At 40.6% G+C, this 72,089-nt stretch overlaps 1 protein-coding gene across 2 annotated transcripts; it reads right to left on the bottom strand.

Moving 5' to 3' along the window:
* Positions 1 to 19,558: 19,558 nt before the first annotated feature.
* On the bottom strand, positions 19,559 to 58,249 carry Rad23b (RAD23 homolog B, nucleotide excision repair protein). Of its 2 annotated transcripts, none has more exons than XM_046451807.2 (10): positions 58,112 to 58,249; positions 46,652 to 46,733; positions 44,924 to 45,003; positions 41,508 to 41,776; positions 36,690 to 36,745; positions 31,925 to 32,052; positions 26,618 to 26,753; positions 25,217 to 25,344; positions 24,209 to 24,379; positions 19,559 to 20,905 (listed from the first exon to the last, which is right to left on the bottom strand). In XM_046451807.2, exons 1-10 carry the CDS (start codon positions 58,175 to 58,177, stop codon positions 20,792 to 20,794), a joined length of 1,230 nt encoding a protein of 409 aa, XP_046307763.1. In that variant the 5' UTR covers positions 58,178 to 58,249; the 3' UTR covers positions 19,559 to 20,791. The 2 variants fall into 2 exon arrangements, with proteins under 2 accessions (XP_046307763.1, XP_046307764.1); XM_046451808.1 differs by lacking the exon at positions 58,112 to 58,249 and adding an exon at positions 57,633 to 57,695.
* Between the last annotated feature and the right edge of the window lie 13,840 nt (positions 58,250 to 72,089).

Here is a 72,089-nt window from a genome sequence, read left to right as displayed (position 1 = left end):
AGGCGCAGCAGGCTGGAGGCCAGGGAAGATGGGGAGACTCAGGAGTCTGAGTCCAAACACTGTAGCTGGATGCAGAATTCCTCCTTGCCTGCCTGGGGGAGGTCAGTGTTGGTTCCTGCCAGGCTTTCAACTGATTGGAAGAGGCCCTCCCACACTATGGAAGGTAATCTACTTACTCAAAGTGTTAATTTCATCCAAAAAAACGTCTTCACAGAAACATCCAGAATAATGCTTGACTAAAATCTGTGGGCACATGGCCGGGTAAAGTCAACACAAAATCAGCCATCATGAGGTAGGAAAAAATACATGTTAAAGGAGGTGGGGGCTAACTGAGTGAATAGAATAAAGATTTTTAGGACATACCCGGTACATCATGAGTGCTAAGTAAGGACTGGCAATTATCGTTGCTATTCAAAGATCTAATTACATAACATGAACAGAATTTTTATGACTCTACAAAGCAATTTTGAAGTCCCTTGGAGCCACAGAAACTCACTACTCTTGGCAAAGAACTTCTACTGTCAAATCTACCCAGAAAAATCAATGCCAGCCTGTGTCCCTTTCTTTGGAGGAATAGTCACTCCACCTACTTCAACCAAGGGCTCTCATGGGAGTCACCCAGGTAGGATCCCTGTGCTCCAGGCCCAAACTAAGCCAACCGGGGTTCTAACTGAAGTTTCAAACTGAAGCCACAGCAAGAGCGCCCACTCTCAGCTGGAAGATGGGACAAGATCAGTAGTCAGGGTCAGGCTTTACGGAGAAATCCAGGCAGAGCTGCTGGGACCAAGCGCAAGAGAGTGAGCTCCAGAGCTCTGAAGTCACCTGGTGGGCCTCTCTGCAGCAGGAGATGGCTTTTCCTTGTTTGACCATAGGAACCAAAAAAATTTCCCTTTTGCCCAAGTGGGTCCCTGCTGGGCTTCTGTCTCTGCAGCCAGAAAGGCAGACTCATCTGCTCTCCCTCTGCTGAATTTGGACTCTGTTTTGACTCTGCCCAAGTGGCCCATTCTGCTGGTATTTGTAGCAAGGAAAGAAACTGCCAATTTATTCACCGTGTTTGATGAAAACTGTCCTAGTTTGGCTCTGGATGGTCCCCCAAAGGCTCAGCATTGAGGACTTGGTCTCCAGTGCAGCAGTGTTCAGAGATTGCTTTGGGGAAGTGATTAGAGCAGGAGGTCTCCAACCTCATCCATGGATCAATCCACTCATGGATTCATCTCTGGATGGGAGGTGGTGGAAACTGTGGAGGGTGGGACCTATTTGAGGGGTGTGGGTCCCAGGGGTTGTGCCCTTGAGAAATGGCACCAGTCTGACCAAAGTTTCATGCAATGAATGCAGAGCCCTTGCTTAGCCCTTGCTTAGTTCTCATGAGCTACAGTAGGGAAAGCACACTTCCCCAAATAGGCGAGTTATTCTGCAGTCGCCTGTAGGAAGCACCTGAGTTTCCCTTACATGTTTATTTCCATCCGAGGTCTCAGCCACCCCACCAGTGAGGCTGACTTTCCCAGAGCCAACCCAAGGAGAGAGGTCACTTTCTTTTATTCAAGCATCACTTTCCCCGTCTCTGAAAGGAGAGGTTGACTACCTGACTTCTGAGGGTCTTACAACCCTAAGAGTTGGGTTCCAAACATGTGTGAGGCAAACGATCCACCTGCTGACCACATGCAGAGAGTGGAAGGTGGGGCAGAGGAGGAAATCTCGGGCTCTCCTGGGAAACTTGGGTGGGGATGGCATTGTGGGTAATCAGCGTCCACCCCCATCGGACTGGGGGGGAGGGGGGCATCTGTGTGGTGGACCTCCTGGGATCTACTCACCTGCAGAGGGATGAAAAAGGAAGAGAGAATGAGAAAACACGCTTGGTCCAAAGACATGATTGGGAAGGCAGTTTTGTACACATGACTCTCCTTTCCATCCCTGGTTTCAGGGATGGAAAACAATTAAAGCCACCCACACTGTGGCTTTAATTGTTTCCCCCCACCCAAAGATGTTGAGGTCCTGTCCCCCAGTATCTGTGAAAGCAATCTTATTTGGAAAGAGAGTCTTAGCAGATGATCAGGACGACTTCCCTAGGGCAAGCCTAATCAGGTGTGTTACCCTATAAAAAGGGGAGGTTTGGACCCTGAGATGCACACAGGGGGACCCGGGTGAAGATGAAGGCAGAGATCAGGGTGATACTTCTACAAGCCAAGGAACTCCATAGATCACTGGCAAACCACCAGGAAATGGGGAAGAGGTCTGGGACACTCTTGCTCACAGCCTTTAGAAAAAAAAAATCAACCCAAAGTGGGCATGGTGGTACACACCTGTGTACACCTGTAATCCCAGCTACTCGAGAGGCTGAGGCAGGAGGATGACAAGTTTGAGGTCAGCCTCAGCATTTTAATGAGTTCCTAAGCAACTTAGTAAGACCCTGTCTCAAAATGAAAAATAAAAAAGGGCTAGGGAGGTAAATGAGGCTCAGTGGTAAAATGCCCCTAGGTCCAATCCTCAGTACCAAAACAGAAGGAAAAGGAGAAAGAGGAGGAGGAGGAGGAGGAGGAGGAGAAGGAGAAGAAACCAACCCTGCCAATACCTTGACTTCAGACTTCTCACTTCCAGAACTGTGATGGTAAAATTTCTGTTGCCTTAGCCACTTACTTTGTGGCAATTCTAAGAAATACTACACCTAAACTCTAAGGAGAAGCATATTCAGTGAAAGTTCAAAACCTGTATTACAGCTCCAGATTCATGAGCGTGCCCTCCACATGGACGCCCACCTTGGCATCGGCAGTGATGTCCTGGAGAGAGACTCCTATAGGCACCGGCATCTCCAGGAGCATCAGCAGCCAGCTCAGATTTGCTGTGCCATCACCAGAAGGACACAGTACACCAGCGAGCCAAGGGGTGTTGTCCTTCCTGGTTAGTGGAGGGAGAAACGGAGGCACTTATAGCACAAGTGAACTGCACACAGACCCAGGCTCCTGCACCCACGTGGCTCTTCCCAGGCAGGCCCTGCCTCCCAGGCCCGTCTCCTCCTGCTGGCTCACGGCTGCCCCTGGATGCTCACCCTCTGCTTCTCCTGGCTCTGTCCTCACCTCTGCCCTTCTGCTAACTGTGGAGCCTCTGCCCCAACTGTCATGCTCACTTATCAGATCCAATAAGCCCTGGCCGTTTCCCCCGACCCCTGTTACACAGAAGTAACAGCCCCTACCCATCCTTCCTTGGCAGGGTTACCCAGAACCTTCTCTGGCACTGGGTTCTCCTGGTATTCAATAACTCTGGCTTTAGAGTGGCTTAGTCACAAATTTTGCCTCCCCACCTCTTCTTCTGCCTCTGGAATGCAGCAGGTGCACCCCCAGCTCAGTGCCTCTCTGCTCTCCAGGTACAGCACCCTTTCTACAGACGGTCACAGAGCTGACTCCTCCTCCAGAATCAAGTTCAAAGTTTGGTTTTCAGAGAAGAGCCCCCTTCCCTGATCATCCTAGCTCAAGAAGTCCCCTTCCCCAATTTGTGATCTTCAATGCACTGGTCATTGTCTGACTTCACCTGACTTATTTGTGGTATCATCCCATCAGTAGGGTCCAGAGCGGGGCGGGGAATAAAGCCCACCCCAGGTAATTCAACAGGAAGAATTTAAAATCGGGATTTAGTCATGGGGCATCAGAAGAGCAAACCCAGGAACAGCACCCAACTGCCACCCCATCTGGAAGCTGGGGAAACAACAGAGGAGGCCAGGAGCCACCTCTGTCACAGAGTGGAGCAAGCGGAGGGGAGGGGACGATCCGAGGGCAAGCAGGCAACGAGGGCACATGTGTTCACAGCCCACTGTCTCTCCCCTGGAACGCAGGTTCACGGAGGGCAGGGCCTGTCCTGTTTTTGTCCCAGCGCCTCCTCGTCTCTGAGCACAGGACACTCTCCATACATGAAGACTGTGGGGGATGGAAGCACACTTGAGCCTCAGTTTCGACAGTCGGCACATGCAGATAAAAATAGCCACCCTAAGTTAGACTGTGATGAGTAGATGAGAACATTTGGAAAGTACACACGCCTAAAATTATAGGCAGCGTGTGACAAGGACTCCGAAAAGGACTGTAGACTTCATGAGCTGATCTGCTTTCCCGTTGTACTTGGCCATGGGCACCAGACCCAGACGGGGAGTGATTTCCTGTGGGCTACTTGCGTCTCCTGATACAATAAAGGAGTTTCAAAAAATAGCACGGACATTTTTTTCATGTGACTTTTTTCTTACAACCTTTACAAAAATGATCTCCATGGCTTCCCTCTAAACATCTATGTGAATTCAGTAATAACAGCTATTAATTATTGAGAGCTCGTCCATGCCTGGCCCTGTTCTAAGAACTTCACCTCTATCAGTTCCTTCATCTTCACAAAGACCCTACAAAGTAGAGGTTACAGGTGAGGAAACGGAGGTACAGACAGGTGAAGTGACCTGTCAGAGGTCACACAGCTGGTAAATGGCAGAGCTGGGATTTAACCCAAGCCACTCGGCTTCAGCTTACCCTCCAGCCACCAGGCAAGACGGTGGTTTTGTGAGAAAGTGGACATGAAATGATTCGGAGGCCTCATAAGAAGCTGTGGAGCCGGGGATGGAGCTTCCCCCACATCCTGGCCAAAGGCTCGGCCTCTCCTCAGTCTCTGGTGTTCAGGGGTGCGCCACACAGCTTCCACTGGGCAGTTGCCCACGAGGCCCCAATCCAGAACAGCCCCAGGGTCGTGTATGAGGTGTGGGATGGAACAGGGATCCCTATTGGCCTCCCCTTCTCTCCAAGCCAAAGCTGCTGCGTGGTCGTGGGTGAGAGTGACCGCAGGTGGGAGGAGAAGGGGCTGCTAGCTGTCAGCTCCTGGGGAGCAGGCTCAACCTGTGGCCGTTCTGTGGGCCCTGATACTGCCCCACCCCCATCCGCCCAGCCGAGGTCCAGGGGTGCCCGATGGGTCACATATACACAAGCACACTGCTGAGCCGTCGCTGGTGGGAATTTTTCCACACACCAGCACAGAGACGCTCAGGGGCTCTATAGTGACCTAGTCAGCAGGCCACATTCTGAGGCTGCCCACACACACCTGGGGCAGCCAGCGGCACCTGAATGGTTTGTGGCCACAAGCATTTTTGGGAACAGTGAGGGGCGAGGCAGACAGGTCAAAAGTTGACAACTGGGAGTTAAACGCTCTGGAGGGCCACATGCAAAGTGGCATCTTGATTTGATTTTGAACCAGGAGAAGACATTACTAGAAATCCAAAGTCTGTGGTTTAATGGCTCGTAAGCCCTAAACCCAAAACTCATAGTGGCCAGACTTAATGCTGTCTTCTCAGTTGTGCTCAATGGACCACGGTTCTGCCAAGCACTAATGCTTGGGAAATTCGAGGAGGGGGTACAGGAACACTACAGTGAAATTTTTTCCTGAAATCTTAAGTCATCCCAAAAATATTTTATAATTTTTTTTTTAAGTTCTCAGAGATGGAATTCCAACTCCTTCACATACTAGTTCAGTCATTAAGCTGGATAGAAGACCCCGCCCAGCGGCCTCTCCAGGGCAGAGCATGTTGCTGAGCTGCTGGGAGCAGCTTGGCCCATGGTCACCTCCCTCCTGGGGTAGCCACACCTGGTGCCCAAGTGTGGGGGAGGAGCATAAAAAGGCCACTTTAGCCAGATGTGGGACTGCTGTGCCAGGTCGTGCTTGGTCCTCGTCATACTGTGGGCTGGCCAAGGTCAGGTCTATCTTACCCCCAAACTCCATTTCAGTGTTGGCTTCCAGAGTTGGGGTGAGAGTGGCCCCAGTAAGCAGGTGCTTAGCTGGGACCTGGCAGCTGCTTCCCGGACCTCTGACTTGGCAGCGGTGGATTGCATGGTGCAGCTTGGTTGGAGGGTCAGCTGCTAGTGACGTCAGGAATTTGGACCTGGGGGGCAGGGCTGGGGCTAGTGGCTGTAGAGGCAACGACTCTGGATGGTCCTTGTTGAGCAACACTTATGCTCCTACTGAAGATACTGGGCAACTGAGGGCTGGTAGTAACAGCAAGTCAGAAAGGGAACTCAAACAGCCTCTTTAGTTGCATTAAAAGAAACTGAGCATGGTGGTTCATGCCTAAATTCCAGTGACTCAGGAGGCTGAGGCAGGAGGATCACAAATTTGAGACCAGCCTCAGAAACTTAGGGAGGTCCTAAGTAATTTAGTGAGACCCTATCTTAGAATAAAAAATAAAAAGGACTGGGGACATGGCTCAATAGAAAAGTGCCTCTGGGTTCAACCCCTAAAACCAAAGAAAAAGAAAAATAAGACTTCTTCTGTGGGTGAAGGGGAGAATGAACCTAGGACAAGCCCAAGATTTAACAGAGTGGCTGAACTTCAGAGGAGGGCAAGTCTGTTAGGCTGAGGCAAAGGCCCTGTTGTGGGAGCTTGACCACTTCAGGATGGATGCCCTGGGTTATTTCAATAGCCCAGAATCTGAAGCATGGCCTAGCCCCCTCCCTCCTTTTGGAGGTGGTATACAGAGGCCCCTCCCAGAATGCATGCTCCCCAGGGCCTACCTCTATCCCCCTTCTCCCTTGGAGATTTCCTTTAAGAAATCCTTACATACTGTGAGCATAAAACAATATTCCTATTCTATTTATGAGATTTTATAGTTTCATCTTTTACATTTAGGTCTTTAGTTAATGAAAGATAACTAAGAACACACTATTTTCATGCATAGGAAGTGGTTTCCCCAACACCATTTTCTAAACGTTCTATACCTTGTCCACTGAGTTTGGTTTTCCTTTTGCAGTACTGGGGATTGAACCCAGAGGCACTCTACCTCAGGACAGACCTCCTGAATGGAGCAGTGGTAGTGGACACCTGGCAACCTGTGCCAGCCCAGCTACATCCCCAGTCCTTTTTTATTTTTTTATCTTTGAGAGAGAGTCTCACTAAGTTGCTAAGGCTGGCCTTGAACTTGAGATCTTCCTACCTCAGCCTCCCGAGTCACTGGAATTGAGGCATGCACCACCATGACTGGCTACCCACTGAGATTTGCTATCACTTCTATCCCATATCAAGCACTTGTGTATTTATGACTGTTTTAGGATGCACTATTTTGTTCCACGTGTTTGCTTTGCCCAGTGTGGCTCTTTGACTTCTTAACATGTCAATAACTGGATAGTTATCATCATGCAGATAAGGATACTCAGACTTAGAAAACTGAGTGAGAGCTCTAAGATCATGCAGCTCTAAATGGGCAAAGCAGGATTTGAACTGAGGTCCGAGTTCCTTCAAAGACCACACTGTCCTCTGTCTTTCCCGGGAAGGAAAAAGAAACAGGATGGTAATTTGATTGCAGTGGCTTCCTGCTTCAGTCTCAAAGAGGTCACTTGGTGCCTGGAACTGGACGAGGAGTCACATGGTTGGCGTTTCTCAGGAGCACCCAGCAGGGCAGAGAGAGCAGGGCTGGCTCAGGACCCAGAGAACAGCTCAGGACCCAGAGAACAGCCCTCGCTTTAATGGACTTCCTGCTTCCTGTACCGTGGCCATGCGAAGGATTGGGAAGCCTCATCATTATCTTTATATTTTGAAAATAGACCTAAACACATCTGCCCCCTGCTAAAAGCAAAATAAACCACACTGCCTACCCCTAAGCGGGGTGACAATAATTCCCAGTGAAGCAATAGGCTATAGACTTTTGCTTGTTTGGGTTTTAGTTTCTTTTTAGCCAATAAGTTGCCTTTCCCCCCTAAAATTTATGTGCAGAAGTCCATATATCAAATATTAAATTGTAGCTCGGGAGGCCGGTGGCCTAGAGCCTTCCTGTTTAATGTCTGTGCCAGGCATAAAGTAGGTGCTTAGTAAAATATTTGTAGAATCAGTGAAGCAAGCCTTTGCCCTGTCCATGCATAAGGTGGCCAACCATCAGCTCCTGCTGTAACTCAGGGCCCTGCCTAAGGTAATCTTCCGCCCCGAGGACAATGCCCAAGCCACTCCAGTGATCTGTCTTTCTCTAATTTGGTGCTTTCTTGCATCTGTCCCTTCCAAGAGCTGTTACCTCAGCCTGAAGTGCCTTTCCTCCCACTTCTCTGTGGGAGCTCTTACCAAACCCTCCCCCCAGCTCACACATCTGTTCCCCAAAGTTTCCTCATTTCTTGCCAGTTCCCCTGTGGGCCTGGACTTTGTGCTGATTCTGCACCTGGTGGAGTATTCTTGAGGACATTGTAAAGCTCCATCTGTCACAGGACTCCTCAGGGTAGGGCCTGGGTCCCTTAAGCCATGGTCTGGGCCCTAGCACTTCGTGCTCAACACTGTCCCCTGAACAACAACAAACAAATCAACAGCTTAGCTCCAACACCTGAGCAGGTACACAGCGGCAGACACGGTGGAGGTGTGTCATTGGAGGAGGTGGCTCAGGACAGACCTCCTGGATGGAGCAGTGGTCTCAGCTCACAGCGGGACATCTGTGAGACCTAACCTGGCAACCTGTGCCAGCCTGAAAGCAGGCGGCTTTATCTGCATCCAGATAAAGGGGAGGACAGGAACCTATGGGACTGGGTTTGTGCCATCACAGCTGAGAAGCAGCAGCCAATCAACAGCCGGCTCTTGGAGGGACGGCCTTCCTCCTGCCTGGGGACTCCTCTTCTCTAACACCCAAGCCTCCCACTCTGCTCTCTCTCAGACCCAGGCCCCTGAGAAGTCCCTCCACCTTCATGGCCCCTGCCAGGCTCGGGAAGAGCCCCTCACACATCCCAACTCCCGAGTTTCCTTTCAAATCCTGTAGCCAACTGTTCCACAGACAGATGCCAACAGTCCCTACTGTCCCTGAGAACTTTCCTGGGTTCCAGTCCCAGATGGTGACCAGAGGGACCAAGGTCTGGAGGCCTAGACCTGTTTTCCTGACCCCTGAAACAGACAGATGATGGTCATCTCTGTGTGTGTGTGTTCTCAGCTCACAGCGGGACATCTGTGAGACCTAACCCAGCTTTCCTGGGGTGGTGTGACTCCACCATTGCTTAAAATTGCATCGTGTGGCTTGAGATTCTGAGCTCGGTTAACCCATAAAGAAAGGGATTCCGGAAGGTGTAAAAGCAACCTGGGCCACAGAGAAAAAGGGCTCTCGGGAAACTTTCCTGGGTCACGACCCCCAGATGCCTCCGGGGCCCAGGGGTGCAGGGACCACTCACTGAAGAATCACATGAGCGAGTGAGGGCCGTCACTGCAGCTGCACTAGGTCAGCGATGGATAATGGGGAGTGGGGAGCTTCAGGTGAGGTTGCAGGCCGGACAGTGGATCCTTCAGTGACCTCAGGCGTGAGGCCCAGCCCTCTGGCTGCAGGAGCTGCCTGTGTTCAAATGGGTTTTGAAGGTGAACAGGGCGACCTTCTAACCGGACAGGCTTCTCCATCCCTGCCCCACTCCACCTGCAGTAACGTTAAACCCGAGAGAGGAACACCCATCTGACTCCAAATCCTATCCACTCTTCCTGTGTCCTCCCTGCAGGGTGGCCTTAGGAGGGTCAAGGGCCAAGACCATCCCTGAGACCTGAAGGGAATCCTGTTGTCTTCTGGACCTCTGACATGAAGGGGTGGGTGGGCAGGGAGGCCTGCAGTCAGTGTGAATCCCCATCTCCACCAGCGGGGTTCTAGTTCTGAGCACAGGGGCCCGTGGCTCAGCCTCTCTGAACCTCCGTCTCCTCATCTGCGCAGCAGTTCTTCCTGAGGATCGAGTGCACTACCTGCAGCCCTGTAGGTCGATTCCCTCTCTCCTATCCCCTGTGGAGCCTGGACAGAGAGGCCACTATGGGCTGGACTTTCTAACCCAGGCATCTTCCCTTCCTCCTGCTAGCCCGATTCTCCACGGGTGGCATCTGCTCTCCCAGTGTCCCAGAGAACCCAGCTCTTCCTCTCCTGCCTGGACCTTCTTTCTCATTTGTGCTCCTCCCCTGAAGCCACCTGGGCGCTCCCTCACCAGGAGGGGGCGCGACAGGGCACGCGGACGGCGGCTCCCCTTCGCCTTTCCAGCATGTTCTTGTCGGGTCCTGCATGTCCCTGTTACTTACTCGGGTTTTCCTTGTATTTTCCCTCTATAATGTCAGACGTGCCTCTCTCCTCCCCAACCCTGCGACCTCCCACAACGTCAATGCACAGTGCCTCGCCCTGGCCCGGTCAGCTGCAGCCACCTCTGGAGCCGGGACATAGGAACAACTGTGCACAGAAGGTGGCGGTCAGACAGGCACCTGGAGATCAGGGTGGAGCAAGGGGCGGGGCCTCTGTGGCCTCCACAGAGCCTCCAGCGCCGCAGCAAGTGGGGGGTCAGTGGAGTAGAGGAGCCTGGAGGCTGTCTAGGCAGAGTGTCCAGTCCCTGTGAGTGGGCAGAGGCGTGGACAGGCCGGGTAACAAAGCCCTGGACCAGGTAGAAGGTGTAGACGGGAGCAGGTCTGCGGGGCACCTTGAAGCCAATCCAGGGAGCTCAGAGGGGCAGAGGGGCTGCAGCTCCTGGAAGCCCATCTTCCATCCGGGTCTCCAGCGCCGTAGCCACCTTTCCAAACAGTGGCTCCTGTGTCACTCAAGTCCGGGTGGGAAACCCATGGCTCCCCACTAGGGACTTTTGGCTTAAGCACCTCTTTACCTCTCGGGAATTATTAGGAAGAGTCTTTGCTCCTGTGGATTTTACCTGTCAATATTTACATGATGGAAATGAAGAGTGTGAAATAAATAATTGTTAATCATTAATTCATTTAAAATAAACATATTACATGGTGGGATTCATTTTGGTGGTGCTGAGGATTCAGACTGGGGGCCCTGTGCGTGCTAGGCAAGAGCTTTGCCAACTGAGCTGCACCCTAAGTTACCACATGGTGGAATTTTTAAAAAAAACAACTATGAAAAATAACTATTTGTCCACAGTTTAGCAATTGTGAATTGTGCTGCTGTAAACATTGATGTGGCTGTGTCCCTGTAGTATGCTAGTTTTAAGTCCTTTGAGTATAGACCCAGGAGAGGGATAGCTGGGTCAAATGGTGGTTCCATTCCCAGTTTTCCAAGGAATCTCCATACTGCTTTCCAGTTTGGCTTCATCAGTTTGTAGTCCCACCTGCAAAGTGTGAGTGTGCCTTTTTCCCGCATCCTCGGCAACATTTATTGTTGTTTGTCTTCATAATAGCTGCCATTCTGTCAGGAGTGAGATGAAATCTTAGAGTAGTTTTGATTTGCACTTCTCTAATTGCTAGAGATGTTGAACATTTTTTCATGTATTTGTTGATTGATTGAATATCATTTTCTGAGAAGTGTCTGTTCCTTGGCCCATTTATTGATTGGGTTATTTGTTTTTTTTTTTGGTGTTTAGGTTTTTGAGTTCTTTATATACCCTAGATTAGTGCTCTATCTGATGTGTGAGGGGTAAAGATTTGCTCCCAAGATATAGGCTCTTTGTTCACCTCACAGATTGTTTCTTTGCTGAGAAGAAGCTCTTTAGTTTGAATCCAACCCACAGCAGCACAATTCACAATAGCTAAACTTATAACCAAACTGGATGCCCTTTAGTAGATGAATGAATAAAGAAAATGTGGTATATGTACATAATGGACTATTACTCAGCAATAAAAGAGAATAAAATGGCATTTGCAGGTAAATGGATGGCATTGAAGAAGATAATGCTAACGGAGGTTAGCCAATCCCCAAAAAACAAATATGGAATATTTTTTCTGATATAAGGAGGCTGATTCATAGTGGGGTTGGGAGGGGGAGCATGGGAGGAATAGACAACTCTAGATAGGGCAGTCAGGTGGGAGGGGGAAAGGTGGGAGGGGGGAAGGAGTGGGGGGCGGGGAAAGACGGTGGAATGAGATGGACATCATTACCCTAAGTACAGGTATGAAGACACGAATGGTGTGACTGTACTTTGTGTACAACCAGAGATATGAAAAATTGTGCTCTATATGTGTCATAAGAATTGTAATGCATTCTGCTGTCATAGGTAACAAATTAGAATAAAAAATAAATTTTAAAAATCTCTTTTATAAAAATTAGAAGAATGGCGTTGTATCTGATCTTGGCTGATCTCTCCGCAACCTAGTTTCACAGAGGACTGGATTCTCACAGCCACTTCACTCCACCTGTTGGATATCCCACCATAGGGACCTCTGGAAATGCCACTGTGTGGTTCACGCCACAGGTGGGCGTGAACATGGCAAGTGGAATCCTGGTGTCACCGTGAAAGTGGTGTGGACCTCAGAGACCCTCTGAAGTGGTGCTCATGCCACACCCAAGGAACTGCCGGTCTGCAGCAACCAGACACTCGCCAGACTGCTAATGGCTGTCAAAGCATCACGAAGCACAGAGACATCACGGAAGGGATGGAGACTGGGTTCAGGGAATGTGAAGGGGCAGGGCAAAGGAAGCCAGCGTCACCCATGGGACCTGTGTAGTAGCTTTGCCCAGTTGACCTCAGTTGAACCCATCTGGACAAAAGGCAATAACACCTTGTCTAAGGAAAGCACTTAGCACGGGGTGAGGCCCTGGACTTACGAATGTCAGCTCTCTTTCCTTGGACCAGAATAAGACTTTACAAAAGCAGTAGCATTTTAGTAACTGGGAGATGTGTGTCAGTACATGGTAGGCTGTGTCTGCTTCTGTAACAAGGACCAGACATGAACCCCAAATGCATGGACACCTGGAAAATTCTGGTATATTAGCACAACCACTTCATCTAAGTGCAACGTGGCTGTCCAACCAGTGAGCTCAAATTTGGGCTGCATTACTATAGGTATCATGCGCAGAACAAGGGAGGTGAGAGCTTCCTAAGGTTCACAGTGCTCAGATCCTCCCTACAGTATTGTTTATCAAGATGGGGAATGGACTGAACACACTCATTCTAATCAGATTTCATTTTCTCAGCATGGAGGAGACTTGGCCAAAGGATGGGAAGTAGTCAGGGAGACGCACAATCACTTTTCTAAAAGAGCTGAAGAAGTGACCCAGTGAAGAGGAGCTTGAGTGGCACAGAGGGCCCCTGAAGAAGGAAAGGAGGAAACTAGGGCCTGAGGATGGATCAGACAGAGGCTGAGGGGAGACTAAGCAGGAACTGTCCAGTGGCCAGAGAGCCTGGAATATCAGGCCTGAGCTTGCAGGTCTGAGTGCCAGCCTCGGGCACATTCACGTGGAGGTAGGAGGGGCACCGTGCTCCAGCCCTGGGTGACCATGCACAGACCCTTCCCTGAGTTCCCAAGTCTCTGGCCAAGAGAAAGCCACAGCACCAGGAGTCGTCGGTCCCTGGAGGAGGTGGGTTTTAAATATTGAGCTCCCTGCAGCCCCCTGGGAATTCTGGATGGTGACAGTGCAGGGGTGGGATCAAGGCACCCTGAGGTCATAGAAGTCACTCCCACTATTGAAGACAGCAGAGAGGGAGAACCTCCTCAGGGGCCAACAGCGGAGAAGATGCTTCCCCCCAGGCTGGCTTTGACTTCACCCTCAGCAGAACCCTTACTGCCCTAAAGCTCAGAGGATTGAAGAGACGGAGGAAGGCGGGAGGCCATGTCACTCAGCTGATACCCCATGAAGGTGGTCTCGCCTTCAGAGTGCAGCCCGATGGACCCACTTCAGCAGCCCTGCAGAGCAGTGGTGCATCTGTTCTCTGCCTGGGTCTCAGAGGCAAGGTCATCTGGCTTCTCAGCTGTGTCCCCAGCCCTCCCTCTATCATGTGACTTTCAGGATCTGCCACAAAGGCCCCGGGGCTGAGGCAGAAAGCCAGAGCAGCTTTTGGGCCCCTGTGCGTTCTCTCAACTTCTTGGCTTTTAGACTGCAGGGGGCAGAAAGGTGGAGAGCTGCAGGAAAAATGACAAGCTGTCACCACCGCTTGCTCATGGTGGTCCATCCTTCCACAGGGCCTCAGCGCCTCCCGGTCCAGCCCCTCCCCAGGATCTGTGAACAGAGGAAGGCCACAGCCCTGAGTCTACAGAAGACATCCAGAGGGGTGGGGTCCTTGTCCTAAATTAGGAGGAGGGGGGTCCCGGCAGGGCTTTCCTGAAGAGGGGCCATGAACTTACAAGTTGCAGAATTAGCAAGATAGAAGTGGGAACGTCCCAATCAAGTGCGGCCCGTGAAGATGGCCCGTTATTGCTGGAGGTATGAACCACATAAGCAGCAGAGGCCAAGAGGGAGGCCAGACAGCGGTCACCCTCTGCACCTCGAGCCTCTACACCACCTAGCCTCCAGGAGGCTCACTCCACCTAGCCTCCAGGAGGCATGCAGCTGCAGCAAGACAGATAAGGCCTTCTGGTCCAGTGAGAAGGAGTCAGGACTGGACACTGAGCCACAGCACCATTTTCACCTCCACCTGTAAGGCCAGCGGAAAGTAGCATTTAGCAGTCAGTGCTCAGGAAAGGACAGTGGCCAAGCAGCTTGGCACCCAAGCTAGAAAGACACCAGCTGCCATGGGAACTGATGACGGGGGAGCTGGAAATGACATCAGGGATGATGGGAACAATTTTCTGATAGAAATATGGGAAGGGAGAAACCAGAAAGCCTTGTGTGCGGATCAGTTTGGGTACGGAGTGAAGGGAGTTTTCGGTGCTGGTGTAACGTGTGGTTACTTTCTTCGCCTGCTGAGGGGCTTGAAGCCGTGGACTCCAGCAGCAATGAGTTCACCCAGCACAAAGTATAGGTTTCTTCCTTCCTGTACTGGGGATGGAACCCAGGGGTGCTCTGAACTACACCCCAGGCCTTTTTATGTTTTGAGACAAGGTCCTGCTAAGTTGCGCTGGCTGGCCTTGACCTTGTGGTCCTCCTGTCTCAGCCTCCCAGGTAGTTGAGATTACAGGTGTGTGCCACCATGTTTTGGTTTCTAAATATAATGCCCAGGGAAGAGAAATGGAGCTCCTTGGAGTAATGGCTGATTCCAGGGCAGAGTTGTAGAAAAGCATGGGGTATCTTACTGTCCCAGGAATTAAGAGAGGCAATGGCATGTTAAGAAAACACACAATGGCAAAATCTGAGCCAATATGAGCTACAAAATAACTAGTGAAATATATGCCACTGAATAAAGCAGAAATCCAAGTCCACTCATTACAAATAAATTGAGGAAAAAGAATGCAAAGATACGGAATATTATTACCTTAAGTGGAATTTGAAAACCATCACCGGCAACAACCATTGCAGAAAATCTTTGACAAGAAAAAAGGTATGAGCCGGGCTTGGTGGCTCATGCCTATAATCCCAGCAACTCAGGAGGCTGAAGCAGGAGGCGCACAAGTTCAAGGCCAACCTAAGCAAGTTAGTGAGGCCCTAAGCAACTTAACAAGACCTTGTCTCAAAAAAGGCTGGGGATGTGACTCAGTGATTAAGCACCCCTGGGTTCAATCACTGATACCAGGGGGGGAAAATGCCCAAAGGCTCAAAATATCTCATCAAATTACTATCAATTAACTAGTAATTATTAAATACAAAAGGACACTAACGTTCCAGGAAAGCCTGGCAGACACCACCTTCAAGTGGTCCAAGTGAACAGCAGTGACGGGACAGAGGGACAGTCTGCTTGTGCCAGCTCCCAGGATGTGGTGAGGAGCACAGCAGTGCTGCTGCATTTTCCCCCAGTGCCACCCTGAATCCAAGGCTGAGGACCACTACTGAAGATGGCTGGAGGGGCACTCCACAGCAACTGCCTTGACATTAAAAAATGGTAAGGTCATGAAGATGGAGGAAAGTGGATCAAAGGGGAACAAGTGTGACTGACTACATGTGGTGAGTTCACCGGAGCAGATCCTTTCGCTGCAGAGGACATTAGCCGAGCAACTGAAAAATTTTAAACGGGTCTCCGAGGTGGTAGTGGGGTGAATGGAGCTCTCTGTGCAGTTCCTGTAAAGATGGCCCAGCAACAAGGGAGGCTGAGCCAGGAGGATCCCCAAATTCAAGGTGAGCCTGGGCAACCTATAAGGCCCTAAGCCACTTGGAAAGACCGTCTCAAAACAAAAAAATAAAAAAGTGGTAGAAACTATAAATCAGTCAAAATGCCAAACAGAAGTAAATCTAATTAAACAAAAAGAAGTCATTCCATTTCTTCAAATGAAATATTGTAGACTACAATTTAAGTTTAAAAATCACTTGTCCTTATGAAACCAACCAATTAATACCTCAACTCCTAAACTTTTCTAAGGCATTGTCCCAAATATCCTCAGCAATTTTTAAATTAATTTTAAGGCAATATATTATTCTTCTAATTTGCTATTAAGTGCAAATACACAGCTTTTGCAATTGTACAAGCAAACACTTCATCTTAAAAGCAGTTTGAGACATTTCTGGACCTTTGTTATGGAGTGGAAGCTGTCAACAACCCAACCCAGTATCTTTATTGACCATTCCTTGAATCTTAGGGTGGCAATTCAATCGGGCCAGTTTGCCTTCTTGAGCTAGATGTCTTTAGCCCTTGGATACTGGCACTCCTGATTCCCTGGCTTTCCAGTGTCCCCCATCCCAGCCTTTCCAGACCTCTGGCCTTGCACTGAATCGCACTAGCCTTGTGGTTCTCCAGCTCACATACAGCATGCTGTGGGACTTCTAGGCCTCCATAACTGTGAGCCAATTCCACAATACATCTCAAACCTCTACCTAGAAATTATCCTTTTAAATTGTTTTTTCTCAAGAAACCCATCTGATCCAAAATCCCAACCAGAGAGCTAATAAAAAAGTGTAGGATAGAGCTTCTCAATCTTTCCACCATGGCAAGTAGATGGCCCTCTGTATCTATGGTTCCACATCCATGGATCCAACCACCTGCAGCAAAACAAACTTTCTGTAAAGAAATTGCACCTATGTTCAGATTGCCATTCCCTAAATAGTGTAATGACTGTTTATACAGCATTTACATTATAAGGTATCGTTAAATAACCTAGAGATGGTTTTAAGTATACAGGGGGAATACGCACAGGCTACACACAATGTCACCTGCAGATGTGGGTATCCCCCATGGATACCAAGGGGCGACTGTTCCTGTACAACACGTTGAGGGATGCAGGTGAAGCTGTGTAAGGTGGAGTTGGGAAGAACACTACTCCCCTACATCTCTACCCACAGCAAGTCCAAGCTGGGCAGCTGTGGAAGAGGAAGATGAAGAAACCTATAGCAAAATCAATGAGAATAAAAACTCAGTTTGAGATTGTGGCAGAGGTCTGGGATGAACTCTAATTTGTGCACCTGGAAGGCACTGTTATACCTGTTAAAGAGATCCATAACTATTAAAATGGCCCGTTAGTGTTAGTCCTCTGCACAATGGAAAAGACCACTCTAGGGTCACTTTTTCATCCTCCCAGTCCCCTCTGTGGCAAAAACCCTATTAACAAGACCACTGTTTCCAAGTCTAACTACTTTACATTGTTTCATTCTTTATTACTATCCTTGCATTAATGACAGTGCTTCTTCCCATCAAATCCAAGCTTTTGTTCCCTGACTTCTGGTCATTGCCCTTCCTATCCTGCAACTATACCCACAGTCCTCACAATGACCTGCCATCCAAACAGACCCAATGTTGTACTCCTCCCTCCAGGGCTCCATCCATTCTTCTCCCACTGTGGTGGATTCTGGGGCCATGGATTCCCACAAGCATACATACAACTTCTTCACTGTGCCAGGTGCTTCTGACAGTATGCTCAGTACTGAATGTCACTATCTTACTGTAAGAACTAGAAGTAGATAGCAATGGTGAAGAGTATTCTCAAAGTCGTCACTCAGACACCAGGAAGCTAGCACAACAGGCAGGGGATCCTCCTTCTAAATGGAGACGCTGGGGCTGATGCAGTGTCTCTGGGAAGTTGTGATGGTCACATGGAAATAAAACTAAAGCAAAGACCTGAAGTCAGGAGTCTAAGAAAGCCAAGAAAGGAATAAAAAACATCATTCAATGTTCAGGACGGGGCTGGCAAACTTTCTGTAATGGGACAGCTAGGAATTATATTTGGGTTTTGCAGGACAGAGTCTCTGTTTCAAGTATTCAATAGCAAACCTTTGTAGCATGAAAGTAGCTATAGACAAAAGGTAAACAAATGAGCATAATTGGTTCAATAATACTATTATAGACACTTGAGACTGAATCATAAATTTTCATGTAATAAAAATTATCTTTTCAACACCATTTTTTAAAAAAAGACCATTCCTAGCTCAGACTGTACGACAGGTGGAAAATCAGAGCTGGCGCATGTGGCTATAGTTGGCCAGTCTCTCTGGCTTAGAACAACAAAATGGAAAATGGACAGAAGACTTAGGTTTGCTACTCTCAGTATGGAAAAGAAGGGGATTCTATCAGTCTCTAGCAGCCTTCATGCATCTTGGCTTACATTCTGACCAAGCATCCCATCTCTTTGTTGATGCGTTGGTTGAGAAAATAATCAGGAGACCCAATAACATCATGCATGGCCACCTATATGTTATATTCACCAATTACTGAATAAAATACAAGTATCAGTGACAGAGGTATTGTCAACTTTCAATCTAAGATTCTTTGAGAATCATTTAAAAAATGAGAAATGCAATGTTGTATGTATTGAAAATACTTTATAATTAATTCTCTAGAATCCTAGCCATCTGGTACAGGAAAAAAAATCATGATGAAAAACTTCATTATTTTTAAACAATGAAATATTTGATCAGAGGATGGCAAAAGAATTTTACAAATATAAACTCAAGACTTCCTCACATTTTCCATAAAGCAGCTAAACAATAGACGTATTCTAGTTGACAACATACCTCAAATGCAAAATTCCAAAATCAAATAGCCACTTACATTTAGAGATTTATCAAAACTATTTGTAAATTAAACAATAAGAGCAAAAGGCACAAAAAGCCTATTTCATTTATGGTGTTTCAGCTGATTCTTTAAGAAGCAGATAAACAAGTAATGTAAGGAATGGCCAAATCTTGGCCTGAGCTGTCTTCCGGTAATTAATCCTACTATCTGTGGTTGTCCAAGGATAAAAGCTCCGTGCCTTCAACTTCTGCTGTCACTTTCCAGAGGAAAGAAGCGGCTGCTGTTTTTCCCCGTTGCCAGTTTTTACTATGCTTTGAGCAACAAGGTAGCAGAGTGTCCTAAAAAAGCGACAGTATTCCATTCTCCAACCAGAAATGCCACCCCTCTTCCAACTTATTGTTCGTCTTTGAAAGATAAACATATTTATGAATCTTCTATTTTATTCTCCTGAGACATTATGCATGATCCATTATAAAACATACAGATAATACAAAGTCCAAAAGCCTATCATGTTTATGGAATAAACACAGGATAGTTAAACATGGTACATTGTGAAGGAAAAATCATGGTTTCGTTTATTTTCATAAGACAGGTTACGAGTGCATGACGTAAGAGCTTAAGAGAGTCATCACCAAACTGTGCTAAGGACATTGCATGAGATTACGCAGGGAGAAGTCTGTGCAAATTCATCTTCTTACTTTCAGATGGTAGGAAAAATATTATTTCTTTAAATAGTCTTGTTTATAGTCAGGAAAATAGATTTGATAAACTGAACAAGTAGACATCTGCCCCTCTTTCTGATCAAATATCAATGTCAATGAAAGAGATTCCAAAGAAAAAATTGAGATGAAAAAAATTCCAAATAAAAGCCAACATTGCTATCAAGGTTTTTCTTTTAATATGCCATGAGTTATCTTGATTGTATATTTTCCAAAGTACTTTTCCAGACACGTTTCCCAACCCTTCCAAGAGACTTCCTCAGTCTTTTAATGTAGTAAAAGATGCTGGATTATAGTTCTGTCCATCTCCTCTTTTTGAAAACAATATAATACTAATGACCTTAATGGTAATATATTCTTATCTAATAAGGAAAAACATTTACAAATATCAGAAACCCAGTTTTGAAACATTTGCATTATTTTTGAACTGATTCAGCATTTTGTGGGTTTTAAAAAGACAGCAGGTTTGACTTACGACTTGCTGATAAGCACATTTTTGCTGAGGAAAGGGGGAAGAGTGAATGCTGCATTTCTCCATTGGCCCCAAAAGTGCTAATTTCACAAAGGGATACATCAAAAGCAAACATGCAATGGTGGTTTTAAATTTTTTACTGCAATATAACAATGAAGTAAACAGTAATTAGACACCTACTAATTTCTCCCCAAAACAAACAAACAAAAAAATGTAAACAGGAAAATAACTCTGCCTATACTTGTACAGCTCCTCAAATCGTGTTTGAAGGGTCTCACATTCAATGATCAAGAAATTTTAAAATAGCAGTAATTATTTTCAATTTAAGAAAAAGTTCCCCTCTTCCCTCCCCCACCCCAAGTATTTAAGATGAAAGAATGGGCTTCCTTACACATTAATTTTATACTTTATGTGAAGCAGCAACAATAACCATCAATAATTTGGCATTTCTGTTTACAGTTGCTCCAAAATTATTTTAAATTTTAAAAAGCATTATCCAGTGTTGCCATGAAACAGAGACTGTAAATTCTAGGTAGCAAAGATCCTTTCAGAAACCAATATTAGGTCAAAGAAATATAAAGCAGGGCATTACACTAAATTTCTGGATCTAGTACACAAAAAGAGTGAAACCTAGGAAAAGGTACCTATGTTTTATAGAAGAAATAATGACCTGCAAAAGCTGATTTTTGGTTGTATAATATTTTACACACTGTGTGGATTTGCGGCATCTGCTAACAGAAGCAGACATGCACTGTATTTATCCCTGCCCAATAATCTAGATCCCACCCTCCCCACCCCAACAATCTACTACCATATACCAAGTACTGTGGATATGAGCCCAAGTCATCCCAGACAATCCAGTGAACAAAGTTAGTGTAATGCACTGGTGTGAAGTATGAGATACAAAAAAGTCCCTTTCAATCTTCATCAAAGTTCTGCTGTAGAAGAAAATTGGCAGCCAAATTCTCATTCTTCTCACAAGCAAAATATGCTTGTATCACAAGTCCTTCAGGAAATCCTAATGCCTTTAACTGGAAGAAAAGAAGGAAACATAAATGTAACCCATTAATTATGGCCCTTTTAATTTTCTTCACATACTCTGAATTCCAGCATAGCACTACTAACAGATCATTACCTGAAAACAATACTCACACAAAAGCTCTGAGAATTTTACATGAATTCAGTCCCACCTGAATTTGGATTCACTGTCCAATCCAAGGGCTAGAAGGTACTATGCAATTACTCTTTGCCATTAACACCAAAAACCAGAAAGTAACTATAAGGGTTTAAAAATAATCGATCCCACAGCAATTTGTAGATCCAATAGCTTATAGTACTTTAAAGGTGAAGATAAGGATGGAAGAGGCTGGAGAGGCTTTAACTGTCTCAATGAATTACTTGTAAATGTTTTATTTATTAAAGTAACTTATGTCTTTCATTTGGATTAAATATTATTCTCAATCTCCTTCCCTTATTCAGTACTTCACACTAGAAAACCAGATGATTATTTCAAAATCAACACATATGGTGACCTATTTGGGGACGGTGGGGTTGGGAGGTGGCACTCAACCACTGAGCCACATCCCCAGCCCTTTTTTTTGTATTTTTATTTTGAGACAGGGTCTCACCAAGTTGCTGAGGCTGGCTTTGAACTCATGATCCTCATGCCTCAGCCTCCCAAGGTGGTGGGATCACTACAATGCCACCATGCCCAGCATGGTAGACTATTTTCACTGCTTAACATGTATAGCATTTTTTTTTTTTTAAAGAGAGAGAGAGAGAGAGAGAGAGAGAATTTTTAGTATTTATTTTTTAGTTTTTGGAGGACACAACATCTTTGTTTGTATGTGGTGCTGAGGATCGAACCCGGGCCGCACACACGCCAGGCGAGCGCACTACCGCTTGAGCCACATCCCCAGTCCCCATGTATAGCATTTTTAATGGTATTACCAGCTACTTAATTTCCTTTTCCTAGTCAATTAAAAAAAAAAAAATACCTGTGACTCAATATGCACTGCTTCTAAAAGACTTTTAAACACTCAAGGCAATTACCTAACTCATTAAGTATTATTATTTGTCAGCCAAATGCTATTTATGAACACTCTCCTGAACTCCTCAACTGTTTCAATCACCCTGTATTAAGACTATTTTTAAAAGTGACTTGTAAGAACTGGGCAAAATCCCAATTCAGTGTAAGTATCTATTTATCCACAAATAGAGGAGAACAAACTAAAAGAATGAGATGTTATCTAAATCTTGTTCAGATTATAGCTGGGACAGAGGAAATAAAAGGTAGGTCAGTCAATAGAGTACATTCCGACCACATGCTTCTTTCTGTCAGAGACACACACTTTAGATTCAAAACCCAAAAATGTTGAAAATAAAGGAATGGAAAAAGATGAATATTGGTTTTGTTTTTAAACTTCTGCTCAGCAATATATTGGAGGTTTTAGGTGGGGCAATCAGACAAGAAAAAAAAAGGGAAGGTATTCATTTTGGAAAAGAAAAAGTGTCTCTATTCACAGACTTGTATATAGAAAATTCCAAGGAACATGTACACAAATTATTAGAACTAATAAAAATGAATTCAGGAACATTTTAGAATACAAGACCAATGTATAGAATTAAAATTACTTATGCTGGGCATAGTGACACGCTCCTATAATCCCAGCAACTCAGGAGGTCAAAGCAGGAGGATTGCAAGTTTGAAGCCAGCTTGGACAACTTACCAAGATATATATATATATTTGTAAGTGCTGAGAGTGTATCAAAGCATCCCCATTACTCCAAAAATAAATAAACTTAACAAAAGTAGTACAAAACACCCTGATAAACTATGGAACACTAATGAAAAATTATAGAAAACCTATCAAATGGAAAGATCCCACATTCATGAGTTGGTCAGACTTAAAACAAGGCAATACTTCCCAAACTCATTTCCAGGATAAACATAAACACAAGTCCTATTCAATTTAGCCAATCTCATTTTTGTTTATTGGTGGCAGAAATTGAACAAGTTGATCCTAAAACTGAAACAGAAAGGCAAGGGATCCAGAATAACCAAGATAATACTTGGAAACAACAACAACAAAAAAAACCTGGGGCACTCAACACTTGCCAATTTAAAAACTTATTAAAAAAGCCACAGTAATCAAGAAAAGGAGGTAATGGCATCAGAATAAATACACAGTTCAATGGAACAGAACTGAGAGCCCAGGAATAAACCCTCACATGTGGTCAATAGATTTTCAACAAGAGAATCAAAACAATTAAGCTGGGAAAGAGAAGTAACTAGATATCCATATACAAAAGAATGACGCTCAATGCCCACAACTCATCATATTTAAAAAGCAGATCAAAACTGATCACAGACTGTCATGTAAAAGCTATAAATTCTTAACAGAAAAGACAGGATAAACAACTTTCTCTCAAAAGCACAAGCAAAATTAGAAAAAACAAAACATAACCCCCCCTCCCACACACACACCATAATCAGAAATCATTAACCCTCACCTCAAAATAAAAACAGTTGCTATAAAATAATTTGGGCAAGTCTTTTTTACTCAAATTATATTACGAGGGGGGGGGAATAGCTCAAGACATAAATTAAAATCTTAGCAGGGTGCAAAGGTGTACACCTATAATTGGCAGACTGAGGCAGGAGGGCCCCAAGTTCTCAATCATCAAGACCCTGTCTCAAAATAAACAAAATTAAAAGGGTTGGTAGTGCAGCTCAGCTATGGAATGCTATAATAACTGGGGGATTGGACAGGGTTGGGATGGGGACATGTAGAAAACACCTAATTGTAAACTCTGAACACTCTTGTGTAAAATACATCAAATAATTACTGCAGTGCCATAACCTGTACTGGTAACCAGTGCAAAAAAAAAAAAAGGAAAAGGATGCAAAGAAAATCAGGAATAGCTGGAATATGGTGTATACTACACATCATTCTTATTAAATTCATATGCATATTTATTTTATATGACAAAAGTGAAGCAAAATTTGAAATAGAAATAATTTAGAATTGGGCATATACACTTTAAGATTTTTTTCCTTGAATTATAAAATGTCAATGAAAATTTTAGTTTATTAATATATGTACACGTTTCATGCAAGAGAAGCACTTTATTTGTCCTATGGCTTTACAAAGGATAAGGTGGGAGAGCAGGGTCTCCAAGGCTAGACTCTATGTAAAAGAATTCTCTACAGTGAATGGAAATGCTCTAGATCCGTTCTCTGGTAGTAACTACTAGTCCCATGTGACTAATGAGCATCTGAAATGTGGTTATTGTAACTAAGAAACTTCACTCTTATTTTTAGTGGAACTTACCCTTTCTATAGCTTCTTTTTCCTGAGGTGTTACTTGAATGTAATTCATATGCCCACTTCCAGCTTCTGCAATTCCTCCACTGCCACTTCCACCTCCTCCTCCTTGACCCCCAGATTCTTGAACTGGTTCATTTAACATCTGAATAAAATGCTCCTGGTGTTGGCTAATTTGCTGTGATTTGAAGGACAGAGGAAAACAATACACTGATATTAAATATTTTTAGGAAAAACAGCAATTCTAAACACAAATAAGAAAGAAAAGGCTATAACTTCACAATGGCAATATTTTAAAAATAATTCCTCACCTATCATTATTACTAATGGAATTCAGTACTTTTTTTTTTTTTTTGTATGTGGTGCTGAGGATCGAACCCGGGCCGCACGCATGCGAGGCAAGCGCGCTACCCCTGAGCCACATCCCCAGCCCCGGAATTCAGTACTTTTACACTAGGTAAACACTGAGGAGAATTCAAATCGTCTTTCATAAATGTCCCTCCCATAAAATCAATGTTCAAAGCTATAGAGGCTGGATGCAGCCATGTATGCCTAAAATTCCAGCTACTTGGGAGGCTGATGTAGAGGATCTCAAGATTCAGGCCAGCCTCAGCAGTTTAATGAGGACCCCATCTCAAAATAAAATTTAATAAAGGGGCCCAGTACAGCTCAGTGGCAGAGTGCTTTTCTAGCATTCAATTCCTAGTGACAAAAAATAAAAATGTAAGCAGTTTTTGTTTAATTAAATAACTCTGATTCTCTAATGTTAATATACACTGGGAATCTGCAAGAGGTAAATGTTTTCCAAACTTATCTGACAAACTGAAATTGATACAACTTCTATATCTCAACTTCTTTTCAATACACCTATATACAGCATAATGTTCTACTAAGTGTAATGTGGATTTAATCATTCTCAAGAACTAGTGAGGAGGGGACAGTACGTTCGTGGACTTTTTCAAAATGGAATACATTCTAAACCCACTTTTCAAATTAACACCGATTAAATAATCACCTGCAGTAACTGAGGATTCTCTCGACCTATCTGCTGTAGCAATGCAGGAAGCAGGGAAGGGTTCTGTTGAATAATTTGTCTCATCTGTTGAAACTGAGGCTGATTTCGTAAAAATTCAAGGGGATGCCCTGAAATAAACACAAACATTTAAAAATGAAAGTAGTAAATACACACACACACAACACACACACAAAGAGAGCTGGTTAAATCATATTTATACTGCAAATATTATCAAGTAAAAAATGAAATCTCAGATATAATAAAATGAATGATGCAATCTTTAAATTCTATCAATGTATGAATCTTATATCACAGAAATTACTATTGGCCAAAGCAGAAGAGTGCAGATCACCAAGAACCAAAATTCCTAAAAGTTCCCTGCACAGCACTACCCACCCACCTGCAAAAAAACAAAACAAAACAAAAACCCTAGGAATCCCTGTCCTACCTATATTCTCTCAAAATAAAAAGTATTAAATTTGTTCCAATTGTTCAAAAGTTCCTATGAAAAATATATACTAAAACTAACAAAAACAAAAACCTAGTTCCTTATCATATAGGCCTCACTTAAGGACAGGTAAATATTCTAAGAAATGTGTGTTTAGGCAATTTTGTCACTGTATGAACATCACAAACTCTACTGAAGCAAAGTAAAGCAGCTATGGTGTCACTAGGCAATACAATCTTATGGAACCCACTGGTGTTACATGAAATGACTATATAGTCAAAAATCCATAAAAATCACTATGGTGAATTCCTGGGAAATGTTAAGCCAGAGAAAGAAAGGTATTTAGTATTTAAAAGTTAGGAATGTCAGGTCTGCACATTAGGAATTTCAATATAAGACTGTGTACAAAGCAATTAAGGGATTTTTGTTGTCAACCAGAGCTTAGCTCCACAAGGAGAACAAGGAAAAATACAAGGAAGAATGAAGGAGAACAACAAGTAAATCGTGGGCCTACCACAGGCTCCAGGCTTTGCTCTGAAGTTAGATCCATGGCAATGGAAGGGTGGATACTGACCAGTAAGGAGGCCCGAATTCAGGCTTTGTTCTCTTTAGATAATTGGAGACTTTAAACCTCTTAGGGTTTCATTTCCTAAGTTGTATGATAACTACTAAGATCCTGTAACAAGGTGAGCATTTTGAATGACTTCAGAATGTAACACTAAATGCAAACTGGGGAAGTATCTTTTCCTTAGAGCAAACTAAACCAATTATATGCCCTTTTACAAAACTACAGCACTGACATGTAATACATGAAAAATTATCTTTTACACACTTGGAAGAATTTCTTTTGGACCCCTCTTTAACTTATTTTCAATTATTCAAATGCTTTGGGAATGAATCCCACCTTAGCCATCTACAACCATTTCTCCCTTATCCAAGAGATTCCACTTTACCTCCAGAACTTGCTGTTGTAGTGGTTGCTGTTGTAGTTGCTGCAGCTGCAGCCACTGCTGAAGACTGAGGAGCCCCAGTACCAGCTGCTTGAGCAGGTTCAACCACAGCTTGACTTTCTCTATCTCCAGGAATTCCCTACAACACAATTTCCAAGCTTTAAGACAATCCACCATACCAAATTAGCTAAATATTATTATACCAATAAAAGGCTGATAGTTGGTTTAAGATCCCTGCCTAATTTCCTAAAAGCATAAAACAGATGTCTACTTCAATTAAAAGTAAAGGATTATTAAACTGCATGGATTTGAATTATATTAGACATGGCCTGGGTGTAGTATAATATAAGGCAGCACTGACCAACAGAATTTCCCACAATGATGGAAATTTCTCTATTTGCACCGACAATTAAGATACCCACCAGTCACACATAATTTTTAAGTTTTAAAATATTGATATGTATCTTATTAAAACTAAACCAAGGTTTTGAGCTACACATTCATTGCTCTAGTTGATTCTGAAATTCTCAGAAAATTTCAGCGCCCATTGCTCCATGATACAAAGGGCAATTTGTAACGACAGCCTTAAGACTATCCAAAGATGACAGTTCTGAAATAACTCCTGGGGAAAAAAAAGTTGACTCTCCCTCACTTGCTGCCAATGGCCTGTTTCACAGTGTGCACTCCCTGCTAATATCCCACAGAAATGCCCTGATTACTCATAGTTCTTCAGGTGAGACCAGTGTCCAGGACACTGGCTCCTCATGTCACTGGGGCTTATGCCAAAGATGTAAAAATTTGGTGGAGATGCCTGAGCCTTTCAAGGTGAAGTAGCAGTTACAATGGGGTGAAAAGGAATAAAAATAATTATTCCATAGAGTTGGGAAAGTCTGAAAGTAATGAAAGATGGTTGCTAAGTCAATAGATTTAAAAGATAAATACAAAAATATTAGAGGTAAATGAATGGAACTGGAGACTATCATGCTAAGTAAAATAAGCCAATCCCCAAAACCCAACAGCCAAATGTTCTTTCTGATATGCAATGCTTACACAATTGGGGGTGGTGGGGGGGAGATAGGAGTTCACTGGATTAGACAAAGGGGAATGAAAGAAAGGGAAGGAGGATGGAAATAGGAAAGACAATAGAATAAATCAGACAATCTTCCTATTTTCATATATTAATACACGCCCAGTGAAACTCCACATCATGTACACCTACAAGAATGGGATCCTAATTAGAATAAGATATACACCATGTATGTATAATATGTCCAAATACACTCTACTATCATGTATATCTAAAAAGAACAAAAAAAAAATCTACTGTTAAAAAATATATTGGAGGTAAACTTGTTCAGGATATTGCCAATAACACAAACGCGTAGGTCAAGGATGGCACTGCCACTGCTATGTAGTGGTATGCTCTATATCCAAGGAAAGCTTTGAGGAGATTAGCAAAGGAGCTAATCCAGTGGAACTCAGGAGAGGTGTGATGTTAGCTGAGCATAACAACTCCTGAGCATAAGCAGTTTACCCTTGCATGATAAACTCTTGGTCATAACTGCTAAAAATATTTATGGAGAAACTCCAAGTACACCTGTTTTAGTTGGCCTTTAGGTTGTGGCAGTAAAAGCTGCAAGTTTTGTGACAATAGAAAGAACCTATTTGAAGATATAGCTATTGCTACTTGTGGCACACTGTTTGGGTAAGAAGGTTTGATCCTAAATATTGAAGATGTTCGGTCTCATGAGTTAAGAAAAGTTGAAGAGGTCACCATCACCAAAGATGATGCAATGCTTTTGAAAGAAAAAGGTGACTAAGCTCAAATTGTAAAGCGTATTCAGGAAATCAATGAGTAATTATATGCTACAACTAGTGAACAACTAAATGAATGACTGGCAAAACTTTCAGATGGAACAGCTATGCGTAAGGTCGACAGGCCAAGTGATGATGAAGAGAATGACAAGACAGTTACAGATGCCCTCAGTGCTATAAAAGTTGCTCTTAAGGCATTCTTTTGGGCGGGGGTTGTGCTCTTCTTTAGTATATTCCTGTCTTGGTCTCATTAACTCCAGCTAATGAAGATGAAAAGTTGGTATAGAATTAAAACATAACACCAAACACAAACACTCAAGATTCCTACAATGACCATGCTAAGAATGCAGGTGTTGAATGATCTTTCATAGTGTAAAAATCTTTCAAGATCGAAGATTTTGTGAGTATGGAGGGAAAAGCAATCTGATCAAACACAAGTTGTTAAGAACTGCTTCAATGAACGTTGCTGAGGTGGGATCCTTCTGTTAACTTAAAGCAGAAGTTGTAGTCATAGAAATTCCTAAGGAGACAGACTCCGGAATGAGTGTGATGGAAAAGTGGTATGAGAGGTAGTATGTTCTGATTCTCAAAATAGTGCTTTATCATTATTAATGAACTGTGACAGGAAACTCAAAGCAGGGTATCTCACCAATAACTTCAGAGAAGTCAGTTGAAGAAAACAACTGAAGAAAAGGTTAGTTGATGTTGAAGAAAATCACTATTAACTATCAGTTATTGGTTTCAGTTGACAATATACAACAGTTTACTGGATTGTGTTCTTGAATAAAAAGACAATTGTATATTCCTGATACTGGGTGCAAGAGCAGAGTACCAATGCACTGCTTTCAATTTAAATCACTGGGACATTTCTACTACTATTCTGCTAAAAAAAAAAAAAAAAAAAAAAAAAAAATCAGGATTTTTAGTGCTTGCCATCACCAAAGAAGTTCAGAAGCAATCTTTTTGTGGAGAATAATTTGGTACAAAGTAGAGATATTAAGTTATATGACAACCTTTGTGTAATAAAAACTGCTCAAAGTTAGATATTCTTTACTGATCCAATTCTGAGAATGTGTCAGAAAGTACCACATATAAAATTGTTTTCAAAACTCACAAAATAGATATTAAAGAAATTTAAATAATTTGACTTTTAGTTTATGCTTTTTGTATGTCTGAGGCATTTAAATTCTTGAGTTGTTATAGCTTAAAACTGCAAGAACACTTTCTGAACTACCTATTATGAATACATATACTTATAGATTTTACAAAGAATAAAGGGTGATGAATGGCAGGGTGATGGCTAAAAGGACTTTATCAAATTCTTGGATTTTGAGTTGGGTCTGGTAGTGCATGTGTGACCTCAGTTACCTGGGAGGCTAAGGAATGAGGATCAAAAGTTTGAGATCACCCTAGGGACTTATAAAAAAAAAAAAAAAAGAAAGTATTACAACTGAATAAGAATGGTACATGCTTCTATTTCCTAATAAACCAGAAGCCAAACCCATAAAATCACAAAGAATAAAGGGTAATAAATGGCAGGGTGATGGCTCACTGCATTAGAAACATAGTGGCCACTAGAAATGAGTATTTGGGGAATTGGTTGCCAATTCAAGTCCTCAGATGAAGTTATTAAGTGTTAGCAAACTATATACAGATATAGGATCTAGAGTATCCACCCAATTCTCAACAGTTTTGTTAAATCAACAGGTTTGTTAAACTAAAAAGTAAATCAACACTGCTATTGATCTACCTGCAATTTTCACACACGATACAGCCTCTTATTAGGTAAGTGACTAATAATTCATTTCTTCTTTCCACTCATTCACTTTCACTTATATGTTAACTAGTAACAATTAAAGGTAGACTTTTTTCAGTCTACGAAATCAACCATAAATATATTCAAACACTTTAAACAGCTTCATGAATTCATTTCATCTGTTCATATATATATATATATATATTTTTTTTTTAAAGAGAGAGAGAGAATTTTAATATTTATTTTTTAGTTTTTTTTAGCACACACAACATCTTTGTTTGTATGTGGTGTTGAGGATCGAACCCAGGCAGCACGAAGGCCAGGCGAGCACGCTACCGCTTGAGCCACATCCCCAGCCCCTCATCTGTTCATATATTTATATTTAATTCTACATAGCAGCTCAGGAGGCTAAGACAGGAGGATAGAAAATTCAAAGCCAGCCATGACAACTTAGTGAGACCTTGTCTCAAAATAAAAATATAAAAAAGGGTCAGGAATGTAGCTCAGTGGTAAAGTGCCCCTAGGCTCAACCTCTGGTGCCAAAAAAATAAAATGAGATGCAAGCCAGGCACAGTGGTGAAGAACTATAATCCCAGCTACTATGGAGGTTGAAGCAGGAGGATCTAAAGTTTGAGGTCAGCACAGGCAACTTAGTAAAAACCTGTCTTAGGAATTTGCAACAGAAGTACAATGTAGTAACAAAGGAATGGGTTACACTGTGATATGTATTCCCCAGAGTTATGATAGTGGATGAGGTTTGTGGCAATTCACAATCAGATCAAAACCTCAGAACACCAAAGAAAATGATAGAACAAAAATTTAAGATTAAAAAAAGATAACCTAGCGTCATTCCAAAATTCTGCATTATTTTAGAATGTAAAACACATTTATATCAGGGCACAGTTGCACACAAGCCTGAGACACGAAGACTGTGAGTTCAAAGCCAGCCTCAGCAATGGCAAGGTGCTAAGCAACTCAGTGAGACCCTGTATATAAATAAAGTACAAAAACAGGGCTGGGGATGTGGCTCAGTGGTCAAGTTCCTCTGAGTTCAATCCCTGGTACCAAAAACAAACAAACAAAACAACAACAACAACAACAACAACAAACCCCACATCTATAAAACTGGCAGATATTCATCCCAATAAAATGCCAAGGGCTTCAAATATCCACAATAACCTATTTATCAAAAACTTTTATTACCACTTAAAAAATAAAGGAAGGACCTATAAAAAGTTCCTTAACTGTTAAGAATATTACACATGTAAGCACACACCTATAATCCCAACTCTGGAGGCTGAGGCAGAAGGATCCCAAGTTGGAGGGCAGCCTCAGCAATTTAGTGAGACCTTGTCTCAAAATGAAAAACAAAAATAAACACCCCCCTCAAACCAAAGTCTGTCCAGAAAAACCAGAAATTTTAAGTTTTTATATAAAAATTCCCCAATTTTTCAAAGCTGGCAACTTCTTTTTTTTCCTCTGAATAATTCATCCAAGATCATGCTAGGAATGAAAAAGCTATTAAAATGTGGGCCTATTAGATCAAAAACCTGTTCCTTGTCCCTAACACATACTTAAAATATGAAGCATGACTCCAAATGGATAGCCAATTTTATAATTCATTTAACCATGTTTCATCCTAACTAAAACTGTACCAGAATGTTCATTATTTTTCTCTAGTGAATTGTTTTAAAATCTTTGAGATCTTGATCTTAAAACAAAACAAAAGTGTTTCTCACCATTAAAAGATACTCCACTGCTCTGTCAGGGTTGTTGAAACTGGCTCTCAGGGCTGCAATTACTTGCTCTCGTTCATAGCCCATTGACATGATCTCAGTTACCATATTCTCGTATGATTGACCTGTCACTAAAAATGGGGGGGGGGGTATAGAACAAAACATTTAATGTACATTCTCTATACATTTCTTAAGTGTATACATGTATACAGTGTATCAGATACTACAGCTAGGATTACAAAAACAAATAACAACATATATGCAATAGACAGAATAATGATCCAGAATAAAAATCCCCCAGAAATGTCCGTGTCCTAATACCTGGACTAGAGATTTAAAAACCATGTTAGATTACTTGGCAAAGGGCAGTGAACCTATACGTAAAACTGAGGTTGCTATCATCTGACTTTAGGATAAGGTACCCCCACTGGGCTTCCTGGGTTAAGTAGAAGAGGGAGGCAGAGAGGTTAAGGGAGCAAAAGCAGGAGAGAAAAGCTATACTTTTGCCTGTGAGAATGGAGAAAGGACCATAAATTGCAAAAAAGTAGGAAGCCCTCAAAAGATGGAAAGGACAAAGAAAGGGTTTTTGCCCAATCTTCAGCAAGAACACAACCCTGTACCAAACTTCTAACTTATAATACTGTAAGATAATAAATAAGTCTGTGCTGTCCTATACCACTAAGTTTGTGTTAACCTATTACAAGCCAATAGAAAAATAGTACATTTCCTAAGTTCAAAAGAATTATCAGGTACAAATTAACAGAGAATTAACAGGAGGTTAGGGCAACCTATAATAAGGAATACATGAGCTCAATTTTGATAATAGGTAAAGGAGCAATTCAAGCAATTGATTATAACACAGCAAGTTGGCAGTTTTCTTTTGATATCTTTTATTACCAAAAAAAGTGGGAGAAAGGTGGTTAGTAAACAAGAAAGTTAGAATCTCCTATACAACACAAGACTGTTATTATTCCAGTAAGTCACAGCCAGAAGTCTTTCTCTAATCTTCCCTTGGGGATGTGGCTCAGTGGTCAAGTTCCTATCTTGCTTTTCATGAACAGGGCTGACAACACTTACCAAAATTATCAAATGAAAGCTGTTTCCCCCCACTAATCTCACCTCACTTAAAATTATCTTCTCCTTTCACCCATGGTCTGGAAACTACTGCCTTTATTGCCACCTCGAAGATTAGATCTCGTTACCCTCTCTTTTCTCCACCGTCCACCATTCACTCCCCGAGTAATCATTCCAATCAGCAACTACGATCATTTCGTATTTGTCTTCCTTAAACAACAACTTTGCGTGACTCCATCCTCATCTCTTTCAGCAACTGGTACATTTGTCTGCTCTCTTCCTTCTATAGCTATAGCTGTCCACACATGCTGGGTCCAATTCCTCACATTCCTCTCATTCCTCAACTAATTCCAATAAAGATTTCCCCTTAAATGTGTTCCTCTCCACTGGCTGGCTATCCACCTAAGTGCTTGAACCAGAAAGCTTGATCATTTCAACTTCTTTACCTGCCTTTCCACATCTAATCGACCAGTATATCTGGTAGCTCCCATCTTTTTTTTTTTTAAATATTTATGTTTTAGTTGCAGTTGGACACAATATTTATTTATTTTAATGTGGTGCCGAAGATCGAACGGAGGGTCTCACACTTGCTAGGCGAGTGCTCTACCACTCAGCTACAATCCTGGCCCTTCCATCTTTAAATCATTAATCCAAACCCATCTAGTTCCTTTCTCCACTGCCATCACTCAAGATCAGCCCACAGCAACCACTGGTCTGGTTTATACTCTGCCCCCAGACCAACAACCCACTCTTTAGCCAGCAGCAAAAATGAGCCTTTGAAAAAGAAAAAACTCAGCTCAGGCTCCCCACCATCAGTAATCCTCCTCTACCCACAACCATCCTGAGTTACTCAACAGGTCATCTTTCCCTGCCGAGAACCTTCATGTGTGTAGCCTTCTATGGAGCCAGATCCTTCACACATTCCAGTTCTAAAATTAAAAGTGACAGTGTCAGAGAGGTATTGCCTAGCTATCTTAAGTAGAACTATTTTCCTTTGTAGAAACTCTTGTGTATTAAAATCATTTAACATGATTTATAATTTATTTTTTTCTATCCCTATCCAAATACAGGTTCAACTGAGCAGGGAACAGTGTCATTTTGCATATTTTTTCTATAGACTTTTCAAAATCTAAACGTACTTTAATAGCAAATAAATAAATAAATAAATAAATAAAACCCAAAAACCCCCCTAAATATGAAGTTTGTCGCTCCAAGGATGCAAGTGTTAATAGTGCTCAGTGTGGCAAAATGAGATGGAGACCCTCACTTATTTATCTAAAAGTGAATTATAAAAGAGCCCCTCCTCGCTCTCTGTTTTCTTGTCTCACCACAGGAGCCTTCCCTCTTATACTTCTACCACTGTGATGCCATCCTCCATGGAACCTTTACCAGAACACAGATGGGCAGATGTCAGTACCACATACTCATACTTAAACCTCCAAAACTGTAAGCTAAACACACCCCTTTTCTTTATAAAGCAGAGAGCCTCAGGTATTTCACGCCAGTTAAACACACACACACAAAAAACCTTTCTTTTTTCATTCCATAAATACTAATTTGTTTTTGTGTGTGCACCAAGGATTGAACCCAAAGGTGCTTAACCACTGAGCCACATCCCCAGCCCCTTTTAGTTTTTATTTTGAGAGGGTCTTGCTAAATTGCTTAGGACCTCACTAAATTGCTGAAGCTAGCCTTGAAATCACAATCCTCTTGCCTCAGCCTTGAGCCATGAGATTATGGGCATGTGCCATTGCTCCTGGCTACTTTTTAATATTCTTTCATTTTCCTAATCATCTATTGATGTAATTCTAGCACAAATCCACTCAAGTTGGCAAAATACTCTCCATCACCTAGCTTCCACATAGAAAAATAGATATCAATATTAACGAAATTAAGACATATGGTATGGAAGATTATATTTTTTAAAATCATATATTTCATTTAGTTCTGAAAACAACCCGATGAGAAAGGTTTATTCTCATCGCCTTTTAAATACAAGGAAATTAAGGCTTAGAGATTATTACGAAGGTGATCAAGGTATCAATGGCTGGTAAATAATGGCACAAAGATACACACAGACTGTGAGTCCAGAATACCCTACACCCAGTCATTATACCACACCTTCCAAAAATCTTATTTCTTAATTAATCAAGTTATTAAAAAATCAAAAAGACATGTCAGTCAGCAGTCTGATACTTTTTAGATCTTAAAAGTACAAGCACATACAGTTGTACAGGGGGCCATGTCATTCTTCAAGACTATAAGCAGTCTGATACTTATAGAAAAACTGGGGAGAACAAACAAAAGACAAAGCTAGTAATAAGGTTGAAGTGGCAATTAACATCCTTACATATTTCATTAAGAATGAGTTCTAGACTTATTTGAACTAACAATAATCCCATCAAAGTTGCCTTCTACAAAGTCTACTCTTGCAGGGAGAAAGATCAAAACAAAGAAAATAATGTTAAGAGTCAGGGTAAGAAACTAAACTAAGGCAACTAAGTGGCAGTGGCAACAAATATTCTGGAGACTTGAAAAGAATCAATCAGACTCACTGGGCCAAGGCAGATAGAGGATAATGCCAACTGTGAGGGAAAGGGTAGATAATGGTGTAAACAAGTTAGAAAACAAAGGCAAAGAATTGACGAGTGGAATAAAAAGTTGAGTCAATTTGAAATATAAGATATTTATGAAGGATGAAAGTTTTCTAACTAGTAATTTAAACAAATGAGTTTGGGAGTTCAGAGGGGTCTATATAATGGAGTTAAAACTTGGGGAATCCTTATGACAAGTGCATGGTACCGTCTATTTCCAAAGTGTAAACTCTGAACTATGGCCTAAAAACAGAACCATAGAAAAACTTAAATATTTTAGGGGTAGGTAAAATAAAAAGAATCAACGAAAAGTTTTGCTACTATATATCAATATCCACAAAAATTAGGGTATCAGGGAAGTTCAAGCCCAGGGAGGTCAGAGGACCAACCCCAGATCCCCATAGGCACTGTTGTTAGAATCCTAATGCTGCAGGAGCCCATACTGATCCCACCTGTTCCTAGACAATAAAACAGTAATCAGCAGGAAATATACCAGAGATAGTACAAAGGAGGGGAGCTGGTTTTTGAAAAAACACGAGTGAAGGCAGAGGAAAAGACTGTATTCAATAGGTACAATTAAAAGTTAGGAGGGCTGGAGATATAGCTCAGTTGGCAGAGTGCTTGCCTGGCAGGCACAAGACCCTGAGTTCCATCCCCAGCACCGCAAAAAGAAAAAAAAAAAGGAAAAGTTAGGATAAAAAGCATTTTACTGGCTGTAAGTCAATACAAGGGACAAGATATAAATGAGAACCTCTAGGGTCAATGGGTAGGCATGAAAACCAAATGTGAATAACGTGAAGTAACCAAATGTGAATAACGTGAAGTATGGGGGCAGATGGACGATTTTATACCCTTTCAAAGACACTTTGTAACAAACTCACATTAGGAAATACAAATTACTTGCTATAAGGAAAGGAATATGCTTAACATTAACTGTAAGAGTGAATTCTGAAAGACAACATTAAAAAATATTATAGTCTTTGGTGATAACCCTGCTGAATAATTATTTAGATCAATTATTTTACAGCTAGACTATAAAAAAAACATGAAAATTAAAATTCTTCCCTACCTCTAAGGTTGTATACAAGGTAAATACTTACCAAGTGCACTTGTTGCATCTTCAAAAAGGTTTGACCGAGAAGCATCTCCTGATGTACTGTAAAGTTTTTAGAAAAAACACATTTCACTAAGTATGTAAAATTTAATTTATATTAGTTTAGTAACTATCCCATTTGTAAAGAGATTCTTTGTCTTTAATATGAAGTTTGGCAATAATGCTTAAACAGTCTTGCCCAGGTTAACCCCAAAAACTTCACTGTTAACATTTTAAATTTGGGGAAATTTTCAATCTCAATCCTCCTTCTATTTTGAGAACTCATCATTTAAAATGCCCAAAGTTACAAAAGTTAAAGACAGCTTATTCTATTTAAGAAATATGAAAAGATAATAATAGACAAACAAAATAATGCATGAATCAAGTTGCAACAGAGAAATACCAAAAGCAGTACACTGTAGAATGTCCATGCAGAAAACATGAGGAAACTCCATACTGAAGTTTTATGGACAACTCCAAATGACAAAACTAAAACAACATATACTTCAAAGAATATAGCATATGAAAAAAAAAATGCAGATGTGGGATAGATTCAAGTTCTAACCTAAAGGAAACCAATGAGTGTAGTATAAAAAATAAACAAGTTATAAAATACCATGAAAAAAAAATGGATGAAGAAAAATAAACTGAAGGGCTGGGAATATAGCTCAGTTGGTAGAATGCTTGCCTTGCATGCACAAGGCCCTGGGCTCTAATCCCCAGCACCACAAAAAACAAGAAACAAAAAATGCAAAAATAAAAAAATGAAAAAATAAAATAAATGTGGCAAAGGTACTAAAATAAAAAAATGTGGCAAAGGTACTAATTAGAAGTTTAAATGAATATACACACACATATACTCTTACATCTCCATTTCAATTTTAAAAACAAAAATACATCATGCCTCAAAGTTCTGAGAAGGCCTTTGTAGTATAGCAAGAATTAGGGAATCCAAGTTTGATTCATAAATTATTTAAACTTTCTAAGGCCTCAGTTTCTCCATCAACACCATGAGGTCAACTATAATAGTATCAAATACTCTGAAGTGTTGTAGGTATGATTACTACCAGTGAAGTACTCAGGAAAGTACCACCCAATATGATTACGATCACAACAATCTTTTGGTACAACTGAAATTTCTTCATTAACTAAACAGTAAAAATAAACTTGTTGAGTCAAGTGGAGCACAACTTCAAAGCCGGACTCAGCAATTCAGCAAGGCCCTAAGCAACTTAGCAAGACCCTGTCTCAAAAAATAAAAGGGGCTGGGATGTGGCTCAGTAGTTAAGCACCCCTGAGTTCAATCCTTGGTACCATAACAAAAAACATGTTCAGAAGGTAACATTCCAAAAAGAATATTTAAAAACTAATTTTCCTGCCCAAGGTTGCTACCACAGAGACAATGACTAATGTCAGTTTCTATTTTAAAGAATGACTTGTCTTGCGTGTGTTTGTGGTTTTCTCACCTAATAATCATTCCACGTCAGTACAATCAGATCTATCTCAATTTTTTTCTCCACACATGCATAATATTCAATTTAACGGACCAAATCAAGCTCTTAAAGAATGTGTACTGGGTTGTCCAATTTTTATTCTTAAAGTTTTTCTCTTGTTCTTCACTAGTCCTCAGCTCCATTTTTTGAATTAAATCTTAATTGATCTAAAATTTATTTCTGAGTATACAATATGAGGGATTGATCCATCTTTTTTACCCTGATGGTGAGGCATTTAATCCAATAGCATTTTCACCAAAATGGTCACTAATTACATCTGTATCTTAAATTCCTGGTTGGTTCTACTTCCAGCCTATTCCACAAGTTTCCAATGTGAGTCATTCCAGTTTTAATCACTATTACACAACAGATTTTAGTATTTGCTAGAACTAATTTCCTATAGAATAATTTGCACTAATTTCACAAATTGTTTTAAAAATTCTCTTTGAAGGATTAAAGACTGAGGTATACTTTAAAAAACCACCACTCTTCAATCTTGACTTAGCCTCACCACTTTTTCCCTCCGAGACCACAGGGGAAACCACTCATCAGTTAAGTATGCCAGAACTTTGCTACTTTTTCCTAAATAGTAACAGGCCAATGCACAAAAATATACAATGTAGTTTTACAGCTGTTGTTTGGTTTATGGCTATTGCCTATACTGTTTTACAACTATTTTATTCAATAAAAAGCCTCAAAATCACATTCATTTAATATGCTTACATACTGTACTTTACCTATCAAGGTTTCTCAAGTTTTAGTAAGCATTAAGAATTCACCAGGAAGAGTTTGTGCAAATACAGAATTCTGGGATCCACCCCTAGATAATTCTAATTCAGAATCTGGGGATTAAGAATTAATTTCAAACAAATTCCCAGTGATGCTGATTGCTGCCTACTGATTACTAACTACACTTTGAGAAGCACTGTTCTCTAGTATGAATAAAACATAGGTCAAGTTCTTCCCTTATTGATTGATATTTAAGTTAATTTGAATTTGTCCTCTACTACCCACAACACAGTCTTTGTACACAAGTGCCATTACTCTAAAGCAGATATCATCTAGTAAAATATACACTACAACAGATGGCTTTCAAAGAGCAAAAGTGACCTAAAGAAACATGTTCCTAAAAACTAAACATCAAGTTAGCAGTGAAGGACAAACTTCCTAACAACACACATACTCATTCCACATTTATCTCCTGATAATTATTCACAAAATTCCGTGCTTTACAGAATTCTAGAGGTTTTACAGCACAGATGAAGGAACTAAGGCACATTAAAGCAGCTTGTTTTCGGAGTGTCCTTCATTCTTCTCATCCTGTATTATCCTCCTCTGAGATGGGTAATTTTGAGACATAAGATTAAGTAGCTAGCATACAAAAATCCAATTAGTGTCTGCTTTCCTGGACCACTGACCATCAACTCATTTATGCAACTCTCTGTAGATCTGATAAGGTAATCACAACTCTTTTTTTTTAGAGAATTTTTTAATATTTATTTTTTAGTTTTCGGCGGACACAACATCTTTGTTTGTATGTGGTGCTGAGGATCGAACCCGGGCCGCAAGCATGCCAGGCGAGCACGCTACCGCTTGAGCCACATCCCCAGCCCCGGTAATCACAACTCTTCAGACTAGGTATACTATACCCCCAGGAAAAATAGAAATATAAAGAAATAAAATGATGACATCAGCACATTAAAATATACTAGCCAGTTATGAATTTCTCACTGTGAGATTTTAAAGGAGCTTAAAGCAATGAGAAAATAAGACATACTATAATGATTCCACATATTAAAGTTCACAATGTTTAAGTGGTTTGGGGTGTGTTAAGTTTACACCTTACTTTCATATAGACTGATCAACACCCCTTTCATGTAACAGCTTAACTTGACTCTGGGTATCTCCCATCATAAGAGAGTTGAATACTTTTCTAGTTCTGCAAGGGAAAGATGGCTCAAATTGGTGCAAGCCTATAATTCCAGTAGCTCGGGAGGCTGAGACAGGATGATTGTGAGTTCAAAGCTATCTTCAGCAAAATCAAGGAACTAAGCAACTCAGCTTAGAGACACTGTCTCTAAATAAAATACAAAATAGGGCTGGGGATGTGGCTTAATGGACCAGTTCAATCCCTGGTTCCCACCCCACCCCCCGACAAAAAAGATGGCTCAAATTAGGCAATGGTGCCACACAATGTTAATAGACAAAAATTCTAGGCAAACAGGAAAAATATTATATTTCCTAAGCCCACAATATATTTACAGCAAGGGTCAAAGTGACCCAGACTCCTCCAAACATGTCTGACTGGGTTAGATGCAGAAAATACACTTAAAGACAGAACACCAAAATGAAGTGGTTTTGAGTTACCCACAGTGAACCATAACCTGAAAATATTAACTGAAATTTCCAGAGATAAATTATTTGTAAATTTTAAATTGTGTACCATTGTGAGTGGCATGGTGAAATCTGTGCAAAAGTTCTGTCTAGAACATGAATCAGCTATACCACATATAAGACCTACCTGTTAAGTCTATATTATACTTTATATATGAAGGACTCGTGTGTTAACGTCTTGGCCCCCAATAGAGTAATGTTTAGTGATGGGGCTTTTAGAAAGTGACTGGATCATGAGGGCTCCAAACCTCACAAGAGGATCAATACTGATAGCTGAATTAACTCCTGGAGGTGGTGAAAATGATAGGCAATGAGGCATAGTTGGAGGAAGCAGGTCACTGGGGGACTAAGCTTTTGGAAAAGTCACTTCTTGTGACCTATGCAACTCCCCCTTCCTAGCTGCAGGAGCTGAGCAGCTTTCCTTTACCACATCCTTTAACACAGTCAATTAGCAGTCTCAGTCATCAGAGCAACTGTTGAGGTATCAAAGTGTTTGTATTATGATAACCTTTATTTATTTTTAAAATGGTCCCAAAATGCAAAAGTAGTGATGCTGATAAACTGTGAAGTGCTTCTTTTAAGTATTAAGTGAAAGCTCTTGATGCACAAAAGGTGAGGAGAGGAAAGGAAAGAGGAGGGGAAAGGAAGAATTAACTAAGTCACACACAGATTGCCAAGGTCTACAATACAATGAGACATTTTGAGAGAGTCTATATTCTATTGTAACTTTTATGACAGTGTATTGCTATAATTGCTTAAAATGCATTAGTTGTCATTAATACACTGGTAATGTGTGCCCATATTCCTATAGTAAACTATGAATACATTTCCAAACACATGATTTAGTCAAATTTCAAAGTTTGGGGAGGGGGACACTAGATAAGAAATCATTTTTTATCAAAATTAATACATGCAAAAGTTCTTAATCCAGTTCTTACCTGTCAGTTGATGTTGGGCTGGTAGCTGCTGGTGTCTCCACTGGCTTTTCTGCAGCTTTCTCTTGCTGAGTTGCACTAGTAGGTGCAGGTTCAGAAGATGCTGTCGTTGTTGCTGGAGTGATGGACGCAGGTGTGGAAGTGGGGGCCAAAGCAGGGGTGGGTGTTGGGGCCTGAGTCACAGCTGTTGCTGTGGAGGAACTAACTGTGGTAGTAGTGACAGAACTTGATTGCTGAGTTGGTGCTGGTGCTGGTGTTGTCACTGCTTTGGGCTAAATATATTAAAAAGGAAAATAATTATGAAAAAATACATCATTACATGAAAATACATCATATGAACTATATTCTCATGATGCTACCAACACCAATACAAAATTACAACTTGAACATGATTTTGTAAAAGAATATAATTATCAATACCAACACTCTGTTACTCATTAAAAGTCCCTAAAATCACTGAAGATCTTATCAATCTCAGCTTGTCAACAATTTCAGCCTCAACATCAATAAGAAAAAAAAATCAATATTTCAAAATTCACATAATTTTCTTGAAAAAACCTTTATGTACTTTGTGACTTTATTTACTGCCATTTAAAAGCATATTCAATATAATTTCCTTGAAATGCAACTATAAATAGAAGTATGATTATTAATGAACATGCTAAATATTCTGTGGCATTTTAGGAGGGGGAAAACTAATACAGAATGTAAATCAACAGGTACAAGTACAAAAAGGTTAATAATATTTTGAGATATATAAACAAAAAAATTAAGACCAAATGAATTTATAAGCACATGCTCAGTGCTTTCTGAATTAGAAGCACAGCCATAAGCTTCCCACAGAGCAAAAATGCAATTATGTATGTATGAAAATCATACTGTATGGGCTCTATTCTCCTGGGGTCCATCAATATCCACTATCTGTTTAGCTCATAACTTTCCTAAGAGCAAAAAAAAAAAGTTAACTGTTTTGGTGGAAGATGTGATTAAAATGCAACATGATTTGCTGTAAAAATCAACAAACTGTAAAAGCTATGAGCTGCCTTGTATTTAATTTGAGGTAATAGATAGGATGTTAGAAAAAAGTCCCTAGTGCAAGGTCAGGGGAGAAGGTTTTAAAAAAATACCAGTAACCCTTTACTCCTATTCCAGGACTCCTAGAGCTAGCTCTATGACGTTCTTTTTTTTTTTTTTTTTTAGTTGTAGATGGACACAATATCTTTCTTTATTTTTATGTGGTGCTGAGGATCCAACCCAGTGCCTCACATGTGTGAGGCGGGTGCTCTACCACTGAGCTACAGCCCCAGCCCGCTATGACGTTCTTAATGGCCAATACAATACTCAAGATTATCAATATTCTTTTTTTTGAGGGGTGGTGGGTTAGGACCAGGGATTGAACTCAGGGGCACTTAACCACCGAACCACATCCCCAGCCAATTTTTGAATGTTTTTATTAGAGACATGGTCTCACTGACCATTGCTGAGGCTGGCTTCAAACTCGTGTAGCCTCCCAAACTGCTAGGATTACAGGCATGCGCCACTGCGCTTGACCTTATCAATATTCTTTAAATACCAATGTTAGCAGAAATCCTTAGGCAATGAGTTATTCTGGATAAACTGGAGCTTCACAAGGGTAAGAATTTCTATTTTTAGCACTAAAACATATTAACTGATCTAGATTAAATGCTTTATTTAAATTATCTGTGATTGGATGATTACTGTAGTAGACCAATGTCCCTATTTCCACAAAGTAATACTTGACCCTTATTCCTGACAGTACCAAGCCCCTTGGCTTTTTGAAGTTTTTCTTCTTGCTTTTGATCTTAATTGGTTTCTCCTCTTTCCCTGTAACAAGGTCTTGCTTCCATAATGCCTAATAGTTGGTCTCTGTTATAAACTTCAAAATAAAACAACGATGATTATCATCAGGATTCTGTGTATTAAATAGGGTACCAAGTAGCTATTCCTGGAAAACATGCACTTATTCTGAGATCTTTTCTGCTTAATTCTTAGTCTGAATAGTCAAGGTTAATGCAATACCAAAGGACTATGTTAACAATAACAAAATATCCAAATGTATGCCTATCATATTCCCCCTTATGTAATATGTATAAAACTAGATGAGAAAAAAATAACTTTACAAAGGAAGGAAATTATGGCATATGCTACACAAAACAGATGAACCTTGAAGACATTATGCTCCAAGTTACAAAAGGACAAATATTGTAGGATTCCTCTTAAAGAGGACAAATTCAGAGACAGAAAAGTAGAATGTTAGTTGCTGGGGGCTGAAGAGAAGAAGAATGAGAGTATTTAATGATTACAGAGTTTCAGTTTGGAAAATAAAATTTCTGAAGATGAATGGTGGTGATATTTGTACAGCAATGTGCTACATCCCTTATGCTACTAAACTGTACACTTGGAAATAGTTAAACTGATAAATTTTGCATTATGTATATTAAAACTAGATGATACAGGTTTTCTCACTTGATTCCTTCTCTGTATTTAAAGCTGAACTTTTAATAAGTACTTTAAGTATAGCTAAATGGCTCTTCTTGGATTAAAAAATTTTCAAGTCTATCTAAACCATTTAGCTGCTTTTTGTTTCTCAGTACATATATAATTATTAATAGTTATTTCATTTTCTACTATCAATTACGTAGCGACTTTGAAAATAACCTTTATATTTATTCCATTTTTGATCTTTGATGAACTTGTTTTAATTAATTCAAACTAACACTCAATGCTATAACACTACTTGCTATTGTTTGGGTTGCCTCACTTCCTCCCAACTCAAGTAGTTTAATCTCAAAGTTTTATTTTAAGGTATTAAGAACATGAATAATCAATCTTACTATGGTGTTTAGAGGAAGGGTCTTTGGAAATTGAGGAGATCATTAAAATGGAATCCTTATGTCTAAATTCTGATCTAATGAACCTCTTTTTCTAATAAAATTATCTACCTTACGTACTTCATTATAGTAATGAGAAGCTCTTCTTTCTCAGATTAAGACAACCAACTAATGAGTTTATATTACACACCTTTTCTGCCTTGAGGAGTTTGTAACATTTAGCATATAACTTACCAAGCCCCTTTAAAGTACCCTTAATTAAAATTCCCAGAATAACATTTACTAGGTTTCTAAGCATAAATTAAATCACATGGTTATTTAACTACTCCAGCAAAAACAATTAATACATTTCACATTTCAACTGTTTTAATTTATATAAAAATTATGTTAAAACTACAAATGTATAAAACCATTAACTTTATGGTTGACCCAAGTAAATTTAAAAAAATGACAGTTACGTATGTAATCCTATGGAATGTATACAAATTCTGTTCACTGTGTGGACTTGTCATTATTTTTTAAAAAACTAACATGCATAAAGACACACAGAATGAGGATGAAACTTACTTTTGTCACCATAACCACCACAAAGTTTTTTTCATCGATTTTGTATTCTTTGAGAGCAGTATCATCATTGAGGATTTTGCCTAAAATATTCATAGGAAAAAAAATGTTTTTTAAGGCACAGTAATCTTTGACACATAAATGAAGTCAAAACAACTTTCTATTAATCACCAATGTTAATTCTATCAATTCTTGTCCCAAAGAAAATCATTACCCAATCAGTCAAGATAAAAATGAATGGAAATACAATTAAAAAGGCATAAGCATTTGACTAAGTGATGTCAAACACATCTACTACACACAGAATGCCAAACAATTTTTAAAACTCTTATTAATTATATAAAAGACTTGCTGGGCAAGGAAATATAAAACAGATTCTGAGAAATGGGAGATCATAAAGACAAAGACAATTAAATATCGTGATTGCTTTCATATTCCTTAGAAAATAACCCACATTCTCTCTCCTGATGGAAGGAAAGTACAACAAAACTTCCTTCTCCTAAAAACCAGATACTTAACAAATCAGAAATATTCCAATGTTAGAAATGTAAGATACTTGGGCTGGGGATATGGCTCAAGCGGTAACATGCTCGCCTGGCATGCGCGGGGCGCTGGGTTCGATCCTCAGCACCACATAAAAATAAAATAACGATGTTGTGTCCACCGAAAAACTGAAAAGTAAATATTAAAAAAATTCTCTCTCTTAAAAAAAAAAAAAAGAAAGAAATGTAAGATACTAAACGACACTTCAGAAAATGACATGGTATACAAGAAAAGAGAAGATGGTACAGAACTTGGTAATGCACAAAGTAAACAAATGCAGTTATACTAAGAGTCAGGACTCCTTGAGGTTTCCGTTTCCTTAATTTAGTTTCTCATTTTTAAAAATTACTGCATTAAAAGCTGCAATTATCAAACCATAAAGGAATAGTGTCTCTATTTTTTATAGGAATTAGACAATAGGCTGACAGGCACCAAAAATTGCAGTTCTATGCCTAAGACATCTCTTTAGGTTTCTGCATTCTGACCTATAAAAATACTGGGGTTGGATCACAAGGCTGGCATTTCTTCTAAACCATCTTAAAGAAATACTACGAAATTTTATCCAAGAAAGACAAAAGAATCTGCAGGCAATCAAAGACCACTGTACTGATAACTATAACAACAGTGTTCAGTACTTCCTTTGAAGAACAAAGAGAATTTTTCTCAACTAAATTTGGGTTTTGAGTCTACTTTTAACATACCTTGTCCTGGTTACCAATGAGGCTAATTAAATTTGCAATTTCCTATTCACATCTTTAGTTTTTCATTTTTAAAACTGGATCATCCTTTCCTTATTGATTTATAAGACGTCTTAATATAAATTCAATTTTACAGGAATGATTTCGAGCACATAAACAAACACAATCAGTATAACCATTTAATACAGATTAAAAAAACAAAATGCTGTTTGATTAAAAACACAAAAGCCAATTACATGATGCTTTAAAAAGATGAAAATACATAAAAATTACACCTTTCAATGGAAAATATGTAGGGAAAATGTGAATAAAGAGAAGATTGAATATTAATGCCATATTCAAATGACTGCTTTCATCACTTTTATCTATACAATTATGTTTCTGACAGAATCAATTTGAATATAATATAATTTGTAAGATAACATTTCTAAAACTAAAAGAATGTCACTATAAACAAGACAGTATATTAATTTCAATACTTAATTCATACCTGCATAAATTAATTTTTGGCCTGCCACTGGAAAGGCATCTTTCCCCTTTTCAGATTCAATCTTCTCTTTCAGTGCTTTCACCTATAGGAACAATAAAGATATTTTTTAAAAAGCCTAAACAAAAAGTGACAATCCACACTCTGAATAAATAATGCAAAATTAAAATTTTAATATTTTAATTACAAATACTTCCAAAAACTATGATCATGTCTTTCTAATATTATACCCCAAAACTTACCATTAACTTGTACTTATAGATATAAAAGACATAATCTTCCCATTACATACAGATTTTAAGAACTTCACTAGTTGACTTGACAAATTAAAACAAAGATCTGAAAATCAAAGATTTGGTTTTGCATAAAAAGTTTATGGGCTTATTTCCCACAAAGTAGGAAAGTAAAGTATTCTAAACTGGTCTCATCCATAATAATACTTCAGTATTAAAGGTTAAATATGAATGTTAAAAGGTAAATGACTCATTTTTAAGAGTGTTGTAATATTTCATTATAATCACCCCTGGGTTTTACAAAGACCAATTAAAACAACTGAGGAGTTCACAATACAGTATTTTTTTTTTTTTTTAATTTTACAGATGGTTCAAAGTTCAACTAAGGCTGAGAACTACTGTGATACTTAGAATGATTTTAAACAAGTACCTTGGCTTCTCTGACCATCAGTCTCTTCTGTGAAGGAGAACTACTTACAAATGACTTTTATGTCCTCTTTATTGAGGACTCAGAAAATCTGTCTAGGCTGACAAGTACCAATGTCTTACAGTAACTGACAAGAAAGGATGGTACAAGAGTAAAAACATCAAGGGAACTTGGCTTTTCCATGTGCCTTAATGGAACATTATTTTTTGATAATGGGTATTAAATCAAGGAGCACTTTGGTCACTCAGCTCTGTCCCCAATCCTTTGTAAAAGTTTTTTATTTTGAGACAGGGTCTCACTAAGTTGCTGAGGTTGGCCTCAAACTTGGTGATCCTCCTGCCTTAGCTTACTGAGTCGCTGGGATTATAGCGGTGTGACAGTGCACCAGGCTGGAACTACATTATTTTAAAAGCACAAGGATCAAGGGGGAGATTCCATTTCCTCCAATTTTCCAGACTAGTTTTGAAAATTGTCTAAGTAAACTGTTCTGAGTCTATGTTAAAGGGATAAAGACAGCTGCTTTGTTCAATTAAAAAAATAGACTGGACTTTTTATTTAGCTTCAAATACATTAACATGGAAAATCCACGTAATCCTTAAAATTCTGGAACCAATGAAAATACCATCCACTCCATGTCACAGTACAGTCATCCAACAGGAATGGATGGAGTATAAAAACATGATCATTATTAAACAAATTAGATCAAAGAAAGTACCTGAACTAGACTTTGGAATGGGTTCAATGAGCTGTCCAAAATTTTGGTGTCATTTCTTCATCTCAATAACAATGATATTTACTTCCAATCCATTTAAGTCATCTCACAGGACACAGGCTGAATTCTGTCATCCATAAAATTATTGTATCTTTGAAATTACAAGTTAACAATCATCTATTTCTGCTGGCTCTCAACAACTCTTCATTACACTTGCTCCAGAGCCTCGCAGATACTTTGGTCCCTAGTCTCTACCTTCATTCAATCTTCACTACCACTCTCTTGGACAACACTGCCATTCCTCCTATCACCTTCTTCCTAATATCAGACTCCTTTATCTTCCCAGTGCTTGTGTTAGGCAAAATTCTCTACATGAACCAACACAATGTAATCTCTAGCAGTATCCCAATCACTCTACAATGTCAAACTCTTCCACCTCATTTAGCTAATCTGAACCTTTTATATATCTGACTCTAAACACATTTACATCCAGTCTTGAAAATACGAGAAAAGGAAAGATACTCATTATCTGTTATCCTGACCAGCCCTCTCCTCCAAATCTGATGCCCAACACCCCCTCCCCTGCTCTGCAAAGTCTACTTTCTACTTTATTCAAAACAGACCGTATCAGAGAAGAACTCATCCTCAACTTCCTGCCAAAGGACTGACGCATCTTGTCACATCCACATCTATCTAATCTCGTCTCTTCCCATTAACAAAAGTGCTATCCCTTCTTTCCACTTGTTCTGACTCCCCCTCCAGTGAATAGTCTGCTAAACCGTTTCCCACTCTTCTCATCCCAGCTTTAGAATCAACTTCTCCCTGAAAGTTCATTTCCATTCACATTCCTTTCTCTTATGACACTGTGCCTCTGAAAATAAAATACAGCCAATATAATGTTAAACATAGTTGGTACGGATTTTACTTTCTCTCCAAAGAGAGGCAATCATAATAGCTATTTGAAAGTGCAAACACAAGCTAAACCTACCATTTAATTAGTTTCCTAATCTGAACACTACGAATGCATCTCGTTGGCACTACACTAGTTCAGGCTAACAACCACTGAAAGTACAGTCATTTGTGGCACAACATTTTTGCCAACAGTGAACCTCAGAAAATGGAGCTAAAACTAATTCATATCACAGTGACATCACAGCCTTCATAACACTGTAGTGCAACACATTACCCATGCACTTGTGGTAATGTTGGCATAAACAAACCAACTATGCTGCTTATGTATTACCTGTAGTACACATGCAGGTGATACTATTCTTATTTTCTAATGACGACACTAACACACATGAAGAGAAAAGGTTTAAGGACACAAGCTCTGGAGGCAGACTATTAAATGTGAATCCTCACTAGTTAGTCAGCACATCAAATACTGCTGTACTTGGAGCACTGATTCAGGCATTTTTAAAGCAGTCTGTCTGCCTTTGACTAAGTTTGTCAAGACAAAGTTATATGCCATTATACACAAAAAACTGAAAACATTTGTTAAACATCAACTGAGGTGAAATGGTATCATTGCACGAACATTCACAAATACTATGCAATATTAATGAATGAAATATCTTCAGTTATCTTTAAAGGGAAGTCAATGGATAAGCAAAAACAATTTTTTTTAAGTGTAGTGCTTATGTATTACCTGTAGAAATAATTTTTAAAGGACTGAAAGAGAACAAAGTACACAATGGTTGTTACTAACAGGTCAAGGTCTTATACTTTTTACTTCATTTACTACAACAAGCCTAGATAATTTAACCATTTTTAGAGAAAACATATCCCCCATCACGATATACATTATGCTGAAATTTTGAGAGATTATACAGGGAGGGGTAGTTCTACTACCACATAATCTAATTAATCAAAAATAACACCAATCAAATTTTGGTGATTACCTATCAGCAAAAGAGAAAAAGATTCCCAAAGCAAAATATGCTTACAAAAGGATTTCAGACATTTACACTATAGACAAAACTTTCCTTTTTGGTATCCATTTGAAAAACTGGCACAGGCACCAAGAAGAAGCTCCTAAATTTCTTCTCAAAAGTAGGTTTGGGATAATTTTAAAACACAGAATTGATTATATAAAGATGACTGCTGACTTCAATAGAAATGAGAAAATGTCCCTTCTGGATCCAAGGAATAATAATAATAATAAAATGTAAAACATGAAAGGACATTTTCTTTTCATTAAAACAATAACTGATATTATAGTATTATATGAGAAGAAGAGAGTAACAAAGATAATCCTCAAACTGGAGTTATCATCCAAAAAGCTATTTGAAATCCAGAATCTATTTTCCCAACAGAAACCATGTAAAATGGAATTCAGGACCTATACATGTCCACTTAATCACATCTAAAATATGTTACTGACCGCACAATTTCAACAAGATCAAAACAGACACAACAATTGAAAACTGAAAGAGCAGAACTCCAAGATACCCACAGATTTTAATGTTTCTAGAGAAATAAGCTGGTCTTGGTGATGCACACCTGAAATCTTAGCCACTAGGGAGACTGAAGCACAAAGATCACAAGTTCAAGGTCAGCCTCAAATACTCAGTGAGACACTCTTTCAAAATAATAAACTGGGGAGTGGGAGGTGAATTTGCAGTCCACTGCCCATGGCTTCCATCCCCAGTTCTAATAATAATGGTAATGATAATAAAATTTCTATACAAGCAAAGAATGAATCTAGTGCAAAAAAAAGGAAGAAAGGAAGAAGGAAAAAAAAAAATAAAAAAGCTACCTACCTAATTCAACCAGAAGTGTGAGGGGGAAAGAGGCTGAGGATTGTATCTACGACTTGTGCATCAATCATTTGTACCTGATCTACTTCCTCTGCTGGAATAGGTTTACATAATTTCTAAAGAGATTATAAAGTTCATTTGGCTGTAAAACTCACTTTTTTTTTAAAGTCCAGAATATATTTTCCCAGCAGAAACCATGTAAACTGGCATTTAGGTTCCTAAATAACCTACCCATGCCAACTTATCATATCACACAAAGAAATTTATCTGATCTTATAGGGAATAGATGGTATAGCGACCTTTGGCAGGATCCACTCTGCTACAGCAGACTTAAATTTAGCACATTTCTTTCAAAATGGAAATGGAAATTTTACATATCACTTATCCAAAAAAATTTCTCTATTTTCAAGTCAAAACAGCAGGACTTTGTTCACTGTTCTAAACTACTGATGTGTCAAGTTGAGAAAATGAAAATATCTCATTCACACAAACCTTTAAAAAAAAATGACAGTGAAAAGAGTGATCAAAATAAAGAAAAACTGATAAAAGCAGAATTTGCATAAAAAATATCACAATTTATTTCTAATTTCACAATTCACTATATAACTTTTTAGACTCCTTATTTCAACTGATTTTCACATCAACTTTAAGGAAAACAGGTCAATCATTATTATCCCATTTCACAAATGAGGAAAGAGATTTTTAAAGTATCGTGCTCAAGAACAAAATATAAATACGAAGTGGTGGCAACCCCTCTAGGAGCATTATGGTGCATTTGAAAGAGAGAAAGATGTGGAAAAAATTTAAACAATTTTGTGAGGGGCAAGAAAATAGAGCAGTAGCTAAAGAGATGTGGCGACAAGGGCTTTATTAAGATGGGAAAAGATGTTTATGCACTCTAGAAGTGGAAAAACAAAAGATGCAAAAGAGAAAAGAAGATATAATACAGATATTAAAGAAAAGTAGAGGGATTGGCCTTAGGTAAGTATCATCCACAATTAAGATACCAGCAGGTATATAGACTATGATAGGACCTTGTAGAGGTTCTATCCCAATTGTTTGGAATTCTTGATAAAATAAAAACTAGGACTATTAATAGTTGAAAATAAAAAATGTCCATATGGCAGTGAAGAACGAAAGGATTAATGAAATGTGGACTGTCGGGAGCACACTACAGGTCCAATTAATTTTTATGTTCATGAATTCAAGTGAGACAAGTCCATGTAGCTATACATTTTTCTTTGGCTGCACTGATGTAAACACAAAATGCAGCTGAATTACATTGGGGTTTCCCAAATCAGAACAATGGTGTAAGAGTGGACCATGTTGCCAAGCACTATAACTGTCCTAAGCATTATATACATATTATCCCAAACTCACAGAACCTTCAAAACCTTATTTATTATTAGAGCTACTGTCCTCATTTTACAGATGAGGAAATGGGCACTGATTGGGTAACTTGACCAAGGTCACAAATCAATTGGTTCAGGGAAGACTTAAACACAGGCAGCATGGTTACAGGCATGCTACGCCAACTCCTCCAAGGAATGAGTATATTCACTGCCTCTATCTTAGCTGGACAAAAATTGAAGTGTTAACATGAGGTGTAAGGGCCAATGAAAAGGTAATGGGATAAAATGGATTATAAATCTCATTAGATTTGGAATCAGAGGGAATGTAGTGTGAAACACTAAGTTTACTGGTAATGGAGGAAGAGATAATATTTACTAGGAATAGTGAGGGATAGTTACATGTCCTGAGACTGAATAGTTGAAGCAGAATAAAAGGAAGATCACTAGATAATGAGATTAAAGAACAGAAGGACAGAGATCTAGGCAAGACTATTTTTTGTAGAAAATGAAACCACCAAAACCATTTACTGTTGATTTTAATTTCCTTTAAAAAAAAATACACTACTATATACTTTTCACAATGTTGTATGGGTTTTTTCTTTTAAAACGATATCTACTATATGTTATCAAGCTTAGAATTACTGTGTTCAATCTTATATTTACTTTAAGTCACAAATAAAAGCAGGGACATCAAGAAAAAGAACTGGGCCCTGTGCAGCAGGCCTGTAATTCCAGCTGCTCGGGAGTTCAAAGCCAGCCTCAGCAACAAGGTGCTAAGCAACTCAGTGAGACCCTGTCTCTAAATAAAATAGGGCTGGCAATGTGGCTCAATGGTCAAGTGCCCCCAAGTTTAATCCCCAGTACGGGGTGGGGTGGTGGTGGAGGGCAGCGAGGCAGGGGATATAATGTCAAAGATAAGTAACACTCTAAGTCCAAGGCTACTATTTCCACTTCCTCACATACTGCTCCTTGCTCAATTCACTTCCATCTAGCTTCTGGCAATATCTCTACTAAAAGAAAGCAGGTCACAAATGACCTCCAAGTTGCCAAAATCAGAGCTCTCGTTTCTGTTCTCATCTGCTCAAGCATTAGATACATTTGACCCTTTTTCCTCCTACAAACTTTTTTTTAAATTCTTACTATCTCAAATGTTACTCCTTAACTGATCTCTGTTCATCTCCACATATCAGACCAGCTCAGGATTCAACCCTAACTAAATCCATCCTCCTAGCAACATTCTCACCAAAGTCCCACAATTATAAAAAGCACAAAAGTTAATTACATACAAAACTTAGGTATTAGAGATCAATTTTCTCAAGGAATAGGCACTGAGAACGACTGCTGGAGATCTCATCCAGTCCCATGGCTTCAAGTTTACCACATATGCTGGCTATTTTCATGTCTCTATCTCCAGACCAAACTTTTCTCTAATCCACCCTCATAACAAATATCTCCACACAAACATTTAATATTTAACAAGCACGTTCAATTTGAGTTCCTACCCTATCTTCCAATCCTGCTACTCTCTCAGCCTTCTACATTTCAGGAAAGAACACAAGTACTCACACAATCTGTATAACCAAAATTTAGGTGTAATCTTTGATTTCTCAATTTGTATCATTCCAATCCATCAAAAAATTCAACTCTCCCCTTCCAAAACATACCTCAATTCCATCCTCCACTCCCACCCAAATCCAAACTGCGATTGCTTAAAAATATTGTGCAAGCCTCCTAACAGGTCTCACTGTTTTCCTTCTTGCCCACCCTACATCCACTCTCCCTACAGCATCAAGGTAACTTTCTAAAATTATAAACGAAATTCCCCACTGCTGATGAAGGCTTCCCATTTTACCTCAAAAAACCCTAGCCTACAACACATCCTTTGGCCCTTTGCCTAACTCTAATCTCCCCTTTACCTCAGCAATACAGGTCTTTTTTGATTTCCAAAATACACTCTTAAACTCTTTAAAGGTCTGTGCCCTAGCAGTCCCCTACAGAAAACACTCCCCTCATCTCTGAATGCTCATTATTCAGATCTCAGACTAAATGTTATCTTACCCAGAAAGACCTGTGACTAGTCTATTTAAAAGTCAAGCACTACACCATCACCTCACACTATTCAGTTTTCTACACAGCACTTATCATTGCCTACTTCTTTATATTTGTTTTTCAGTATCTTATCCCTCTAGAATATACATACACATCATGAGAGTCCAGCCTGGCATCTAGTAAGTACTTAATAAATATTTGTTAAATAAATGAATCAACATGCAAACACACTACACTGAGGGAGCACTGATTTGACATTTCACCAAAAGAATGTATTTAATTCATTAAAAAGATTTCATTATATGCCTACAATGTGCCAGGCTCTGAAAAAACAGCTCTGGTAGAAACCACACAAGACTCCAGTTTCTTCACATATCTGTTCTACCAATGTGCCAAGAACCGTTCATTTCACCTCTACAATATGGTACTTTATGTACTACTACTCAATGTTTAAGGCACTGTATCTAGCATGACTATATTGAAAATACAATAAATCACAACAGAAACAATCTGTTGGTAAATAATGGCTAACAAATACTACACACAGAACTAATACTAAAATACTTTATAACAATCACCATCATCACAAAAATAAACCACAAATGAGGTAACTGTAGATTCCTGTACAACACACTAAATATGCTGTTTATAGAAGTAAAAACTTCATAATTCTCTTATCAAAATCATCCAATGTACAGTTTTAATGTCACTTATATAGTAATGTAACTTCATTTCAGGTCCTGCATTTAAAGTTTACTGGCTTCCCACTCCCATTATTTAAAGCACATAACCAGTGTCAGGGGTTAGCACATATAGGATAATTCTATATACCACATACTCCTGTTGCAATGATTTCAAAATTTTTATTCTTGAATCTGCCTGTTCTTCATTAATGGCTGTAAGCAGCACCAACAAAAAACTAAGTGACTTTGGATCTGAGCTTAAAAACTATATGCATTCCATTTTCTCCTAAATGTCCATCACATCAAACTGTTGAATTTTTATCTTTTAAGAATAGCAGTATATCAGCCATCTCACAATGCTTTAGTACGTAGGTTATTTAAATATCTTCTATATTTTATAGTAAGTCAATCTATTAAAAATAGAATATCACATAATGAAAAAAAAGTCTCCCCATCTCACTTGTAACACATTTCACTCTGTTTCTTATTGCTTGTATGTTCTTAAAGAGGAGATGTACTACTACAGTAAAAATAAAAAGAGCTTTGCAAAGGTTACCAATAAAGGCAGTGCATCATAATGGTCATGCACTGGTACAAAATAATAAGGGAAAGACTTAAAACTTTCAAAAATAGAGCGAATAAAAACACCTTAAAAACAAATTATCTTGCCTTTTCCATTTTCTACTACCCTTTTTAGCCAGAGCAGTTTGGTCAATAAAGCTCCCATTAGACCCAAATCATGACCTTCCTATAAGTCCCTGTAACTCCTCCAGTCCAGCCAGCATAGCTCACTAAACATTTACTTATTCAACAAATGAATCTTTAATACCCACCATCTCTCAATCTTCTCTTCCTCCTCATGCTCATCTAGAACCCAGGAAGTTTCTATACTAGCAACCTTAAGTTATTTAATTTCCCTGGTTCGTTCCAGGTAAAAATTGAACCAAATTTTAAGCTACCAAAATACAGATCTGAGAAGCCAAAATCTATTAATTGTAGGTATACCTACAGATCTCACTAAGAATTCTATCGTTTCTTAAATTTTAGATCTATTTCTAAAACCTCTGGTTACATAGTTTCACAAACTAGAAACATGACACTGAAAATGATTTTCAGTGTTTCCTTTTTATAGGAATTCCAAAGCACTGTATCAAAAATAAACATTAATTACAACGCCCTATGAAGTAAAAATAAGAGCAGGGGGTATGGCACACTGGCAGAGTACTTGCCCAGTATGTCTGAGGTCCCTGAATTGATTCCCACTACAAACCAAAAAAAGATGGAATTAGAACAGTTGTTTTGAAAAACTTTTTTTGAACTATTAGCTTTTACATTTAAATTAATAGCAACAATTTATATAAATAATAACAAAAAGTTGAGGAAGCCACTGAAACAATGAGCTTACTGAAAATATAGTTAGATAATATACTAATACATTCCCTGTAAATTACTGGAAGATAAATGTAGTTGAGAATTATACAAATGTTACAGACTCTGATTTCAGTGGAGTATGGAGTCACTGCAGAACTTCAATACACCACACATTTAAAAACAAAATCAAATCTTAGGTTTTGGTAATTCTGACATTAATTCTGAATATGATGCTGATAGTTATAGTGGCAAAAGGGCACCAACATTTATCACCACAAAGAATCAAAGGCAAAGAGGTATTTTATTTTATGTAGTTTTGTTTATAAAAATTATTCAATAGTCAATTGTATTTTAACTTTCATCCTCCAATTTACTAATACACAAGTAGTAAGGGAATATTCAAAAATAATTCTGTTCTATTCGCAGTATCAGTCCATTCGATGTTGACAATTACTTCTGAGGACACTGAAGTCTCTCATATATAAATCTTCAGAAACTTTAAGAATTTACTATACACGCTACATATGTTTCACAACAATGAAATATCTTGATATCAAGTCATTTTGTTCCACAACTGTAAAAAGGTTAGGAACTCTCCGTTTAAGAAAGTAAAGACATAGAAAACTTTATAAGAAATGTAACACTGCACCTTCACTCAAAGATGTTGATGAAATAATCGATTGATTTCATTTACTGAGAACAAAATACCACTTAATCCATACATCTCTACAGGTATTCCTGTTTAGACTAAGTAATTTTCTCTAGCAAATGAGTTACAGGGCCACAAAAGGAACGGAGTTCTATTTAACACCAAGGCCTCATCTCAAAAAAAAAAAATTATATGGAGGGGGGAAGCTGTAAATTGCTAGTTTAAATCTCGTACTGTAACCATCTTGATGGTGTACAGCAGCCCAATCCCAGAACATACAAGCGAATTTACATTCATGACATTAAGATTCTTGGTAAAAAGTTTAATTAACTTTAACCGTGTCACTTCTTGCAGTTAGAAATACAGAAGAGAGCATCAGAATTTATCACGTGAACTTCTTTAGTATTTAAAACTTCAACAGCTGAAGCCATTTGCAGTTTTTATATTTTTCTCCTCTTGAAAGCTACTATTCGGGGATCGGTCATAGAGGTTGCAGGGTTCCTTCCAGAACTTCTGAGACAGAACCCGTTAAATCTGAAGCCGAGTCTTGAGCCTGGATTCGAAGGGCTCTCAGGCAAAAAAAAAAAAAAAAATCTTCACTAACAGGCCTCAGAGCACAATTTATGTGGGTGTGGATTTGAGTGGCCGCACAGCGGTGGTAAAATAACCTGCGATAACACAAATCAAAGGTCTAACAATTCTAAGGAGAAGGGGCAAAGAATTCCTCTTCCCCACCTCTCACCACTCACCTCTAGCAGGCTGCAGACAGAACCTGATACTTTTTCAAGGCTCATCATCTCAGGTTACCAACGCCTAGACCTTAGTGCCTAACCAGGTCCCCGCAGGGGTGGTGACGACGCCTACATCGCCCTCCCCCACCTGTGCACCACACCAGCAGGCCAAGCTCCTCAGCCCAGGCGGCCCCGTCCTCCCCTCCCCTCCCCCCTCCCGCCTCACACCACGCGCTCGAGCCGAGGCCTCCCGTGCCCGCGGGCGTGTGCTCCACGCCATCTGCCTCCAGGCGTCCGGCCCCCGTCTCCCCTTTCTCGGGCCACAAAGCCCGCGGAGCATCGGGAGGGTCGGCCTGCCGCACCCCGCCGGGGCCCAGCTGCGCTCTCCCGAGGTCCCGGCTGCGGGCCCGCGCGCCGCCCCCCGCCCAGGCCTGGCGGGCGCCTGGAGCTCCCGCACGCGGCCGCCCCCACTGGGCCCGCGGCCCCGCCGCACGTACCGTCTCCTCCGGGTCGATGTCGATCTTGAAGGTCTGCTGCTGGAGGGTCTTCAGGGTGACCTGCATGGTGCCGCCGCAGCTCCGCTGCCGGGCCTACGCCGGGTGGGGGCCTCTGGGCGGGGTCTGTGGCCTGGCCGCCCCGGGGTCGCCCGCGCTCCTCGCGCTCTCAGGAGGAAGGCGGTGGGGGTGGGGGCTTGTCACATTCGCCCTGCGGAGCGGCCTCTCCCCCAGCCCGTGCCTGGGGCCGCGCCGCTGCTCCCGCGACTGCGGCCTTCCCTGCGAGCTCGGGCCGCGTGCTTCTTCACGCGCCGGCCGCTGAGTCCACAGGAGGAGCGAGGGGACCCACGAGAGCAGCTGAGAACCCGCTACCTCACCACAGGATGGTGGCCGCCATCATCGTGACTCGCCGAGACGTGCCCCCTCCCCCACCAGAAAAACCTGGGGGATGGGGCCGGGCTGTCCAAGTGCGCAGGCGTAGGGTGCGGCGAGCTTGTGCGCAGGCGCAACCAGAAACTCCGCCCCGGAACTGGGGGTGGGGCCGCTGGTGGCTCTGGAATGTTGGAGGCCGGGATCGGGTGTGCGCAGGCGTACACCGCGGGCGTCGGTGGCCCTCGGGGTTTCCTTGTCGCGTCTGCTGCCGGGCGCGCAGGCTACCCGCCTCCGGTCGCCGCCCCGCCTACGTTCAGACTCCGCCCCGCTGCACGAATTGCGCAATCCGTCGCCGGGGAAGCGCTACGTGGAGGCACAGCTGAGAGTGGATGCTGAGCCTGAAGCCAAGGACCCAGAGGGCGGTAGTCGGGGCGGAGTATAAATGAAAGGATCGCGGTAACCACAGTGGTGGGTCAGCACTGTGAGGCGCTGGCAGCTGTGTGTGTGTGTGTGTGTGTGGTGTCGACTCAGTTTTAAATCCCAGAGTAGACTTCCAACTCCAGACTGCCTGGCTGCAGATTTGGTATTCACTCTCTAACCTTGGTACCTTGAACTTAAACAGAAGGATGGATTTAAAACGGAGGTCAAGTTATGTTATTCATTTGGACAGAGCAGGTTTCTTGTGCCCCATCTCATCCAGAGGAAAAGTCAAAAAGTTCTTAAAATTGAGTGCATCACCGCATCCCTTGCTCTACCCCTACATGGAATTGTTGGTGGACAGTAGGCAAATATGCCCCCAAGTGCCTTATTTGCACTTGCCATTCTGTCTCCTCACCTGCTAAAGCTTTGCTCAAATTTCATTGCCTCAGTGAAGTCTACTGAGGTTACGTTACTAAAAATCATAACTTCTCTAGCTCCATTATCCTGTCCATTTATTCTATAGCATTTATCATCTTCTGATTACCATATAATGTATTTATTAAATTTATCATTCCTTCCCCTTTGAAACCCAAGCTGAAACTGCACAAAAGCAAGTTTTGTTTAGTTTGCTGATAGTCCCATCCAGAAACATTGCAGACACACAGTAAATATTTAGTGGAATGGAGGAATGTGCTCCCATTTCATTAGCAGTAATTTGGAGATAATCAGCTCATTGATTGTTGGGGCTGGGGTGTGTGGAATAATGCATGTAAAATCTTAGTACAAGGAACATGACAGTCCTTAAGTGCTTAACTGTTAGTACTATGCCCATTTACTGAAGAGATGACTAAAATACTGAGATGTTGAGTAATATGTTTAGAGTTACCAAACTGGTGAGTGGCAGATCCAGATGGTGAACTCAGGCAGATGACTTTAGAACTGGTGTTCCTGGGTACCTGCCTGACTGCCTCTTTAATAGTCCCTCCCTCCATGACATTTGACTTAAATTACTCAAGTATCAAACACAGTTACAGTCAGACCACCATTAGCTGTATGACCAATAGCAAATCACCACTCTGAGCCAGCAGCTTCATAGATATAATGTCACTGTAGTTTTTCATGAATTACATAAGTTACTACATAAGATATAAGTCTTTCATGAAACTTTCCTGAGCAATCTTCCTCTCCTCCTACATGGTATTTCTCCTCTCACAGCACCTATTTACCTATACTGTGATTCAATATCTAATTATCTATCCTCTGTCTTCCTCTGTGTCTTAGTCACCAGGTGATCTCATCTTGGTCCTTGTTTTGAAGTACCTCCAGCCTGGACTAAATCTGGACTCTTAGCTATAGAGTCAGTCTACCACTTAAGCAATATTTTCAGAAAAAATAGCATGGCTGAACAGAACAGTTGACTTTCTTATGGACCTTTCTTGCCCCGGCAAACTGTTCACATCACCCCTGCCCCCACCATTCTCAGTTTTCCGTATATTGGTTCAGGGTATCACCATTTACCTGGGTATTCAGACCAAAACCTAGTCCTCATTCCTAAGTCCCTTTCTTCCCTATCTTTCCCTCTCCTACTTCCATCCAATCCATTAGGGAGTCCTGTCAATTTTATTCTCCAATCTATATCCCAACTCAGTCTTTTTTCACCATTTCTACTTCTATAATTATAGGTGATTCCATCATCCTTCACCTGCCCCCAACTGGTCTCTCCACTTTTGCTCTTCTTCTCCTAGCTGCCTCCCCAACAGCCAACATGGTCTTTTTAAATGATAAATCATATTATATCTGTTAGTCAGATTTCTGTCACTGTGACAAAATACCCAAGATAATCAACTTACAAGGAGAAAAGATTTATCTTACCTCACAATTTCAGTTCATAGTCCCTTGGACACATTGCTTTGGACCTGTGGAGCACAGTACATCATCACAAGAGAGTGTAGAGGTGCAATTGCTCACCCACTGACAGCCAGGAAGCAAAGAAAGGGACAGAAATGGGTGGAGCCCCCATATCCCCTTCAAGGGTAAGCCCCCAATGACCTTTTTTCATTTAGGCTCCACCTCCTAAAGGTAGTGCTAATGGCTGATAACTAAGCCTTTAACATATTGGCCTTTAAGCATATGGACATTTACTATCCAAATGTCCTTTAAAATTACCATGACAACACCTAATTACATGTTAAAGTTCAAACTCTTTTCTTGGCCTTGGAGAGCCCATACGATTGGACTACTGTCAAATTCTCCAGATTCACCTCTTTCCTTCTCTCTCCCTCTCATGCAGTCATCCTTCTGTACTACTTTCTTTCATTTACCTTTTTTTTTTTCTTTTATTCCTCAGACAGGCTAAATTGCATTCTGTTTTTGTACTGCTGAGGTTTTACCATGCCAGAGCATGCTAAAACACTTTACCACTGAGCTATATTCCTAGGGCTTGGCTGAGGTGGTTCTGTCCTCAGGGGCTTTGCATTTGAGGTTCCTTCAGCTTAAACTCTTTCTTTCTAAATAGTTGAATGACTCTTTTTCATTGTCAGATGGTTCTTTATGATTTGAATGTCTCCTTTCAAACTCAGGTTGAATTTCCCCCCCCCCCCCCCACAGCACAGGGGATTGAACTCAGGAGTGTTCTACTACTGAGCTACATCCCCAGCCCTTGTTTTTTTTTTTCCTTTTTTTTTTTTTTTTTGGTACCGGGGATTGAACTCAGGGGCACTCAGCCACTGAGCCACATCCCACAGCCCTATTTTCTATTTTATGAGACAGAGAATTTGCAATCCTCCTGCCTCAGCCTCTTGAACTTCTGTGATTACAGGTGGGTGCCACTGTGCCTGGCTTCCCAGCCCTTTTTTAAATTTAATTTTGAGGTATGGTCTTGCTAAGTTGCTGAGGTTGGCATCAAGCTTGCCATCCTCTTGCTTCAACCTCCTACACCCATAGTCATGTGAAATTTTACTGTCATGTTCACAGTATTAAGAGATGAAAACTTTAAGAGGTGATTAGGTTCTTCCCTGATGAATGGAGTAAGTTATTAGCACAGGAGTGAGTTAATTATCTCAGGAATGGCTGTCTGATAAAAGTGAGCTTGGTTCCCTTTGTCTGGTGTGTGTTCACTTGCCTTTCCACCATGTTATGATGCAGCATAAAGTGCCTCCCTCACCAGATGCTAGTGCCTGTACTTGGACTTCCCAGACTGCAGAACCATGAGCCAAATAAACTTCTATCATTTATAAATTACCCAATATGTAATATTCTTTTAAAGCAGCAGAAAATGGACTGCTACAGGCTCCAAGTCAAATTTTACTTTCTCAGAGAGGACCTCTCCAACAGATACAAGTAAAAAACACATACAAGTAAGTGTCCCTCATCTAATAAGTTTAGGATGAAAAATGTTTCAAATTTCAACTGTTTCAGATTTTAGAATATTTGTATATATTTTACTGGTTGAGGATCCCTTATCCAAAAATCTGAAATTCAAACTCTCCAAAATCCAAAGCTTTTGGAGCATTGATAGGGTGCTCAACCTACATTAAACCTTTTGTCTTGGCAAGGCACTTGCTTCTTGGGGAGGTGAACTCACTGTCATTCTTGGCTGTTGTTCTAGCACCTACAACAGTGCCTGGAGCACAATAGGTTCTCAGTAGCATATGTCAGCTGACTCCCAGATCAGTTAAAGGCTCCATATGGCCAGGTGTTGTGTCAGTCTTATTCATCATGTTATCTTCAGAGTCTGGAACAATGTAGATGCTTCAATATCTATTGGTTGAAAAATGGCTAAGAAAATGTGAAAATATTTTAAAAACTAGTATATACTGTACAAAGTTATAATAGCAAATTCATCCTCTCCAAATACTACTGTCTATCTACAAAAGAAAAGGGAAGGGAGATTCCATATATTAATGTATGTTAAAAAAAAATTATTCTTCTCATGGTAAAAAAAAAAAATCAAAGAAAAACAGCAACATAGAAAAAGATTGATTGAAAAATCTTACTTCCCTCTCCTTAGAAGTAAGCATTATTTTGAGTGTTTTTAGAAACTTACTAGATATATACAAGAATATATTCTGCCATTAGCTGTGGCAACAGATTTTAAGTGTCAGTTAGTTAAAAGGTTCACCCATAATATTTTCTAAAGCACAGTGTTAAGATAAAATTGCTGTGTTTTTTTTTTAACTATTTCTAGAAAAACTGCATGCCAGACATAGTCATTTTGACCCAGTAAAACCAGTTGGATAGGCTATATGGGCCCTCCTGGAATGCCTCAGCCCATAGTTCCATAGTTCACATGCTAGATAAGGCCTTACCCCCTGTGCCACAGTACAAAGGCTTGTCAACAAAATCTCCAGTCTCCCTTCTGTCAGGTCGGTGGCAGCGACTTAGAACAAAGCAGGGGGGGGGGGGATCAGGCACCAATAGAAACGGCCTTTTAATCAGTAGGATCTCCTGACTAACGCCTGTCAATCATCAGGACACCCTGGCCAATCTGAAGTTCAGCCAAGCTTCCCCTGACCAACTCAAGTGGGACAAGGGACTCCAAAAACATTTTTCCTGTCCCAAGCCCTTCCCTTCCTGCTGTAAGCCCCATAAAAGTCCAGTCCGGTCGAGCTCCCATGCGGTTTCTCCTCAGACCCTTCTCCTGTCTACTCTGTCAGTCTGATGAGTTCTGCCCAGGAGTGATATCTCAAATAATGCCTCTTTAGGTAGCCTTTTTATATCTGCCTCCTTTGGTTGCTGCCCGCCTCGCCTGATCTTACACCTTCTACAGTAGATAAAACGATGGAAGGAGTCATTGATTCCTAAGAATTTTGCTTGTTTGTTTTAGAAATCAATCAAATGGTTTCAGGGGAGAGGATGAGCAAGAGGATAGGTCGCAGCTACTGATCTAGAAAATGCTGGGTGTATTAGTCCATTTTGTATTACCATAGTGAAGTGTCTGAGGCTGAGTGACTTCATAAGGAAAAGAGATATTTTGGTTCATAACTATGGAGGTGCACAAAGGAAAGAAGTATATCTTGGCTCAAAGCTCATTCATGGCCTTGCTGGTAGAGTTCAAGGTATCACATGGCAAGAAACAGAGATGCATATGCTTCTGTGTATTTCTGGACTCTCTCTTCCTCTTCTCATAAAGCCACCAGTATTCAATCATGGGGGCTCCACCTGATGGCCTTATCTAATCTTGATCACTTCCCAAAGGCCCGAGCCCTAAATACAATGGTCAGATTAGGTTTCTATCCTCTTAAAAATATCTCACAGTGGAGCTTACATTTCAACCCACAAACCCTAGGGGAACATATTCACACATTCAAATTATATGTAGACCATAGCTCTAGGGTGAGAATACTGCACTTCAAACAATTCATTAAACAAATAGTGTTTGAGACTGTCCATACCAGGAAGCATTCTGGGGGCCGGGAAACAGTAGTATCCATCAAACTTCACTGCCCTCATGAAATTTGTATTCTAGTAGGATAATAATTAAATAAACATAAAGAACTAAAAATCAAAAGGTATGCACATTACACCACATCATGATAAGTGCTATTTTTCTTAGAAAGCATGAGAAAAGAATCAACAGTGCTTGGGAAAAGGAATGTTGCTACAGAGAATATTTTAAATATGTTTCATTCCCACCCCACCCCCCCCTATCATTTTTTCTTCCCCTTTGTCACCTAGTACTTAGCTCTGACAGCTCTAACCTCTCTGGAATACTGCAGTGTGCTTCCTGGGCCTTGTGGGGAGGGAGGAAAATGAAGTTAGGGAATTCATTCCTTCTTGTGATTGGCAATGCACTTGATGCAAGGTTATCTACAGGGTGACTCCTCTTCAGGTAACACTATTCCAGATTCTGGTAATTGAGCCCTACCTTGTCCCTTCAGGCCTAGAGGGACTTATTTCTCACTCCAGAGTCCTGCAGTCTCCTTATTGTTTTCCCTATACTCTATCTGTAAAGAGTCCCTCTATTGAACCTTTCTGGAATACACCTCTATGAGTTTTCCGGGGCTGTGTAACAAAGTACCACAGACTGAATGACTTAAGACAAGTGAAATTGTATTATTTATCAATTCTGGAGGCTGGAAGTACAAAATCAGGATATTGACAAGGCTCTGCTCCTTCTGAATTGTCAGGGAGAGTTCTTCTGTCTCCTCCTGGATCCTGGTAGTTTTATGGTAGTCCTCCATGTTCCTTGATCTGAAGCTATGGCACTTCAATCTCCACCTCCATCATTATATGGCACTCTCCCTTTCTGTGTCTGTGTTCCTGTGTCTCCTCTTATAAGATGTAGGGACTCAGCCTAGCATGACTACAGCCATATGGTCTTGATTGCCATTTCCCACCAAGTAAGCCTAGTGTGCATTCTGAACCGTGAGGATAAAAACTGTCATTAAGATAGTCAGTTGAGGGGCTGGAGTTGTGGCTCAGTGGTAGAGCACTTGCCTGGCACGCATGAGGCACTGGGTTTGATCCTCAGTACCATATAAAAATGAAATAAAGATATTGTGTATACCTACAACTAAAAAATAAATATTTTTTAAAGAAGATAGTCAGTTGAGCATTTTATGTCATGCTTCTGGATTATTTCTTTACTGATGTGTAATATGTTAATAGTTTTGAGAAAGCTCAGGTACATTACGCTTGGCTGAGTCCCACCTGATATAAAAACCTTCCTATGCCTTAGGTGCAGGAAGCCTCCTGTTTTGCAGCCACTGAGGAAACACTTCTTTTCATAAATCCCTAATAAATTTAATTGTGTGCAATCCTGGTTTCATTGGCTTCTTTCTTTGGTCTCTTGATACCTTCCACCTTTGGCAGCAGATTCGCATACACCAGGCTTTTCTGAAACAAGTCAGATTAGGAGCCCACCCTTACAATTTATCTAATAAATCACATCTACAGTGACCCCACTTCCATATAAAGTCAGATTCTGAGGTACTATTTTGTTTTGTTTTGTTTTGTGATGAAGGGAAGGACACAATTCAATCCATAAAAATACCTAATTTGAATGGGATATCTGTTTTTCTGCTGAGGTCCAGATTGACATACAGATGAATTAAGAAAAGTCCCTTACTGTAGTGATATTAGTGCAGAGAGTAGAAAAGAAGCCAGCCCTGCAGTTACCACAGAAAACTAGAGGGAACCAAATAAGGGAAACAATAATAATAGACAGTAAAGTTCACACTCCCATTGTATTTCTTCATCATGTGCAGATAGGTGCAGGGTCATGAGGTTGAAGCATGCTTTGTGCATAGAAGGAATACTGAGGTCAGCCAAAGGGGCCAGGGAAGCAAGGGAGAAGTGAGCCTATGGGTAAAAAGATACGGCAAAGACTTCAGCTTTAATTCTGAGAAACACGGAGAGTCAATGGAGGGTCAAGGCAAAGAAGTGATATGTTGCAGCTTTTGTTTTGAAAGGATTGCTCTGATTTCTACATGGAAAACTTCCTAGGGGAGGTAAGCATTCAAAGAGACTAGTTACAAGGTTATTGCAGTAGTCCAGGTGAGAGTAGTGACTTGTGTCAGTATGGAAGCCATGCAAACAGAAGTGGTTGGTTTCTGGATTTATTGAAGTTAGAGCTGGCAGGTTTTGCTGGTGGAGTTGATGCGTGGTGTAAGACTCACCAAAGCATCACTTCATGTTAGGGAACTCCCTTGGGATCCTCTAGTCCTGAGTCAAGAGTAACTTTGCTCGCTGATATTGTACTACAGGATATTCATAGTCTACCCAGCAAGTGATCTCCGAGTACCTACTCTGTACCAGCAGTGTGTTGGAAATACAGTGATGGACAAAGTCTGATTATGGATTAAAAAAAAATAGCAGCATTTCATTTAAGCTTTTTCATAGGCAGAACACATACTGTCATGAATTTGTTTAATATAGTTGCTGCTGTTGCATCCATTATTAAGTCTGACATTATTTGAACCCAGTTGGACCATATCACCTTTAGCCTAGTTAAAACTTCCCCCTTCCCATGTGGTTGTTTGAAATATAGCTCACTTATTCTTCATCCCAGTGACTCAAAACCCATGTGCCACAGCTGTGACCACAATAAAACCTAATGGCTAAAATTAGAGTCATTCAAATAAGTATCTGTCCCTTCCCATGTGTTTTGTTTAAACTAACCACTCCTTCAACCCACGCAAATGCCCACCATGGGAAAGCCCAAGGGAAAACACCCAAAAACCTTAATAAAGGTCTAGCTCCACAGGTTCCTGCTTTCTACCTGATGGTTGAGCTTTTTGATGTCCCTGGACTTTCCATAGGCCTCCTGTCACCATTCCTAACCTATTTGGGATCTGTAAGTAATAAATTTCTTCTGTTTCATGGTTTTGGTTCCACCTCCTCATGTGTCTCACCTGACCAACACTGAAACTACCCCCCACTGTCCCCTATCAAGGGTGTCCTAGAGAGTGTCTGTATTGGCTATTGCCACTCTCCAGAGAGATACCTTAACACCAAAGTAGACAAAAAACACAACAATAAAAATCACAACCATGCTAGCTGTTGGCAATGGCTCTCTTTACTATTGTTTATAAACGGATTAGTGATTTATGACAAACATTTATGTTCATGAAACCTCTTTCCAAATTCTAGATGTTTGTAATTACATAAATACTCCCATAATGTAATAAAAGTGTTCCACTCATTATTAAAGGCATTTCAGAAGCAGGCCATAATTTAAAAATACTTTTTAAACAATTTCAGTCTATAACAATCAAGCTTTAAAATTATCTTTTGTCTTCTAGCTTAAACTTCTGGCTCCTTCAACCTCCAGCTGCTCCCAACATCCAAGTTTCTCAGTCCTCTGAATCTCTTATTGATCATCTCCATCACTGCCACGATGGCCATTCCATTCATGGGTCCATAGTGCTTCTATTCTTGCCTCCTTATAGTCTGTTCTAAAAACAATAGCCAGATCTTATGTATAAATGAGATTGAGTCCACTATGTAAACTTAGGAAGCATACACTGAAATAGAGTTAGAAGTATGAGTATTTTCGTGGGATGGGGGGTGCGGCAGTTATCAACTGTGAAAAATAAAGGGGAGGAAGCAGAATTTGGTAAGGAAAGATTTTAAAATGTAATATTGACATGTTCCTGTGCAAGGAAGGAGGGAAGGAAGCAAAATTGAGCAGGAAAAGATTCAGCCTATGATACAGAGTTGACAAAATCTCAATCAACCCAATGGGCTGCTCTGGAGCAAATACTAACCATTAGAGCAATCCCTGTTCCAACACAATTACCTCACTCCGGTACCCAAGCCATGCTCAGTAGCTCAGGGCTACCCAGGAATACCTGACAGCTAACTACACTTCTCAGCTAAGTACTCACAGACAACATTTTCCTTAAAGGGTAATCTGAGCAGTGTACTTCCCAGTGAGTCTCCTGATCAGGTACTATGTTGGGTGAGATGCTAAGCTAATAAATCATGCACTCTGTAAATTACTAGATAGTGGTATAGGCTGAAGCTCTGTGGGCAGGAAATGGAAATCTATACCAGAAATAAACGTCCACTTCAGTAAGAACAAATTGCATGAACTTCCTACATGCAAACACCCCAGTGCAGACCACTTGCCACTGAGACGTTAGTTGATCCCTCAAAAATGAGTGTCATAATGAGAATTCAGCACTGGGCTCTGTTTTTGACAGGTATGTGGGAAGCCACCTTCACCCATGAAGCTTCTTGAGTGGTCTTTTACTTGGTACTCAGCCATGGGGGACTTAGGTCTCCCCTTGGGAACAATCCTAGCTTTCCCATGTGTAGACTGCTGAACGCATGAGATATCTGCCCTCGCTGTACTAGTTGGACAGCTCTCCCTCTGGAGTTGGGCATAACCCATTGGGAACAAGACAGCCCACCTTCTACCTTATTTGGCAAAGAACATTCCATGGAAAACCTTTGAAGCTCCCCCATATAAATAAAGCAAACGCAGGCTCTCTCTTTCCAGTGTGGAAGCTTAACCCCTAAAGTCAAAGAGCTGTCCCATCCCCATTTCTAAAATTACTTCCTGTGTCCTGTGGTTTCTTCACTTTATTTCACAGCCAGCTCACTACATGCAGAGGAACTCCAAATTTCATTGCCGGCATGTGGGATTTGGGTAAGGCAGGTTGGATATTCAGAGGTGATGATAACTATCAACTTGGTAAGAGTCCATGACAAGGAACCATGCATACTGGCTCCCACAGTGCCACCATGGTCACTCAATTCATGGGCCCATCATGCTTCTATCTTGTTCCTTTTAGTCTGTTCTAAAAATAATAGCCAGATTCTTTTACAACATAAATCAGATCAGTTCACTTTTGCTTAAAACCTTGTAATAACACCTTACTTAGGAAAATTCTGAGTCCTTACAGTGGACAAAACCCTACATGATTTGTCTTCCTCTCACCTCCCCTTCTTTTTCTGATTTATTTGCTACACACTTCCCCGGCTCACTCTTCTCTGGCCATTCTGGACTCCTTACTGTCCCTTGAAGTGGCCAGGCCCACTGCCATCTAAGACTTTTGTTCTCTCTTCATATAAAACTCTTTTGTAGATATCCACCCTTTCCTTCACCTCTTCCAATCTGTGCTTAAATCTCACTTTCTCAACTATACCTCGACCCTTGATCACCCTATTTATTATGACAAAATGCCCAACACTCCCCAGTTCAGCATTCCTTCATGCTCCTTATCCAGCTTTCCTTTTTCCCCCTTTAAAATTACTATATTCTAAATATAGATATTGAAATTATAATCCATTACTCCTACCTTAAGACTGGTGAAACGGGCTTGCTGGATGTATAAAACCAAAACTTGAAGACAAAAACTAAGGAAGTAAAGGGCCAAGGAAAAACAGCCAATGCTTTGTTCCTTGCCTTCTGAGATCAGCCAGAACCCAGGGAATGATGGGACCAAAGGCCCTGCAACTCCAGTGAGTCACCTGACCTCCTGGTCAGAGGGAGCATAAGGACCTAGAGAAGAGGAAGCCAACCAGTACTCATGCTGCAAAGAGGAGGGATCATTGGAAAGGGAAGCCACACGTGGTCAGCAAGACCTTGACTCATCCTGGCAGATGGCACAACTGGTAGAGGAAAAGCTGAAGGAGCAAAGAGACTTCTCACAAGTTCCCAAGAGTAACTCCTTAAGGAATTTCAGTTCAGGAACAAGGTCAATTTTGACCAACTTGTTTTTAAACACCTGGCAAGAGAGTATAACCAAAGCACAGTCATATACGGATGTTTGAAAGCAAAAAATGGTTCTTGTAATGGGCCTTGAGATGTACACTTGAGTTAGCCCTACCAAAAATAAGTAAAGATGGAGGCTATAAAAGAAGGGTTCTTGGGAGTGCCTGATAATTATCACTTAAAACTGTCAGAGTCACAAGTTTCTTTCTGAGTCAATTTGAGACCTCCAAACTGCCTTACCTTCTACAGAGGCAGGTTTGATCTGTGTTTTACTAATATGTTTATCTATCCCCAATATTTATTCAATATATTAACTATAGCTCAAGGAGACACTTGTGACATTATAAAACCTAAATGTTGTATATATGTTTCTAAAAACTCTGCTAACATTTCTAAAGCTTTAAATGGCCTCCATTCACAAACCAATGCCATGTTGGTCTCCACCATAAGCTTTAAAGAGTTGCTGTCTTCATGGTTTTCAGAGACTCACCAATAATACCAATTGCTTTTATGCTAACACAAAAGTGTTTACAAGGAAATGATGCTTTGCTGTCCTGTTCATTGTGGTCCTAGAATGATCCCTGCCCTATACACTCACCCAGTCTCCTGCCAGCTCCTGCCAGAAGACTGCCGTCAGTCTCCTGGATACTGAATGTCCTCAAGTGTCCATGCCTCACCTGATAGAAAACCATTAAAAAAATCTAGGCCATCAAACTCAAGCTGGTACTATGACAAGACTACAAACGGATCCTACAAATGAACTCCAACACTCTGCTGTTTGATCTTGACCAGAGAGGATGAGAGTTCTGTGAATACCAAATATGCAGGGACAACAGTCAATTGTCAACCTGAAGAAGCATAAGAAGATGAGATCTCTAGCTCCTCAACCACCCCAAAAGAATTTTGGGATCATGTCTCTTAGGGGGAAATGTTAGGTAGGAGTTCAGGGATTCCAAGATGGAAGAGGCAGGGTAGAAGAAAAATGCCAGTAGTGGACATGACTGGGAGATGAATCATCTTGTCCTTTGTTTAAGATAAATCCTGTTACCATGACAACTCCCACCACTGAAGACTTATCATCCAAGGTAACTCCTTGCCACAGGTTTGGTGTTCTGAAACAGCCAATGGAGGTAAAGTGGACAGTATTCTAACTAGGTTTTCTAAAGTACCAATGGAGAAAAATTGAACACCATTCTCATCAGGTATTGTAAGGTAACCAATGGGAGCAAATGGGGTAAGTTTTCAGTCATGTTCATACTAGGAAGAGAATGCCTCAGAGTTCAGCATATAACACATTAATTTCCAGACATTGGGATCTTCAGCCTCTCTCTCTTTCTCAGCCCATTCTGCTCTACCTTACAGAGTGCTGCTTCTACCTTAACCTTCAATAAATCTGTACTTTGCCTGTGAAAAACATTTTTAAAATAAAATTACTATCTTCTAACATACTGCATAATTTATGTGTTATTTTACTTGTTTAGTGTTATATCCTCTGCTAGAAGACAGGGATCTTGGTCTGTTGGCTCTCTTTCTTTAAGCACTCAAAAGTATGTCTGAAGCAGAGAAAGAGCACAATAAATAATGTGGAAAAAAAAAAAACACCTGGTCAAAGAGAGAAAATTGAATCTAGGTGATAGTGTGTATGTGTGTCTGTATGAGTATATACACACATACACCCGTACTGTGATGCTGGGATTGAGTCCAGGGCTTCAAGCATGCTGGCCAGGGCTTCAAGCATGCTGGACAAGTACTGTATCACTGAACTATACCTCCAGCTGTTCCATATTAAAATTAAACAAGGCTTAATAACTTCCAACAACATAAAAAATGGATGGGAGTGGTGTTTTCATAGTTTGCTGGTGAGTTTACATTTGTCACAATCTTTTGGAAAGCCATTTAGGCATATAGGTGGTTCTTAACTTCTAGGAATTCAGTTCTTGTGCACACCAAAACCTTGTCCATTCTACATGCATACCCCTTAAACCACTTTATTTGTTTAACACCTAACTGTGATTTGGAAAATTG

This window comes from Marmota monax, unplaced genomic scaffold, assembly GCF_021218885.2.
Source record: "Marmota monax isolate L192 unplaced genomic scaffold, Marmota_monax_Labrador192_F-V1.1 WCK01_AAM20220418_F8-fsc00020, whole genome shotgun sequence".
Classification (NCBI taxonomy): domain Eukaryota; kingdom Metazoa; phylum Chordata; class Mammalia; order Rodentia; family Sciuridae; genus Marmota; species Marmota monax.
This window is presented reverse-complemented; position numbering and strand designations above follow the sequence as displayed.

Coding starts and splice junctions, on each gene's coding strand:
- Rad23b (XM_046451807.2), bottom strand. CDS start 58,177: ATGCAGGTCACCCTGAAGACCCTCCAGCAGCAGACCTTCAAGATCGAC. Junction 32,053..36,689: donor AGATGCAACAAGTGCACTTG/GTAAGTATTTAC, acceptor CCCCATTTTTAG/TGACAGGTCAATCATACGAG. Junction 20,906..24,208: donor AAAAAGAAGCTATAGAAAGG/GTAAGTTCCACT, acceptor CTTTTCTTCCAG/TTAAAGGCATTAGGATTTCC.